Source organism: Musca autumnalis, unplaced genomic scaffold (genome assembly GCF_047663935.1).
Source record: "Musca autumnalis isolate F117 unplaced genomic scaffold, ASM4766393v1 scaffold_3, whole genome shotgun sequence".
NCBI classification, from domain to species: Eukaryota; Metazoa; Arthropoda; class Insecta; order Diptera; family Muscidae; genus Musca; species Musca autumnalis.
In genome coordinates this window covers 152,909,791-152,968,252 of record NW_027411866.1, presented here as the reverse complement: position 1 = coordinate 152,968,252, position 58,462 = coordinate 152,909,791, and the positions used below count along the sequence as shown (strand labels likewise).

The window sequence follows — 58,462 nt, the reverse complement described above, 5'->3', positions numbered from 1 at the left end:
ATCGAAATAATGGTTTTAGACTCCAAGTATGTTTGTACGATATCCGTTTCAGACAATTTTGAGTAGATCTAGCAATGTCCGTCCGTCTGTCTGGCTGGTGCGCACGATAACTCTCGAATGGATCAATCGATTTTGGCTATCGAAATATTTGTCCAGATTTGATTTAAGTTCGAAAATGGGCCATATAGGTCCACTCCTTCAGGTACCTCCCCCGCAAATGTTCAAAAATTGTCACAAAACTTGTGAGCTCGATAAGTCTCGAAGAAAGTAACCGAATTGAACCAAACTTTGCATATGGTAATACTACCTCTAGGCAGGTTCGGTTCGAATATGGATTATATCGGTTCACTCCTTCAGGTACCTCCCACACAAAATTTGAAATAAGTGCAGTTTAGTGACACCTCACGAATCGTTATGAAATTTTTTGTAACAGGATGTTCGTGCGGCCCCACATTACGTCATTGTAATTTTTTTCGAGGGCAAGTCCATAGTTCCCGAGATAATGGCGCATAAACTCAAAAACACGCTGCACTATGTCCAAATAAACGGTGGCCAAATATAAAAGGAGTTGGCGTTGGCAGATGAATTTTGGTATAAAAAAATTGGGAAGGTCGGTCCACGTTTTGGGATAGTCCCCATGCAACGGTACTTCTTAATGTTTCGGTATTTTGAATATTTTAGCTAAACTTATCAACCAAATTGGTTGAATTTTGAGATGCGGGGTTTTCACTTTACAAAAAACTTTTCCGATAAAAATTATGGACATAGGTCCACGTTTTGATATAGACCCCATATAGCGGTACCTTCCGATTTTCGGAATTTTGAAGTTTCACGCCCAAATACGCCGAAATTTTGAATTGAGGGTTCCCAAAGGACCAAAAAACTTCTCTGATAAAAATTATGTACATAGGTCCACGTTTTGATATAGCTCCAATAGAACGGTATCGCCCGATTTTCGGTATTTTCAAGGTTTTAGCCACGTTAAACAACCAATGTAGCTGATATTTGTATTTAGTCTTCGCCAGGTCTTGAGAAATATTTTTACAGAGAATTGTTGGTATTGGTTCACGTTTTGATATAACCCCCGTGGAACGGTACCGCAAATTTGAGATAATGGCCCTGGAGCTCCAAAAAATCTGCCGGCACTAACTAAATTTGGTTGTGTCTAACATAACACTCGCGTACATACTTGGATTACGTCCAAATGTGGAACGTACATGGCACAATATGTAGTGGCTGGAGAGCACGATATATCTCGAACTGATCAACCGATGTGATCCAAAAATTTGGCCTTCGTCCTATTTTGCCACACTTTTAGTTTGCAGATAGGCAATACCGCTCCACAACTCCCCCGAATATTTAAAAAATGTCGCTTAAATGGTATGCACAATTGAACAAATTTGGTCCAAACTTTGGATCTCCTAACATTTTGTCCAAATTTAGTTTAACTTCTAAAATAAAGCTACCTTAGGGTACCTCCCCACAAAAGTTCAACATTTGTGTCTAAGTGCAGTGTAAGGTCTGTTCGCCTCTGCAACACTTTTGAATTGTTATCCTAGTCCAGTGAAAAGACCCTAAATACATTCGATCTGTCCCTAGATGAAAGTTTCAATTCACAAAGCCGACTGATACTTTTTTACTTGTTTAATATAATCTCGATAATCCGGACATCGCCGAACCATGTGGTGTCTGGATTATCGAATTGTCCGGATTACCGAGTAATAACAAAAACATATAATTTTGTACGTTTAAATCATTACTAATGGAATTTTACTAGATAATAAACTGACAAACAAATTCATATTAAACAAATATTATGGGTTGCGACCATTTTAAGACCGGAAGCAGCTTCCATGGCCCAAATTTACGTCTTATAATTCTCCAGCATAATTTAGGCGACTTTTGCTGATTACTTTTGTCATCACAACTGGTGTATATTTATGCATAGTTTTTTAAGGATATAAACTTTGTAGTCCATGTACATACATATACTGATGTCCCTTGTCCATGGGACAGGAGCCTCTTATGACTCGCGATAGAACTTCAGAAATCAAATGCACTCATCTCATTATGGGGAATATTTAGCGATTTCTATGACTTCATCTCGTTGACGAAATAAAAAAAAAACATTGTTTCATATAAATGTTATAGCTTAAGAATAAGACAAAATATAATTTAAGGGCATGTTTATGTAAGTCGATAAGAATGTATAAGAAAAACTACCAAATTTGAGTGTATTTTTCAAATTTGTTATTTGTTTTGAAGCAAAAGCAAAGGAAATAATATTTCCGAAACTAAAGTTTGGGTGTGCTTCATGCGCACACATTTTTGTTTCGAAATACATAAACAGGGGGTAAATCTATTGGTTGCATAATAAAAGGGGCCATATAACTTTGTTTCAAATTTATTGAAATTGCTATGTAAGGACTTTACTCGTTTCCTCGTTTAGGTATAAATCCAAATGAAAACCAACCTATTAAATGATTTAAACATTTAAATGATTTAAACATTTTTAGATAAAATATTCTTGGACTACATTACATGCCATTACATGGGTGCCACCGTGATGCAATGGTATGCATACCCGCCTTGCACGCTGAGGCTCGTGGGTTCGATTCCCCGGCCAGTCAACATCAAAATTTTCAACGGTGGCAAAATACCCCTCAGTAATGTTGGCGACATTTCCTGAGTATTTCAGCCATGTAAAACTTCTCTACAAAGTGGTGTCTTGACCCAGCAAACCAAATGTCTGATGTCCGACACGTCTGAACAATTTCGGAAGCAAAGTCGTTCAGATTTCGTTCCGATTTTTAAACGATTTTTCGGATAGGAAATAGTTCAGATATTGTACCGATTTCGTTCCGATTTCGGAACGAATGTCGGAAAGAAATTTCCTTTCCGAATTTCCCAAGGATTTTCTTCAGATTTCGTTACGAAATCGGACCGAAATCGATCCGATGTCGCTAAGACATTTCGTTCCGAAATTATGTCAACCACTTCATACAACTTTCGTTAAGATATCGTTACGATTTCGGGTCAGATATCGGACGTATCGTCCGAATTTTGTACCGATTTCGTTACGATGTCGGTACGATTGGTTTGCTGGGAAGACACGCCGTTCGGACTCGGCGATAAACAGTAGGTCCCGATCTGGGCTGAGGGTATGTATATCTCTGTCGGTAAAGCCGACTGATACTTTTTTAATTGTTAATTTTCACAAACATAAATCAACGTAAAATTAGAAACAGATGATTGATTGTTTTCAGAAAGTAGAGTTGCTAGTGCTTGCTAGAAAAAAATTGTCCAGCAAGAATTTGCAAACTCCCAGTAAACGAACTGTCAAAATGTCTCTCTCGAATCGCTCTCTTTTGCTGACTTTTTGTGTTAACAGACGACTTCCAGCAACAATTGGTACAAATTGTTACAAATTTTCTGAGTATTTCAGCAATGTAAAATTTCTCTACAATGTGGTGTCTTAAGACACGCCGTGCGGACTCGTCAATAAACAGTAGGTTCCATATCATTGAGCTAATATTAAACGGGGTGCACTCATTGATAAGAGAGAAGTCTCCCTTGTCCCGTATGGATGTTTGTGGAACCATGTGGAAAGGACTTTCTCACTAATAGGAGGGCTAATGAATTAATTCCTTTAGAGGAAAGTACCACTCAACATCGATTTTTCAGGGAACGAGGCCACCCAACTCTAGGTTTTAAATACTTTTGCTTATCATAGCCAGTCATCAATGGTTGAAGTATAGGAAAATTATTTGACAGATTCAGATAGTTAATTCCATTTTTAGGAGATGCGTAATCATTAACAAATTATAGTGTAATTTATGGATATGCGTAATTTTAAACACAAATTATTGCAAAAACAGTAGTCGCAACAGAATATGCTTGAAATTAAACACAAACAGCAGCAAATTCATTTTCGCCCAACAAAAAATATTTCTGGTGCACGAAAAATTCCTATTGGGGAAGAAAGGCCTTGTTGAGTATATTAAGAACCCCGAAGGACAGATCCGCCGTGTGTCGAACTTCCGCGTTATGTCGTGATGAAGTTTTTGCTAGAGACCCTGTAAGCCATCAGGAATTAGCGTTATATCTTTGTTCACTGTTGCTCTAGCTTATTTTTGAGATTACATGTCTTCAGTTAAATCGAATGAGGATTATTTCCGTAGAGAACTTAAATCTTCTAACTCGCTTCCCTCAATGTCCTTTTCGTACCTTATTTTAAGAGCCGCTATAAAAGTACCACAAGAAGACGTTTTTCTGCTTCGAAATGGTCTGCAAAAAATCTCGCTCAGAAAATTTTAGGTACGGTTCTCATTGACAACTAATCGATTTTGTCGCGTTGTCCGGGTGTCCGGATTATCGAAACTATACTTTACTCACAAATGTATGCACGAAGTAGTATAAGGTTTAGTCAAGGAAAATATCAATAGAATAAATTAGATGAAAAACAGTGCCCAGAGGAAGTGGTGTAGGGTATGATATGGTCGGCCCGTTCGAATATTGCCCTCTCTTACTTGCTAAAAAGAGATCTCGAGAAATGGAAAAATTTATGGCGACAAATTTGAGTGCGAGTGAAATAAATATTGTCTAAACACATCTAATTTTTAACATCCAGTTTTAGTTTTGTTAATTTACAGCGGTAATATGCCAGGTTAAGCCTACCCTGCGGGACTTTTCTCAACCGGTTTACAAAATAGTTAGTTATAAATGCATTATTCTACAACTAACTACAAATTGGTTGAAAAGTCATCTATAGATCAACCAGATTGAAAACTAAAAAAATGGAGAACTGGCTATCTCTGCATTACTTTTCAACTAGTTATTAACCAGTTGGAAAATAGTCGGTTACAAAGCAATTTCTCTACAACCAACTATAAATTAGTTGAAAAGTCATCTAGAGATCAACCAGTTGAAAACGTTGAATGTTCAATAGTGTGTTTTCGACGCAAATAATTCACATATACACTTTCGTAATTATTTCGATATAAATGCAACATACAATTATACAAGCTAGTTTTGATAGACTCGACATATCAAAAGAGGAACAACAAGGGAACGTAACTGACAAACAACTGGTGTCAAAGATAAGAGCAAAAGAGAGAATTAAAAGAAATAAAAAATAAATAAAATATAATAAATAAAAAAATACTTTTTTCTCTCTCTTTAAGACAAAAACAACATATTTAAACTGACTATTAAAAGTCAAAAAATAGTTAGATATAAATTAGTTAAAAATAGTTGGTTTATAACTAGTTAAAAGTAATGCAGAGATGGACAATTGTCCACTGCCTAGCTCATTCCCATGTTAAAATAGTTAGTTGGCGTAATGGAAAATAATCGAAAAATAACCAGTTGTGGTTCTTTTTAAACTACTTATAAACTATTTTTAAACTAATTTATTTCCCCGCATACATTTTTACTAAAAAACACTCCAGACTTAAAAACAATCAAATGAGATTGAAACTTCAACCAAAAACAAAACAATCAAAAAACAACGAATGGCTCGCGTCGGGGAGATTTGTTTGAAAATAAAAACAAAATTCCAACAACAACCTCACAGGCAACTGTGTTGGTGTTCTTTTCAACGCACAGAATTCGAAGAATTCTTAGTTGATACGTGCTGACATGTTGCAAAATATTTTGATTTTGGTGTTTCTTTGGAAAAGCCGAAAAGTGAGTTTGATTCTCATTTATATGAGAATACTAGACACTTAAAGAGTTCGGTTTTTCGCTAAAAAGGCATCATTTCAACAACTGAGAAGCCAATTGATAATTCCCTTCGCCGGGATGAAATCATGATATTGGTAACGATCAGTAAAATTTTGCAACACTGTCAGTTCGTTTTGAAAAACATTACTCTCTGTAATAGAGAGTAATGATGAACACTCCAGACTTAAAAGCAATAAATAAAATATTTTTTTAAAATCGATTTGTGTGTGAACTTTCTTTATCTTTTAATGGAATAAATGTTATTTTAGTGATTAATAGGCAAAAGTTCATTCATTCGTGCTACACGAAATCAGTTTGGAGAAAAATATCGAACAAATTCATAACCCTAATGCACACGGACATCGACAAATATAGTTAAGCGTATCACCTCAGCAGACCAAGTGTCGGATGCCCGACATGTCTGAACACTTTCGTAAGCAAAATCGTTCAGTTTTCGTTCCGATTTCTGTGCCATTTTTCGTAGGGGTTCCGGAGAAAAAACAATTTTTCAAACTATTTTGATACGACGTTATCTGCCAAGTCGTTCAGAAATCTGTGCGAAAATTCGAAAGATACATTCGATTTCACTACATTATTATTTACGAAATCGTTCAGAAATCTGTACGATGATCGATTCCGGCCCGGTATAAATTATGTCAATCACTCAATACAAATTTCGTTAAAAAATCTTTACGATTTTGGATCGGATGTAGCGTCCGAATTTCGTACAGATTTCTATAAGATGTCGGTAGGATTAATTTGCTGGGATGTAACAACAAATACGTTAGATAGGAATGATGATGCCTAACAAACCTCGCTTTGGTCATTGTAATCGCGAATTATCTAAGACTATATTTATATTCTTATCTTCTTCAATATTCCAGATAATAATTTTTAAGTGATGTCTTACTTTAAATTCAGTTTTTTTCTTCCTGCAAAATAAAAACGTTATTTGGTGAAGTTTTTTTTGTTGGGTAGCGGTCTGCATGAAGCTCGTGAACTCATACAGCTTATCCCATGTGCTTTATGGACATATCAATAAAACTCAAATTTTGTGTTTATCTATATTAATAAAAGAGTAGAGTGACTGATTCACTGACTGACTGATTGACTGATTGATTCATCAACGCCCAGACGAAACGGCTGAAGCTAGAATCATGAAATTTTGGGTGAGGGTCACTCTTGGTCCGAAGGTGACAGATAAGGCTTGGTTTTTGGAAATTCGTACTAGAACGGTACGAAAAGTACCAAAAGGTACTAAATATGGTACCATTAGTATTAGCCAAACGCGAAGAGCTAGAATTCTGAAATTTGGAATGAGGGTCGCTGATGAAAAGATAGAAAGGTATACCAAAGGGTTTTTGGAAATTCGGACTATAAGTGTACGAAAAGTACTAAAAGTTACCAAATTTAGTACCATTTGGTATTATGTGAACGGATAGAGCTATAATCTTGAAATTTGGAATAAAAATCAAGGTTTAGAAGATGTGTTGATACAAGGCGGTGGTTTTGGAAATGTGTACTCTTGTGTGCGAAAAGTACTAAATGGTACTAAATTTGGTACAATTTGCATTTGGGCGAACCGGTAGAGCTAGAACTCTAAAATTTGGAATGAGGGTCACTGATGGAAAGATAAAAAGGTGTACGAAAGGGTTTTTGGAAATTCGGACTACAAGTCTACGAAAAGTACTAAAACGTACTAAATTTAGTACTATTTCGTATTATGGGAAAGAATAGAGGTAAAATCTTCAAATTTGGAATGTAAATCAAGGTCTGGAAGATGTGTTGATATATGGTTTTGGGAATGTGCATTTATGTGTACGAATAGTACTAAATGGTACTAAATTTGGTACACTTTGAATTTGGCGAACCGATACGGTTAGAATTCTGAAATTTGGAATTTCTATTACTGTTGGAGTGTAGGTGTGAGATATGGAAGTAGTTTTCGAAATTCGTACATATGAGTACGAAAAGTACTAAATAGTACCAACTAAGGTACATTTTGAACAGATGGAGCTGGAATCCTGCAATTTAGAATTAGGATTACTGTAGGAGTGTGGTATAAAGGTATTTTGGAACTTCGTACTTTTGGGTACGAAAAGTACTAAATGGTACCAAATTTGGTACAATTTGGAATAGAGTGATCGGATAAAGGTGGAATCTTGAGATTTGGAATTAAGATTACTATTGGAGTGAATGATTGAGGTAGTTTTGAAAATTTATGGTTATGGGTACGAAAAGTACTAAATGGTATCAAACCTGGTACAATTTGGATATGAGTGATCGGATAGAGTTGGAATAGTGAAATTTGGAACTAAGATTATTGTTGGACTGTAGCATTGTGAAAGTTTAAGAAATTCGTACTTTTGGGTACGAAAAGTACTAAATGGTACTAACCTTGGTACAACTTGGATTTGGCGTAACGGATACAGCTGGAATCCTAAGATTTGGAATTAAGAGTACTGTTGAGTTGTAGGATTGAGGTAGTTTTGAAAATTTTTGGTTATGGGTACGAAAAGTACTGGACGGTACTAAATCTGGTACAATTTGGACTTGGGTGAACAGATAAAGCAGGATATCTATATACAGTTGCGTTCAAAATAATAGGAGCGCCCATACAAAAAAAGAAAATTGTCAAAAAATATGGTTAAACTTACCCATTTTGGTTTATTTTGAATTTGTTTAACATTGTTGACATCCCAACAGTTAATTCAACAGCAGAAATGTGGCAATCTATTTTAAATTATTTACTGTTTACACCAACATTATAAATCGTGTTTAAAGTTTTTGTTCAAAAAAATAGGAGTGTGGAAGAAAAAGGACGATAAAAATAGCTTTAGTTGAGTTTAGGATCAAAATTGCCAATTTTTTATTTAACAGTAGTAAATCCAATCGATTTTATGAGATTTGATTGCTGTTTGAAAACAAAAGTCCTTTGGAGGTAGCCAAGAAACAGGCGATTGTCCTTGCAGAAATTGTTTCCATAAATTGAGCACTTATTGGGCAACTCAATGGATTTTGTAGACAAAAGCTTTAACGATTAGATTTGTTTGATGCTATGGATGTTATCTCTAACAATATATAATGATTGGTATCCCATAAATTTGTGTATTTTGATCCTTGAGCCAAGTTTAAGGACAGTTTACATTAGCCCTTAAGGCAAGGATCGTCAAAAAAATCGTATCCATAAGGAATTTATTCCCCTAACCAAATAATATTTAAAAGTCCTTAGGAATCTAACCTTGTATATGCAATCAGTTTCGCTTCTATTCAAAAAATGTTTAAAACGTGAACGGTTGAAATGTACTTTGAACCATTTAGTGATAGGCAGGCTGGGATTGCACTAAGGTTGGTATACGCCGTAATATATTTCTCAATATAGACTTACGTTTTTCACTCAAAAATACTTCATTTAGGTTATTTTCATTAGAAAACTGTTTATTATACGATGTAAAACCTAATAAAAATAATCTTAGGCCAACTTCAAAAGTTTGTCTTTAAAGTTTCCTTCTCAACAAAGCGTTTTGAAAAATGTCTCATATGTGCCAATCATCCAATTATTCAAAAATGAACCATATAATGAATTCTGCGTGCAGTTAAGATGCTAAGGACCTCAAAACATCACTTGATTGAGAAATTAATGCCTTATAGATACGCTTTTTTAACCGATCCTTACATAAAGAGGTAACGGAAACCGGCTTTAACTTGGCTCAAGGATCAAAATACACAAATTTCTGGGATACGGATCATTATATATTGTTCGAGATAACATTCAGAGCATCAAAAAACTCTAATCACTAAAGTTCTGTCTACAAAATCCATTGAGTTACCCAATAAGTGCTCAATTTATGGAAAAAATCGCTGCAAGGACAATCACCTGTTTTTAGGCTACCTCCAAAAGAACTTTTGTTTTCCAACAGCCATTAAATCTCATAAAATCTATTGGATTCACTACTGTCAACTAAAATATAGACACTTTTGATCTTAAACTCAACTAAAAATATTTTTATTGTCCTTTTTCTTCCGCACTCCTATTTTTTTGAACAACAAATTTGAAGGCGATTTATAATGTTGGTGTAAACAGTAAATAATTTAAAACAGATTACCACATTTCTGCTGATGAATTAACTGTTGGGATGTCAACAATATTAAACAAATTCAAAATAAACCAAAATGGGTAAGTTTAACCATGTTTATTCGACCATTCCCTTGGTGTGAATGAGCACACCTATTATTTTGAACACAGCTGTATATAAAAGAGTAGTGAGGTGAGTGACTGACTGACTGATTCATCAACGCCCAGACGAAACCGCTGAAGCTAGAAATTTTGGGTGTAGGTTGCTGTTGGTGTGTAGGGGTGAGATAAGGCTGGGTTTTTGGAAATTCGACCTAGAAGTGTACGAAAAGTACTAAAAGGTACTAAATATGGTACCCTTTGTATTAGGCAAACGGTAAGAGCTAGAATTCTGAAATTTGGAATGAGGGTCACTTATGAAGAGTTAGAAAGATTTACCAAAGGGTTTTTGGAAATTCGAACTACAAGGGTACGAAAAGTACTAAATGGTACTAATTTTAGTACAATTTGGATTTGTGTGAAAGGATAGAGCTGGAATCCTGAAATTTGAAATTAGGGTCACTGATGAAGAGTAACAAAAAAGGTTTTTGGAAATTCGAACTATAAGTGCACGAATAGTACTAAATGGTACTAAATACAGTACAATTTGGATTTGGATGAACGGATAGAGCTGGAATACAAACATTTGGAATTAGGGTCACTGATGAAGAGTAACAATGAAAGGTTTTTGGAAATTCGAACTATAGGTGTACGAAAAGTACTAAATGGTACTAAATTTAGTACAATTTGGATTTCGGTGAACGGATTGAGCTGGAATCCTAAAATTTGGAATGAGAGCCACTGATGGAGAGTAACAAAGAAAAGTTTTTGGAAATTCGAACTGTATGTGCACGAAAAGTACTAAATTTAGTACAATTTGGATTTGGGTGAACAGATAGAGCTGGAATACTGAAATTTGGAATGAAGGTCAATGATGAAAAGAAACAATGAAAGGTTTTTGGAAAGTCGACGTACTAGTGTACGAAAAGTACTAAATGGTACTAAATTTAGTACAATTTGAAGATGGAGAGTAACAAAGAAAAGTTTTTGGAAATTCGAACTGTAAGTGCACGAAAAGTACTAAATTTAGTACAATTGGGATTTGGGTGAGCGGATAGAGCTGGAATACTGAAATTTGTAATGAAGGTCACTGATGAAAAGTAACAATGAAAGGTTGTTGGAAAGTCGACCTATTAGTGTACGAAAAGTACTAAATGGTATTAAATTTAGTACAATTTGGATTTGGGTGAACGGATTGAGCTGGAATCCTGAAATTTGGAATGAGGGGTCACTGATGGAGAGTAACAAAGAAAGGTTTTTGGAAATTCAAACTATAAGTGTACGAAAAGTACTAAATGGTACTAAATTTTGTACAATTTGGATTTGGGTGAACGGATAGAGCTGGAATCCTGAAATTTGGAATGAGAGTTACTGATGGAGATTAACAACAGAACTAAATGGTACTAAATTTAGTACAATTTGGATTCGGGTGAACGGATAGGGTTGGAGTCCGGAAATTTGTAATGAGGGGTCACTGATGGAGATTAACAAAGAAAGGTTTTTGGAAATTCTAACTATAAGTGTACGAAAAGTACTAAATGGTACTTAATTTTAGTACTTACTTTAATTTAGTACGGATAGAGCAGGAATCTTGGAATTTTGAATAAGGGTCACTGATTAAAGGAATTAAATTGATTAAATGTTGGTATTAAAGATAGGTTTTAGTACAACAGAATCGTCAGCGTTCACCACTTCCATATTAAATATTGTTCATATATATTTTATGGCCTTTCCGCATACGAAGTAGCGGGCATATGCTAGTGTTTATATAAAACACTGTAAAAACATAACACAACATAGTTTATTTACCTATTAACTAATACTGTTGAATTCGCGAAATTACGCACATATCTAGTTATGTTAATTTTTGCTGTCGAGAACATGTGATCTCCAAAATAAATTATGTAAATTCAATGGTATGCACTACCATAATTGAATGATGAGGAGTTGCAAAGAAATAATTTTCATTTTAATTTATCGATATACTTAATTTATACTTGAATTGTTACTCATCCGATGGACGAAAACAAATTAACGACATTAAGCACACACTTAAAATTTTACCATATCCATGGAGGCAAATAGAAAATCTGCCGGACGCATACATGTCGAATATCAGCAGTAAATAAATAAAGATATAAATAAATAGGCATGTACATAGCTAAGGTGTTGAATATTTATACAAGTATGTACATACATATTAATTTACCAATGAATGGTCACTTTTAAAGAGGCAACGGTCTACTGACCTTGAAGAAAACGAACATTTATTCCTGTATTAGTAGGAATAAAGTTTTTATCTAACTGAATTAATTGAGCCTTCATGATCATCAGTCATATCAGATGTGATTGCCTAGACAAAGGTCGAATTTTGATAACCTCTATTTATACGAACATTATTGCAAATTTGCAGATGTGTAGTATTTTTAAGCCTATTGCCCTAAAAGTTAACCTACCCAGCAAACCAATCGTAGCGAAATCGGTACAAAATTCGGACGCTACGTCCGATGTCGGATCCGAAATCGTAACGATCGATATCTTAACAAAAGTTGTATGAAGTGTTTCACATAATTTCGAAACGAAATGTCGGAGCGAAATAGGAACGACTTCGCTGCGATTTTGGAACGAAATAGGAGGAAATTCGAAAGGGGAATTTTTCTTCGAAATGATTTCTAAACGATTACGGAAAAATGTCGTATGAATAACGAACAAATTTTTTTCTCTGACGCCTTTTTTATTGATAAATTTTTCTTTGTTATGCTTTTTTATTGGAAGATTGTAATTTCAAAGGGTACTCTTGTTAAAAAAAAAAACAATGAACACTTGGTGGTGCACATGTAAACATTGAAACAACCCTTAATATTCGTGTGCCTGGCCTAGTATGTAGTGTGTTCGGCTACAAAGCAGAAGTTCGTGTGTTCAAATCCAGTAAGGGGAGAAATAAAAAAATATTAAGTTGGTTGAAATTGAAAACAAATTCCCCCTAATCTGTTCTAAAAATAAAACAAGTAAGAAAAGCGTTAAGTTCGGCCGGGCCGAACTTTTTATACCCTCCACCACAAATTTCAGCCATTTCGGTGGATTAATGTGGCCACAACCTTCAAAATACCGAAAATCGGAAGGTACCGTTCTATGGGGGCTATATGATGGCGTGGACCTATACCTACAAATTTCTGGGGGAAAGTTTTATACCCCCAACGAAGACCAAATACCAAATTTCAGCCATCTCGGTGTGATAATGAGGCCAAAACCTACAAAATACCGAAAATCGGGAGATATCGTCCTATGGGGGCTATATCAAAACGTGGACCTATATAAACATTTTATGGTGGAAAAGGAAAAATTGAATTGACAAATTTTAAAAAATTCAGAAAAAATAGTTATCGTCCGAATCCCATTACCACAAAGGACTTAAAATTTTTGTAATTGAACGTAGTTTAATACAAAAAAATTTAAAGAAAATCGAAGGGGTCGAACATCTTTAAAAATTGATTTTAAATATTAAATCGCGAAAATAGCATCCAAGCCCACTGTGCAATTTTTTTGCTATTTTTTATTTAATAGCTGATAAAACAACAAAATATACAAAAAAAGATTTTTTCAAATTGGACCAATATTAAAGAAGTTATGAGTATTTCTTTGCATGTAGTTTTTACAGAATTTGGCTTTTTCAAGGCGCGATATCTCTGGAACCGTTAGTCAAAAAAAATCTGAAAATATACTAAAATGTTTTGTTAATCAGCAGCATCACCACAGCAAAAAATAAAGGAAATCAAAAACCTCATCTTGAAAAAGTGTCCGATTTCACTCAGAAATCCCCATATATATAGTCTAGGGTCTACAATGATTATTTCGAGTAGTTACAAACGGAATGACAAACTTAATATACCCCCCCATCGTATGGTGGAGGGTATAAAAATATATTTTTATCATATAGCTTATTTTATTTAAAATAACTAGTTATTCTAGTGGTCATAGAATAACTAGTAATTCAGTGCGACATGCCCTTGTTAAAATAATGGGTTAGTAGGGGAATTTGTAAGTAGTTACGGCTGCCAAAAATCCCTAACCCATTTTCTGGGATGTTTTTTTTTTTTTTTGCTGGAAATGTGAACTTTGTGTACGAATATGTTGAGCCTGTCAGCACTAGTTTGAATTATTAGAATATAATTGTTCCACAAACATCCCATGCGGGACAAGGGAGACGGTTTATTGCCGAGTCCGAACGGCGTGTCTTAGGACACCACTTGTATAGAAGTTTTACTCAGGAAATGTCGCCAACATTAGTGAGGGGTATTTTGCCACCGTTGAAATTGTTGATGTTGCCTGTCCTGGGAATCGAACCCACGACCTTCAGCGTGCAAGGCGGGTGTGCATACCATTGCACACGGTATATTGCATTTATAATTAAAATATTTTAAAATTGTGTATGCGAATTTTATAACCAACAACTTTGTTGATGTAGATACATAAAAAAGGTGGTTGTTGTGCGAAGGGACATTTGTTTCCGACATTTCGCTCCGACTTCGTACCGAAATAGGAAGAAAAACATTGGTATATTCGAAGAGAAATTTACTTCCGACATTCTCTCCGAAATCTGAACGAATTCTCCTACGAAAAATCGTTCAGATATCGTTCCAATTTCTACACGATATTTCGTAGGGCTTCCGGAGGAAAAATAAATATTCATCCGAATTTCATACGACGTTATTTGCGAAATCGTTCAGAAATCTGTGCGTAAATTCAAAAGGTACATACGAATTAATACATCATCATTTACGAAATCGTTCAGAAATTTTTAGGATTATAGATTCCGGTCCGGTATAAATTAAGTCAACCACTCCATAAAAATTTCGCAAAAAAATCGTTACGATTTCGGATCTAACGTAGCGTTCGAATTTCGTACCGATTTCGATACAGTGTGGGTACGATTGGTTTGCTTGGATGTTACAACAAATACGTTAGATAGGTCATGGTATGAGAATGAATGATGATACCCAACAAACCTCGCTTTGGTCATTGTAATCGCGAATTAGCTAATACATTTTAAATTATGTCTTACTTTAGATTCAGTTCTTTCTTCATGCAAAACAACAACATTAATTGGTAAAGATTTTTTTGTTCGGTAGCGATCTGTCTGAAGCTCGTAAACTCATTCAGATTATCCCATGTGCTTTATGGGCAGATCAAATTCTTCTACTTTATCGCCAACAAATTAAAACAGTAAAACTCAATTTTTATGTTTATGTTTATAAAACATCACACAACAGTTTATTTACCTCTTAGCTTACTAATACTGTTGAATTCGCGAAATTACGACCAAACCTGGTTATGTTAATTTTTCGACCATGTTCTGCTGATGACACGTGGTCTCCAAAATAAATTATGTAATTATGTAAACTACCATCATAGATGATGATGAATTGCAAAGAAATATATTCATTTAATTTATCGATATACTTAATTTATACTCGAATACATTTTTACTCATCCGATGGACGAAAACAAATTAACGGCATTAGGCGCAGACTTAGAAGTTTACCATATCCATGGAGTAAAATAGAAAATAGTGAATAAATATGAATATAAATAAATAGGTCTTGAATATTTATGGAAGTATTTACATACATACTAATTTACCAATGAATGGTCAACTTTTAAGGGATCCACTGACCTTGAAGAAAACGAACATAATTTTAAATGTATTGTTCTATTAGTGGGACGAAGGTCATTATTTATGAAAGTTATTTGTGAAATTAATTCAGTAATTTGAATTAATTGAGCTGCCATGACCTAAGGAGTTTATATTGAAAAATCGAAGCCCCACAATTCCAACCAATATGCTACGATCTTTCGTTGGTGGTTCTCCTTCGAAGTCTCTATCTTTCTAGAATAATTTCACAATACCTACTTTTAGGGGGTCCACTGACCTTGAAGAAAACGAAAATCATTTTAAATGTGTTGTTCTATTAGTGGGGCGAAGGTCATTATTTGTGAATGTTATTTGTAAATTAATTCAGTAATTTGAATTAATTGAGCCGCCATGACCTAAGGAGTTTACATTGAAAAAGCCCACACTTCCAACCAATATGCTACGATCTTTCGTTGGTGGTTCTTCACCTAATCAGGCATCTCAGATTGGATTAAACAAAGGTAGAATTTTTATAGCATGTGTAAGTCGTCCGTGCAAGAAACATCTCTTTGTGACAAGATCAGAAGTAGGAACAACGTTCTCAAGTCGCTGGCCGCCAGCACTTGGTCGGTCTGTGTTAAGCTATACGGCGCTGGTATGTTATGTTATATTAGCACCACACAGTGGAAGAATATTCTTAACTCTCGTCCCTGAGGACTGAGGAGTCACCCTTCACGACACCACTGGATATAAAAATTGATTATGGTGGTGCTCAAATGAAAGTAAATATCCTCCTCCTCATCCTCTAAATGAGTACAATATAGTTTTTGCCTACATGTTTTCAAAGTATTTTTATACCCTCCACCATAGTATGGAGGGTATATTAAGTTTGTTTTTCCGTTTGTAACGCATTGAAATACTCATTAGCGACCCTATAAAGTATATATATTCTTGATCAGGGTAAAATTCTAAGTCGATCTGAGCACGTCCGTCCGTCCGTCCGTCTGTGGTAATCACTCTAGCATCCACAACAATGGAGATAGGACGCTGAAATTTTGGGAAAATGCGTCTTTTGTTTGCAGGCAGGGCTATATCGGTCCACGATGATGGGCTATATCGGTCCACGTTTTGGTATAGCCCCCATATAACGGTACCCCCCGATTTACGGTATTTTGACGATTTTAGCTACATTTTCAGACCGATTTGGCTATAATTTGACATTTAGGGTTCCTAAGTGTCAATAAACATATATAATAAAACTTGTGGACATAGGTCCACGTTTTGGTATAGCCCCCATATAACGGTACCCCCCGATTTGCGGTATTTTGACGTTTTTAGTTACATTTTCAGACCGATGTAGCTATAATTTGACATTTAGGGTTCTTAAATGTCAATAAGCTTAGATAACAAAAGTTGTGGACATAGGTCCACGTTTTGGTATAGCCCCCATATAACGGTACCCCCCGATTTACGGTATTTTGACGGTTTTAGCTACATTTTCAGACCAATTTGGCTATAATTTGACATTTAGGGTTCTTAAGTGTCAATAAACATATATAACAAAACTTGTGGACATAGGTCCACGTTTTGGTATAGCCCCCATATAACGGTACCCCCCGATTTACGGTATTTTGACGTTTTTGGCTACATTTTCAGACCGATGAAGCTATAATTTGACATTTGAAGTTCTTAAATGTCAATAAACTTATGTGACAAAAGTTGTGGACCTAGGTCCACGTTTTGGTATAGCCCCCATATAACGGTACCCCCGATTTACGGCATTTTGACGTTTTTATCTACATTTTCAGACCGATTTAGCTATCAATTGACATTTAGGGTACTTAAATATCAATAAACTTATATAACTAGTGGACATAGGTCCATGTTTTGGAATAACCCCCATATAACGTTACCGCCCGATTTCAGGTATTTTGAGAATTTTACCAACAAGTTTTAACCGAATTATCTGTAATTTGAACATTTGACATTTGAAATTCTTAGTGGTCACCACACCTCCCACCTCAATTGTCAAGAAAGCCCCCATATAACGGTACCTCCCGATTTCAGGTATTTTGAGAATTTTACCAACAATTTTTAACCGAATTATCTGTAATTTGAACATTTGACATTCTTAGTGGTCACAACACCTCTCCATCAAAAATTGTCAACATAGGTCCATGTTCGGATATAGCTCTCATGTAACGGTACCTCCAAATTTTCAGTAATTTGGCAATTTTAGCTACAATTTTTAACAGAACTAATATTTGAAGGTTGTAGTGGTCACCACACATCTGCATCAACAACTTTCAACATAGCCCCAATATAACGATACTTCCCGATTTTCGGTACTTTGCGGATTTTACTTAAAATGTTTAACAGAACGTAGGTCCATGTTTTTGTTTGGCCCAAAACAAACCTCCCGATTTTCCGTACCTTAGCTTTATTTTTTGGACGAACTTTCTGTAGTTTGAAATTTAAAAGTCAACAAAAATTCTGCAACAAAAATTGTTCATTTAAGTTCATATTTTCGTATAGCCCAGATACCTCCGAACTAGCTGTTAATGACATTTGAAGTTCCCACGATTTTCGATATTTTGAGGATTCTAGCTAAATTTTTTAACCGAATTAGGAGCTATTTCACATTAAAGGCTCCCATCAAAAACTGTCAACATAGGCCCATGTTTTATTATAACCCCTATATAACAGTACCGCCCAATTTCTAGCCCACCAAAAATTGTCAACAGTTAGATATAGGCACCATAAAAAAGGGTCTCCCGAATGAAGCATTTTATGTACATTATCTGACATTTTAACGTACTCACTCAAAGTTGGCGACAGGAATGAATGTTTTATGGTGGAGGGTATGAAAAGTTCGGCCCGGCCGAACTTAATGCTTTTTTACTTGTTTTTTCTATAATATGGATAAACGGGCGAACAGCAGTTTTGTTCGAATACTTTTCATATAAGAATAAAATAAACCGTGTGTAAATAAATGTAGAAAAAATGTAGCCCGGAGTAGGAAGGGCGTTTGTCAAGGGAAGATTTTTTTATTTGCTGACAGATGAGACTTTATATATATATCCAAACTTGTTTAAATGTTTACATTTTTCATACATAAATATAATTTACACGAGAACAGTGTTATGAAGATTTCTTGTCGGCCACTGTATTGTCTTAAAGTAGCCTCTTTCGAGGACTATTAAGTAAGTTTATCGTACGCATATAATTATGTTTACCTTTTTTAAACATTCCAAACCGGAAGAAAAAAAGATTGGATGAATTATTCATTCTTGCAAATTTAAGATTTGTTGGGATTGATCTCATGATTTTTTTGTATGCGGCATAGTTTTGAATAATATTATAAACCTGAACCAATGATAATGTTAGCAGCAACTTAGGCCTATTGTTTTTTTTTTATTTGCAAACATTCTATAACAGTTATGATAAAAATTATATTCATTAAAGACAGATTCAGAAAGATTTAATAATAAAAGCTGGTGCAAAGGACTCTTCAAATTTCAAAAACTCATATAAATTTGATTATTTGAAGTTAAGTCATTAAAGAATATAAATTAATTCGTAAATACTTATTTAAATTACAATGCATCAAAAAGTATGTAATAACGATTTCTTTAAAAAACTCGTTTATTTTTGTCGTCGTTTTCTACGCTACGTTTTCGCACACATCTGTACTTTATATTCTCGTTAGTTTATTTATAGGAGTGATTTTCAACGAACGCTTAACATTTCCTTGTAAGAGTTTGAAACATGAGTCCGTTTTTAGTGTTCCCGTTTGTTTTTCTAATATTTTTATGGATATACCATCGCTGGAATCACCGACATCTGTTTAAATTGGCCCAAAAAGTTCCAGCGTATAAATCACAGCTGATATTCGGTTTTGGACCCATACCCAGCTAGCATTTGGAAGTGACTTACTCACTTCCTCTACCAAAAGTAATCGCTTTCTGAACTTCTTTTCTATAAAAGAGCGATACTTTATCATTTTACAATAACAAATGTATTACTGTTCAAATTAGATCGATCTGCAAGAACTACCTAGTGTCACAGAAGAAGATGAAAATTCTGCATTTGATTGTTTACACAAACAATTTACATTGTTTTACTATTTCTTCTCGTGAGAGAGATAAGGTGAGAGTTTTACAGCTACTCCAAGTATTTGCAAATATCAACAATAAGAAAAATATCAGTCAGTTTGATATTGTAAGTGCGAAGGTTCGTGGAAAAGTGAAATTGAAAAAATTAAATTAATAATTTAATATTTAAACATTTATAAATTGAAATGTAAAAAAGTGCAGTGACTAAATAATTGTGAATGATAAAAAGCAGAAAAAATAATAATATGTATTGTGTATAATGTGAGTGATATGTAGATCGTTTATCATAGAGTGAATTTGAATATTAGAAAAAAAAAACAAAAAATCGAAAAAATTCCAAAAATTCAAAAGTGCCAACAGTACTTATTACACTCATTCGACAAAGAAAATTAAAACAAATAAGTTTGCAGAAATAATGATAATATAATTTGACTTTTAAAATGTAAACATTTTCGATTTTAATTTTTGTTTTATTTATTTATTTATTTATTTATTTATTTATTTATTTATTTATTTATTTATTTATTTATTTATTTATTTATTTATTTATTTATTTATTTATTTATTTATTTATTTATTTATTTATTTATTTATTTATTTATTTATTTATTTATTTATTTATTTATTTATTTATTTATTTATTTATTTATTTATTTATTTATTTATTTATTTATTTATTTATTTATTTATTTATTTATTTATTTATTTATTTATTTATTTATTTATTTATTTATTTATTTATTTATTTATTTATTTATTTATTTATTTATTTATTTATTTATTTATTTATTTATTTATTTATTTATTTATTTATTTATTTATTTATTTATTTATTTATTTATTTATTTATTTATTTATTTATTTATTTATTTATTTATTTATTTATTTATTTATTTATTTATTTATTTATTTATTTATTTATTTATTTATTTATTTATTTATTTATTTATTTATTTATTTATTTATTTATTTATTTATTTATTTATTTATTTATTTATTTATTTATTTATTTATTTATTTATTTATTTATTTATTTATTTATTTATTTATTTATTTATTTATTTATTTATTTATTTATTTATTTATTTATTTATTTATTTATTTATTTATTTATTTATTTATTTATTTATTTATTTATTTATTTATTTATTTATTTATTTATTTATTTATTTATTTATTTATTTATTTATTTATTTATTTATTTATTTATTTATTTATTTATTTATTTATTTATTTATTTATTTATTTATTTATTTATTTATTTATTTATTTATTTATTTATTTATTTATTTATTTATTTATTTATTTATTTATTTATTTATTTATTTATTTATTTATTTATTTATTTATTTATTTATTTATTTATTTATTTATTTATTTATTTATTTATTTATTTATTTATTTATTTATTTATTTATTTATTTATTTATTTATTTATTTATTTATTTATTTATTGGTCATTGCCACTATTTTATGGTAAAATATACAATATCTTTCAAACAATGTACTTATTTGTCGCCTAAAGGTACTATATCCAACAAGCATTTTCTATCGCCCATTACCCGAAGCAGTCACTCCCGGGCGATAGAAACACATATCCCCGATATCGCATTCTAATTGATGTAGGCACACCGTACGGGAAGAAATGAACCACGCACTCCTTTCCTCATAAATGTGTCTCATGCGTTGTCTTTGAAAGAATCGCTTTAGTCCAGAGTCGAGAGTCACGATGGCGATATTTTTATGAGGAAACGAATGCGTGGTTCATTTCTTCCCGTACGGTGTGCCTACATCAATTAGAATGCGATATCGCGGATGTGTGTTTCTATCGCCCGGGAGTGACTGCTTCGGGTAATGGGCGATAGAAAATGCTTGCTGGGTAGTTACACCAAAATGTAAGGTTATTATAATATTGTTGTGTTATATGTGTGTATGTGTGTGTGTGTATGAAAGTGAAGTGAAAAAGACGACAAAAGTGTGTCAACAACCTATAACATCAATGGAATAATAAATGGTCTGTTCTTTCTGTTAACAAATCATTTTTTGATTTTTGTGACCGGTCTTGTTTTTTACATTCACAGGCTGAGCGTATATTCAGTCGACAAAAGTGGTTGATACTTTTTTACTTGTCGGCAAAACTGGCCGCTACTTTTTTACTTGTTTTAATTTTTTTTTGTAATTTTCCAGGTATAATTAGAAGAAATGCAGACAACTGCGAGAAATTGGGACAAAATTTTATATTTTACATTGGACCCTATCCTCAATTCGTAACTGGTGATCCGGAGATCGTAAAGGATATTCTAACATCAAGATTAACTATTTATAAGGGTCCTTTAAATTATGGCGGAATGAAAGCTGCTCTAGGACAAGGCCTATTAAGCATGCAAGGTAATTTTAGATTTTGTCGGCAGACATTTTTCATAATGAAACAATCACTGATTTGTTTTCAATTATAGGAAAGGAATGGCAACAACATCGAAAAATAATGGATACAGGTTTTAAATTTTCCAAACAAGTCAAATTCTTGCCAATATTTCAAAAGAAGATGAAATCATTATTTGCCAACATGGATAAATGTACGACTATGGATAATTCTTATGATATTCTGGTATATTGTCGGGAATTCACCATTAACAATACAACAGGTAATATTCAGAAAATAACACTGTGCAACAAAACGTGAATTAGTTTTTTTTATCAAAAGCAGTAAGGAAAGGATCAAAGTTGGGCGGGGCCGACTATATGATACTCTACACCACATGTGATGTATATTGGAGATATTTATAAATTTAAACTGATTTCGATATAATATGATGCACTTATATTTAACCCAAATTCCGTCACACATTCCAAAATTCATCTACATTGGACAGATATAGGGTGTTTGGTGCAGCAAATATGTGGAATCTGACGAATATATATATATGGGAGCTTTTATTTGGCACATTTATTTCTAGACTGAATTCAGTCGCACATTCCAAATTTCATTTAAATCGGACAAATATGAGGGGCTCAGCGCCAAAACGGCCTAACCCACATGCCCAAAACATCAAACAGGCTATAAAGATCTAACCATAACCTTTTGAAATAACTACTAAAAAATTCCATATTGCATTGAATAAAACTAGTGCAGTATGGAATTTGTTTAGAATTTATTTCAAAAGGTTCAGTTAAATCTTAATAATCACTTTGGTTTTTTGGCCATGTGGGTTAGGCCGTTTTGGCGCTGAGCGCCTCATATAGCTTGTTTGGTGCAGCAAATACGTGAAATCGGCAACAAATACGTGAAATCGGCCGAATATATATTTGGGAGCTACTTTAAAATCTGAACCGATTTAGCACATTTATTTTTAGACCGAATTCAGTCACATATTCCAAATTACATCAAAATGGGAATCATATATTGTGTTTGGTGCAGCAAATACGTGAAAGCGGCCGAAAATATATAAGGGAGCTATATCCAAATCTGAACCGATTTCGATACAGTTTGGAAAATTCATTTTTAGACCGAATTCACTGAGACACATTCCAAATTTCATTAAAATTGCACATATATAGGCGGTTTGGTGCCGCAAATACGTGAAATCGGCCGAAAATATATAAGGGAGCTGTATCCAAATCTGAACCGATTTCGATCAAATTTAGCACATTTATTTCTACACCGAATTCAGTCACACATTCCAAATTGAAATCGGCCGATAATATATAAGGGAACGATTTCTACAAATTGGCAATTTATTTCTAGTTTGGCACATTTATCTCTAGTCCGAATTCAGCCCCATATTCCAAATTTCATTAAAATTTGACAGACATAAATATACATGGGAGCTTTATCCAAATCTGAACCGATTATCACCAAAAGCAATGGTGTTCTTCCTATGGCTAAAAAATGGCATTCCCCAATTCTCAGCAGAATCGGTCAATAAATGCGACCGACGGACGGACGTGCATAAATCGACTCAGAAAGAAGGAACTATGGGTCTATCTCGTTTCCTTTTGTGTATTACACACAAATTCTCAAAAACATAATACCCCTTACCACAGTGTGGTGCAGGGTATAACTAAGTTTCTCGTTGGTGTTGAGTATATATGAAAAACGTTATCATGACGTATTGGCGTTCAAAACCAAAGCTGCGCTAAAATGCGTTTTTCGTGGAAGCCATGCAAGTTGAATGGGTAAAAGCTCGTCACTGCAAACAACAAAGCTTAGTCTCTTAATTACATTATTGCATTTGCAAGAGAAGCCACTCCACAGCCGATATGTCTGATGATCTGCCTAAACCAACAACGAAGCCAGGTCACATAATTTGGTGATTGTACGGGTTCAAATCTTCGGCTTTCCTTTTTTGCTTGCAAAAATCTTCGATCAAAAAGCTCAACTCCAACGAGAAATTAAATAAAATTAATATTAAAATGATCTTCGCTCTAATGGAAAAAATTTCAAAATTTTTTCCTCTCCACCATAACATAGTCTCAATAAATTAATGGACCGCCTCAAATGTCAAATTACATCTAGTTCGGTTAAAAATTGTAGCTAAAATCCTCAATATACCAAAACAAGTGAGCAAAGGCTATAGTCGGGACGGGGCCGACCATGTGATACCCTACACCACTACCCCTGTGCATAAGGTTTTCACTGGTAAATATAATCCGACTACCACCAAAAATAATATGCCTCTTTCTCTCTGGGACCCCCATAAGCAATCAAACTTTCGTGACCATCCGATCAAAATTACGACCTGTAGCTTGATTGCAAAAAATGGAAGAATTGGATGAATTACCGACTATTGTGGTATCTCCCTTGTTTGACCACCTTCGCCAACCTGCTTTACGCCAATGTAAAGGTAATATTTTCTTCTTCAATTGACAGGTTTTGCCGTTGGAATACCCCTACTAGAAGCCAATATATTCACAAAGAATGAAACTTTGAATTTGTCTCCAAATGAGTTTTTGCCCATTCCGACCCCTAAATATTATCCGACAATCATTAAAATCAGTAGGCTTCTTCCTCTGTGAGACCCCCATTAACCCCTAAAATTTCGTGACGATCCGATCAAAATTACAACCTGTGGCGTGATTACAAAATAATCGGAAAATGGGATGCATTATCGACTATTGTCATATCTCTGCTATTTGACCACCTACGACAACCTAATTTACATCACTGGAAAGGTGATATTTTCTACCTTCCTTGCCAGGTTTTGCTTTTTATATACCTCTTAAAGAAACAGATATATTGGCTTTGAAATAAAACGTTGACCTTTCTCTAAATAAGTGTTTGCCCATTCCGACCCCTGAATATTATCCGACCATCATCAAAATCAATAGTCTTCTTTCCCTTGGGACCCCCATAAACCCCCAAAATTTCGTGACGATCCGATCAAAATTGCGACCTGTAGCGTGATTACAAAAAAATCGGAGAATGGGATGCATTATCGACTATTGCCATATCTCTGCTATTTGACCACCGACGACAACCTACTTTACATCGTTGTAAAGTTGATTTTTTCTACTTTCCTGGCCAGGTTTTGCTTTTGATATACCTCTTAAAGAAACAGAGATATTGGCTTTGAAATAAAATGTTGACTTTTCTCCAAATAAGTGTTTGCCCATTCCGACCCCTAAATATTATCGGACCATCACCAAAATAAATAGGCTTCTTCATCTGTGAAACCCCCATTAACCCTTAAATTTTCGTGACGATCCGATTAAAATTGCGACCTGTAGCGTGATTTCCAAAAAATAGAAAAATGGGATGCATTACCGACTATTGCGATATCTCCGCTATTTAGTTACTTACGCCGACCTAGTTTGCATCATTGTAAAGACGGTATGTTTTACTTTCATAGGCAGGCTTTGCTTTTGGAAAATTTTCAACCAAAGCTTTTATATTCGTCAATATAATTAAAATCGCAAAAATTAAAATAGGGGTTTTATTTGCTACTATTGTGATATCTTCGTTGTTTGATCACCTACGAGCACCTCCTTTACATCATTAGAAAGGCGATATTTTCTGCTTTCATTGTCAGGTTTTGCTTTTGGTATACCCCATACAGAAGCTGAGATATTCGCTTTGGAAAAAAACGTTGTCTTTTTAGCCACCTAAGTTTTTTGCCCTTTCCGACCCCTAAATATTATCCGACCATCACCAAAATCAATAGGCTTCTTCCCCTCCGGGACCCTCATCAACACCAAAAATTTGGTGACGATCCGATCAAAATTGCGACCTGTGGCGGGATTACAAGGTTTAGATGGACAGACGGACAGACGGACGGACGGACGGACTGACGGACGGACACACATAGCCAGATCGACTCAGCTCGTCGAGACATTCATTTTGGTATATATAAGTATGGGTCTACGACCATTATTTCGATGCGTTACAAACTTTTTGGCCAAAACCAACTTATAATACCCTCCCCACATAGTGGTGTAGGGTATAAAAATCGGAATGTACCGTTATATGGGGGCTATACCAAAACAAAAACCTATGCTGATGATTTTAAGTGAAGAAGTTTTAAATGTCAACTGAGAACCTCAAATGTCAAATAACAGCTAGTCTATACCAAAACATAGACCTATATTGGCGGTTTTTGGTGGAGAAGTGTCGTGGCCACTGAGAATATCAAATGTCAAATTACAGCTAGTTCGGTTCAAAATGGTAGCTAAAATCCTCAAAGTACCGAAAATCTGGAGGTACCGTTATATGGGGGCTATATCAAAACATGGACCTACGCCCAAAACTTTTGGAATATATATCACTAAAAACACTAAATGCCAAATTATAGCTAATTCGGTTTAAACATGTGACTAAAAACGTCAAAATACCTGAAATCGGGCTGCACCGTTGTATGGGGACTATACCAAAACAATAACCGATTCTGATGACTTTAAGTGAAGAAGTTTCGTGGCCACTGAGAACCTCAAATGTCAAACTACATCTAGTTCGGTTGAAAATTGTAGCTAAAATCCTCAAAATATCAAAAAATCGGGAAGTACCGTTATATGGGGACTATACCAAAACACGGACCAATGTTGACGATATTTGGAGGTGAACCTAATATTGTTTTTGAAAATATCGCGCAATTTATCAGAAATTAAGCTGGAATTTCTTTGATCCATTAATTTTTATTTAGCCGATAGGTCAATGAAAACCCCAAAGCTGTTATGAATGAATGTTTATGAATGTTGACAATAATTGTATGCCTTTTAAGACAAATGTAGATTTTGTCAAAATATTTATGCCAGGTACTGTATGTAGCCAAAACGGTCCATCTGTCCTTATGAAATAATGAAAATAATACATAACGTGTCGCAATCATGAATGCATATGTTCCCACAATAACACCAAGGGAACAATGGAAACTTCGCAATCATATAAATAAATTCGGCGCAAAACTAGTGCCCTAGGAAGTGGTGTAGGGTATCAAAAGGTCGGCCCCATCCGAATATAGACCTCTTTAATTTGTTATAATTACTTACTTAGCTGGCCCATTACAGAACATTTGTTCCATAGACCGAACTAAGAAAAGATCTCCAATTCTCTCTGTTTCGTGCTTCGCTTTTTAGAATACCGCGCCTTGTCTTCTCTTCTGCCCATTCTGCGTGCACCGCCATGTGGCTCGAATTTATACGCCTTTTTGGCGGGTTCATCATCGCTCAATCTTATTATATGGCCTAGCCAACGCAATCGCTGCATCTCGATGCGTTTAACTATATTGATGTCGTTGTATGACAGATACAGCTCGTGGTTTATACGACGTCGATATTCACCATCAACGCATATCGGTCCGTAGATCTTTCGAAGAATTTTTCTCTCAAACACGCCAAGCACTGCCTTATCTGCTTGCGCAAGTGCCCAGGCATTGGAACCATACATCTGCACGGGTAGTATCAGTATTTTGTAGAGCGTTCTTTTTGTTTGACGAGTTGTGGCTTTGTTTTTGAAGTGCTTTCTTAAGCCAAAGTGTCATATGTTGGCCAATACAACTCTTCTTTTTATTTCACAACTGATGTCGTTTGTTGTGTTTACGAGGTATACGAAGTATTTTACTACCTCAAAATTATAGGAACCAACTTCAACAGTTGGTCCGATCTCAATGGACGCATTGCGCGTCGACACCATCAACTTGGTCTTCTCGCCGTTTACCGCCAGACCCACTTTAGCAGATTCTCCTTCGACCTTCAAAAATGTATCCGTTACTTCTTTTACTGATCGTCAATATCATCAGCATAAGCAAGTAACATGTGGCTATTGGTGTAGATTGTGCCACTTCTTTTGACGTTTGCCTCTCGTAAAACCTTTTCCAGCAGGATGTTAAAAAGATCACACGAAAGGCTGTGCACTCTTTTGGTACAAAACTCTTCGGAGAGGTTCTTTCCTATTTTAACTAAAGATGTTGTGTTAGTTAGAGTCATTTTACAAAGCCGAATGAGCTTTGCGGGGATACCAAATTCAGACATTGGTTGGAATAACTTTGAACGTAGCGGGCTGTCGAAGGCTGCTTTATAATCGACAAAAAGGTGGTAGATGTCGATCTGCATCTCTTGGGTCTTCTTCAGGATTTGCCGCAGGGTAAATATCTGGTCAATGGTGGAGTTACCAGGTCTAAAGCCGCATTGGTATGGTCTAATTATTTCGTTGTCCATGGGCTTTAGTCGTTTGCACAATATCCCTGACACTATCTTGTAGGCGATAGGGAGAAAACTTATGCCCCAGGTTCCAATCGTCAGGTATGCGTTCTTCCTGCCAGATGGAGCTAACTAGCTGATGCACACACCTGATCAGCGTGTCGCCTCCGGCTGGTAGGCCATCAGCTCCTGCTGCCTTTTTATTCTTCAGCCGGTTTATTGCTGTCTTTACCTCATCTTGGGCGGGTGGTATACATTCAATACCATCTTCTGGGATTGGATCTGTGGTATCTTCGTCGACTTCGCTACTATTGGATACCAACAGTTTAGAAAAATGCTCTTTCCATATCCTTAGCACACTATCTGTATGAGTTACCAGATTACCTTGCTGGTCTCTATAGGAGGATGTGCCAGTTCCAAAGCCATCAGTTTGATGTTTCACTCTTTGGTAGAATTTTCGGACTTCATTCTGTCTCCTGTACATCTCGATTTGTTCACACTCCCGCTTTTCCATCTCTCTCTTTTTCCTGCGGAAAATACGTTTTTCCTCTCTCCTTTTCTCCCGATACCTCTCTCGTGCGCTACGCGTTGCTACTGATTGTAAAGTAGCCCTATATGCCGCATTTTTCTCTTCGGTAGCAGCACGACACTGCTGGTCATACCATGGATTCCTTGGTGGAGGTCTCTGATATCCCAGTACTGATTTTGCGGCTGTTTGCATGGAGTGGGCAATGTTTTGTCATTGTCCTGATATGTTATCGGGACGAGGAGTGCTTTGATTAAGCAGTTGGGCCAGTTGAGTGGAATATGCTGTGGCTATATGTTGTGATTGCAGCTTACCGATGTCCAACTTCCGTGTTGTGTCTGCTCGCACTTTGTTTGCTACGTTAAATCTGGTACGTACCTTTGCTGCACCAAGGTAGTGGTCCGAGTCTATGTTTGCGCCTCGGAACGATCGTACATCCAACCCGCTTGCATGTCTTCCATCTATCACAACGTGATCAATTTGATTTCTTGCTCTTTGATCTGGCGACAGCCAGGTGCCCTTATGAATATCGAGATGCTTAAATCTGGTACTGCTAACTACCATGTTTCTTGCAGCTGCAAAGTCTATCAGCCTCATACCATTGTCAGATGTTTCACTGTGGAGACTGAATTTCCCGACTGTTGGGCCAAAGATATTCTCCTTTCCAATTTTGGCATTAAAATCGCCTAGTATAATTTTAATGTCATGGGCAGGGCAACCGACATAAGTTTCTTCTAAGCGCTCGTAAAATATATCTTTGATCTGTTCGTCCTTGTCTTCAGTGGGAGCATGAGCGCAAATAAAGCTGATGTTGAAAAATTTTGCTTTTAATCGAATTGCAGCTAGTCTTTCATTCACTGGGGTGAAGCTGGAGACCAAATGTTTTAACCTCCGACCAACTACCAATTCGCAAACAAACTCATGCTTTGTGTCATGGCAGCTATAATACAGTGCGTCACCTTTAGGTGTTGTTGCGACGCCTTTCCCGTTCCATCGTATTTCTTGTATGGCAGTAATGTCGGCCTTGTACTTTTCAAGTACATCTGCCAATGCGTAAACTGCACCTTCCCTATAAAGAGTGCGAACATTCCAGTTGCAGATTCGCAGATCAACGTTTGCGGGGTTCGTCAACTTTAGAGGGGTTTGTTTTTCTTTTCTTTCGTTTTTTCATAGTAGGCTGTTTTTTCTAGCGGAGGGTTACTAACCCGACGCCCAAACCCAAGTTGTTAACGTTCTTATGGGTGAACGCGCGGCACATGTTAGCTCACTACCTTTAACGGGTGTTAAAGGCAGTTCCCCAGGTGACACCACGGGGAGGTCAGTGTCCACTTGAGATGAAAGAGGGACCAAGATAAATCCTGGGCTTTGCCATGTTAAAGCCGGTCAGGACCGTTCCCTGGTATCTTTCATCCCCTACGTCACCAATTTGTTATACCCTCAACCATAATAAGGAGGGTATAATTAAATTTGTCATTCCTTTTGTAACACATCGAAATATCGATCGGAGACCCTATAACGTATATACATATATTCTTGATCAGGGAAAAATTCTAAGTCGATATAACCATGTCCGTCCGTGTATTGAAATCAAGATACAACTCGCAATTTTAAGATAGAGCTTTGCAATTTGGTATAGAAGTTGCTATTAATCCTATGAAGTTTGTTTGGTATTGCAAATGGGCTATATAGCTTCACGTTTTGATATAGCCCCCATAGAACGATACCACCCGATTTTCGGTATTTTGAAGGTTTTAGCCTCATTATCACACCGAAATGGCTGAAATTTGGTACGTATTCTTCGTTGGGGGTACACAAATTTCCCCCAGAAATTTGTCGGTATAGGCCCACGCCTTCATATAGCCTCCATAGAACGGCACCTCCCGTTTTGCGGTATTTTGAACGTTGTGGCCAAAATAATCCAGCTAAATGACTGAATGGCTGGTATTTAACCTTCCATATGAAATATATGTCCACACCTTCATATAGTCCCCATAGAACGATACCTCCCGATTTTTGGTATTTTGAAGTTTTTAGCATCGTTATTACACCGAAATGTCTGAAATTTGGTGCCTAGTCTTCGTTGAGGGTATAAAACTTTTGGCTAAAATTTGTTACTTAGTCTTCGTTGGGGGTACAAAACTTTCCCCCAGAAATTTGTCGGTATAGGCCCTTCGCCTTCAAATAGCCCCCATAGAATGGTACCTCCCGATTTTCGGTATTTTGAAGGTTGTGGCCACAGCAACCCATGGAAATAGCTAACATTTGGTATTCAGTCTTTGTTGGAGGTAAAAGCCTTTCTGACGGTACCTCCCTATTTTCGTAATTCTGAAGGTTGTGACGTCAATATCCAACCGAAAGACTAAAATTCGTTATTTAGTCTTCCATGTGGTTATAAAATATTCCAGAAGAGAATTATCAGTATAGGTCTGAGGGTTTCCCCATAGAAGCGTACCTCTTTATTTTCCGATATTTTGAAGGTTTTGAGTCTAAAAACTTTCCGCCAGAAATTTGTTGGTATAGATCGACGTTTTCATATTGCCCCCATAGAACGGTACTTCCCGAATTTCGTTATTTTGAAGGTTAGCCACACTGTTTTACCGAACTTGCTGAAATTTGGCATTTAGTCTTCTTCATAAACGAAAGGAAACTAATTGTTCTACATTAATTCAATACAACTCGTGGTAGAGGGTATAACAAGTATGACCTGGCCGAACTTAAAGACGTTATTACTTGTTTTTTCATAGTATGTTGGATTTTGGAGAGATGTGTTACTAGCCCAAAGCCCAACCCAAGTTTTTAACGTTCTTATAGCGGAACGCGTAGTTGCAAAGCTTTTCAAAAAGTGACATTTAATAAAGCGCTTTGGACTTAAAACATTGTATAAAACAATTCTTTGCGCCGTTATCAGTTACTTGTTACTTGTTATGCCTGTCTTCTGTTTTTCAAATCTTCTTTTATAACTCACATAGTCTTTATCGTACTTTTGAAAAAAAAATAATTTTTTACATAGTGTAATGAATAAAGTATTGCGCAACACACATTCTCTAATTAATGGATTGTTTTATTTTGCAGAGACCCTTGGTGGTCGTGATTTGGAAAAATCCACCACCATCGATGTTAAGCACTATTCGCAACAAATAGCGAGGTAAGAACTAATGGATTATGAATTTTCATACGCATATATCAGGTCCAAATTATTATCAGCAGTCATTAAATTTGAATTTGAAACGAGACTTTTAAAAAAAAGGCCAAATAAAAACGTAATGAAATACAAGTACATAAGAAGGTATGGGTAGGTTTTAAAGACAGAAATATGTCGTCACAATCTTTACATTAAGCTAATAAAAGCCATTCTAAGGACAGGCCGCGCGATTTTTTTATTATTTTTAGGATCACATAGATCCCTAGGTGTAAACAGCTCAAATCATTTGGAGAAATATCCCAAAACTGATTCCGAGTGCTATAGTTTATTCTTCTATTCTATTACAATAAAAACAGATAAGCACAAAAATTGTGGCAAAAAATTGTGTTTGGTAAATGGCTACCTGTCAAACCCTTTTTCATACCCTCCACCATAGTACGGAGATTATACGAGGGCAGTTCGGAAACTTCTTAGCCTAGCACAAAAAGCGCGGTATAAACAGAAAAAAGTTAAGTGTTTTGGAAACTTCCATCTCTGTTAAGAACACATGTTAAATTTTGTTTCGATCTGGCAACTCCTTCATATAGAAACAGGTGTTCAAAAAAGACGCATCCGCAATTTTTTTACAATGGAAAAATTAGAAATGCGTGCTCTCATTAAATATTTACATAAAAAGGTTTATCGGGACAAGAAATTCATAATGATATGGTGAATGTGTTAGGTGAAAGTGCTCCTTCATATGCAACAGTAAACAAGTAAGAACGGCGTTAAGTTCGGCCGGGCCGAACTTGTTATACCCTCCACCACAAGTTGTATTGAAGTAAAATGGAATAATTAGTTTCATTTCGTGTATGAAGAAGTCTTAATACTATTTCAAAACGTCGATCTATACCGACAAATTTCTGACGGAAAGTTTTTAGGCTCAAAGAAGACTAAATACCAAATTTCCTATATTTCGGTAAGAGAATGTGGCTAAAACTTAAAAAATACCGAAAATCAAGAAGTACGCTTCTATGGGGATATAGGAAGACCTGGAATATTTTATAACTCTTGGAAGACAAAATTTAAGGGGGAAGTTTGAGTACCCCCAACGACCCACAACGTTCAAAATACCGAAAATCGGGAGGTACCGTTCTATAGGGGCTATATGAAGACATGGACCGATACCGACAAAGTTTTGGGGGAAAGTTTTGTACCACCAACGTAGACTAAGTACCAAATTGCAGCCATTTCGGTCTGATAATGAAGCTAAAACCTTCAAAATACCGAAAATCGGAGGTACCGTTCTATGGGGGCTATATGAAGATGTGGACCGATACCGACAAAATTCTGGGGGAAAGTTAATTACCCCTAAGGAGGACTACGTACCAAATTTCACCCATTTTGGTAGGATAATGAAGCTAAAACCTTCAAAATACCGAAAATCGGGAGGTACCGTTCTATGGGGGCTATATGAAGATGTGGACCGATACCGACGAAATTCTGGGGGAAAGTTTAATACCCCTAAAGAAGACTATGTAACAAATTTCAGCCATTTTGGTAGGATAATGAAGCTAAAACCTTAACAATACCGAAAATCGGGAGGTACCCTTCTATGGGGGCTATATGAAGATGTGGACCGATACCGACAAAATTCTAGGAGAAAGTTTTATACCCCTAAAGAAGACTACGTACCAAATTTCAGTCATTTTGGTAGGATAATGAAGCTAAAACCTTAAAAATACCGAAAATCGGGAGGTACCGTTCTATGGGGGCTATATCAAAACGTGGACCGATATATCCCATTTTCAATACCAACCATCCTGCAAGTAATAAAAACTTCTGTACCAAATTTTGATTCTCTATCTTTAAAATTGCGAGCTGTATCTTGATTTCAACAGACAGACGGACGAACGGACGGACGGACGGACAGACGGACATGGTCAAATCGACATAGAATTTTATGCTGATCAATAATATATATACTTTATAGGGTCTCCGACGAATATTTCGATGTGTTACAAACGGAATGACAAATTTAATTATACCCTCCATATGGTGGAGGGTAAAAAAATTGGGTTGCTGAATTTAAACGTGGTCGTACAAGCAGTGAAGATGAAACAAGTAGTGGACGTCCAAAAACAGCAACAACAACAGAAATTGTAGCCAAAGTGCATGATATGGTATTAAATGATCGACGAATAAAAGTGCGTGAAATTGCTAATATCATGGGCATCTCAAATGATCGAGTCCATTTAATTTTGCATGAAGAACTACAGATGAAAAAGCTGTCTGCAAGATGGGTGCCGCATTTGTTAACAGTCGATCAAAAATGCATAAGAATGAACATTTCTCAAGCTTGTTTGGATCGTTTTAAGCGAAATAAAATGGATTTTATGCGTCGTTTCATAACTGTTGATGAGACATGGAACCACCACTATACTCCAGAGACAAAAGAACAATCCAAACAATGGACTCAAGCTGGAGGAAGTGCCCCAAAGAAGGCAAAAACAATTCAATCGGCTGGTAAGGTTATGGCAACGGTTTTTTGGGACTTCAAAGGTATTTTATTGATTGACTATCTGCAAAAGGGTAAAACAATAAATTCAGAGTACTATTGCAACCTTTTGAATCAATTAAATGTACAATTTTGAAAAACTAACTATTTTCTTTCATTGATAGGCTAAGAAGTTTCCGAACCGCCCTCGTATTAAGTTTGTTTTCCTTTTTAGAGAATTGAAATAATGATTTGCGGCCCTATAAAGTATATATATTCTTGATCAGGGTAAAAGTATATATCTAGTCTGTGGTAATCACTTGAGCATCCTATCTACAAAAATGGAGATAGGACGCAAAAATTTTGGGAAGATGGGTCTTTTGTTTGCAGGCAGGTGATGTTCGATGATGGGCTATATCGGTTCACGTTTTGGTATATCACCCATATAACGGTACCGCCCGATTTCAGGTATTTTGACGTTCTTAGTCACATTTTTAAACGGAATTAGCTATAATTTGACATTTAGGGTTCCTAGTGATACAAAACTTATATTGCAAAAATTATGGACATAGGTCCATGTTTTGATATAGCCCCCTATAACGGTACCTCCCGATTTTTTGGTAATTTAAGGATTTTAGCAAAAAATTTTAACCGAACTACCTGTAATTTGACAGTTGAGGCTCTCGTTGGTCCATTTTAATTAATACTATTTGATGATGGAGTGTATAAAAAGTACGACTTTTACTTATTTTTTTTTGCGGTGCCAACGATAGCTCGAAAACGAATAGGCCAATCATCGTATATTTTTATGGGCGTTTTAAGAACCTAATAAACTTGTCGTTAAGCAAAATAGAATTTTAAAAAAATCTATTGAAAACAAGTGAGCAAAGGTTATAGTCGGGACGGGGACCATGTGATACCCTACACCACTACCCCTGTGCATAAGCTTTTCACTGGTGAACATTTATTTTAGGGAACATTATCCGACTATCACCAAACATATTTTGGTTTTTAATCAAAAAATATGCCTCTTTCTCTCTTTGTGACCATCCGATCAAAATTTTGACCTGTAGAATGGAATAATTGGATGCATTACCGACTATTGTGGTATCTCCCTTGTTTGACCACCTTCGCCAAACCTACTTTACACCAATGTACAGGTAATATTTTCTTCTTCCATTGACAGGCTTTGCCGTTGAAATAACCCTACTAGAAATCGATATATTCCAAAGAATAAAATTTTGAATTTGTCTCCACTATCACCAAAATCAATAGGCATCTTCCTCTGTGGGGCCCCCATCAACCCCCAAAAATTCGTGACTATCTGATCAAAATTCCAACCTGTAGCGTGATTACAAAAAATGGAAAAATTGGATATAACATATTTTATAATATATTTTGCGATATCTCGGTTGTTTGCCCACTTACGCCAACATACTTTGCGTCAATATAAAGGACATCTTTTCTTCTTCCATTGGCGGGCTTTCCTTTTGGACTCCAGAATATTATCCGACCATCACCAAAATAAATAGGCTTCTTCCTCTGTGGGACCCGCATAAAATTCCAAAAACTTCGTGACGATCCGACCAAATTGCGACCTGTAGCGTGATTACAAAAAAATCGGAAAATGGGATGCATTATCGACTATTGCCATATCTCTGCTATTTGACCACCTACGACAACCTACTTTACACGGTTGTAAAGGTGATATTTTCTACTTTCCTTGCTTTGCTTTTGATATACCTCTTAAAGAAACAGAGATATTGGCTTTGAAATAAAAAGTTGACCTTTCTCCAAATAAGTTTTTTGCCCATTCCGACCCCTAACTATTATCCGACCATCACCAAAATCAATAGGCTTCTTCCTCTGTGAGACCCCCATTAACCCTCAAAATTTCGTGACGATTCGATCAAAATTGGGACCTGTAGCGTGATTTCCATAAAAATTGATAAATGGGATGTATTACCGACTATTGCGATATCTCCGTTATTTGGTTACCTACGCCGACCTAGTTTACATCATTGTAAAGGCGGGATCTTCTACTTTCATAGTCAGGCTTTGCTTTTGGAAAGTTTCCAACCAAAGCTGTGATATTCGTCAATATAATTAAAATCGCAAAAATGAAAAAATGGGGCTTTAGTTTGCTAGTATTGTGATATCTTCGTTGTTTGAGCACCTACGAGCACCAACTTTACATCATTAGAAAAGTTTTATTTTCTACTTTCATTGGCAGGTTTTGCTTTTGGTATACCCCATATAGAAGCTGAGATATTCGCTTTGGAAAAAAACGTTGTCTTTTTATCCACCTAAGTTTTTTGCCCTTTCCGACCCCTAAATATTCCCCTACCATCACCAAAATCAAAATCTTCCCCTCCGGGACCCCCATCAATATCCAAAATTTCGTGACGATCCGATCAAAATTGCGACCTGTAGCGTGATTACAAGATTTAGATGGACAGACGGACGGACGGACACACATAGCAAGATCGACTCAGCTCGTCGAGACATTCATTTTGGTATATATAAGTATGGGTCTACGACCATTATTTCGATGCGTTACAAACTTTTTGGCCAAAACCAACTTATAATACCCTCCCCACATAGTGGTGTACTTACTTACTTAGCTGGCCCATTACAGAACATTTGTTCTATAGGCCGAACTAAGAAAAGATCTCCAATTCTCTATAGTTGTTGCTTCACTTTCTGGAATACCGCGTCTTTTCATCTCATCATCTACTTGTTTGCGCCATCTATTCCTTGGCCTGCCAATTCTGCGTGCACCGGCAAGCGGTCCGTGTTTATACACCTTTTTAGCGGGGTCATCATCGCTCATTCTTATGATATGGCCTAGCCAACGCAATCGCTGCATCTCGATACGTTTAACAATATTGATGTTGTTGTACAGCAGATACAGCTCGTGGTTCATGCGACGCCGATATTCACCGTCAACGCAGATTGGTCCGTAGATCTTTCGAAGAATTTTTCTCTCAAACACACCAAGCACTGCCATGTCTGCTTGCGCAAGTACCCAGGCTTCGGAGCCATACATCAGCACAGGTAGTATCAGTGTTTTGTAGAGCGTTATTTTTGTTTGACGAGATGTGGCTCTGTTTTTAAACTGCTCACTTAAACCAAAGTAGCATCTGTTGGTCAATACAATTCTTCTTTTTATTTCACAACTGATGTCGTTTGTTGTGTTTACGGAGGTGCCGAGGTAGACGAAGTCTTTTACTACCTCAATATTATAGGAACCAACTTCCACAGTCGGTCCGAGCTCAATGGACGCATTGCGCGTCGACACCATCAACTTGGTCTTCTCACCGTTTACCGCCAGACCCACTTTAGCAGATTCTCCTTCGACCTTCATAAAGGTATCAGTTACTTCTTTTACTGATCGGCCTATGATATCTATATCATCAGCATAAGCAAGTAACATGTGACTATTGGTGTAGATTGTGCCACTTCTTTTGACGTTTGCCTCTCGTATAACCTTTTCCAGCAGGATGTTAAAGAGATCACACGAAAGGCTGTCCCCTTGTCTGAAACCTCTTTTGGTACCAAACTCCTCGGAGAGGTTCTTTCCTATTTTAACTGAAGACCTCGTGTCAGTTAAAGTCATTTTGCAAAGCCGGATAAGCTTTGCGGGAATACCAAATTCAGACATGGCTTGGAATACCTTTGAACGCAGCGGGCTGTCGAAGGCTGCTTTATAATCGACAAAAAGGTGGTAGGTGTCGATCTGCATCTATTGGGTCTTCTCCAGGATTTGCCGCAGGGTAAATATCTGGTCAATGGTGGACTTGCCAGGTCTAAACCCCCATTGGTATGGTCCAATTATCTCGTTGACCATAGGCTTTAGTCGTTCGCACAATATCCCTGACACGATATAGTTAGAGCATACAGTCTTATCTCCCTTCTTGTGGACGGGGCACAGGATACTTAGGTTCCAATCGTCGGGTACTCGTTCTTCCTGCCAGATGGTGCTAACTAGCTGATGAATACACCTTATTAGCGTGTCGCCTTCGGTTTTGAACATCTCGGCTGGTAAGCCATCGGCTCCTGCTGCCTTATTATTCTTCAGCCGATTTATTGCTGTCTTTACCTCATCTTGGCTGGGCGGTATACATTCAATACCATCTTCTGGGATTGGGACTGTGGTATCTTCGTCGTCTTCGCTGCTATTGGATACCAACAGTTTTGAAAAATGTTCTTTCCATATCCTGACTACACTATCTGTATCAGTTACCAAATTACCTTGCTGGTCTCTAAAGGAGGATGTGCCTGTACCAAAGCCATCAGTTTGATGCTTGACTCTTTGGTAGAATTTTCGGACTTCATTCTGGCTCTTGTACATCTCGATTTTTTCGCACTCCCGCTTTTCCATCTCTCTCTTTTTCCTGCGGAAAAAACGTTTCTCCTCTCTCCTTTTCTCCCTGTATCTCTCTCGTGCGCTACGCGTTGCTACGGATTGTAAAGTAGCCCTATATGCCGAATTTTTCTCTTCGGTGGCAGCACGACACTCCTGATCATACCATGGATTCCTTGGTGGAGGTCTCTGGTATCCAACTATGGATTTTGCGGCTGTCTGCATGGAGTGGGCAATGATTTGCCACTGCGCTGATATGTTATCGGGATAAGCCGTGCTTTGATTAAGCAATTGGGCTAGTTGAGTGGAATATGCTGTGGCTATCTGTTGTGATTGCAGCTTACCGATGTCTAACTTTCGTGTTGTGTCTGTTCGTACTTTGTTTGCTACGTTTAAGCGGGTGCGTACCTTTGCTGCAACAAGGTAGTGGTCCGAATCAATGTTTGCGCCTCGGAACGATCGTACATCCAACACGCTCGATGAATGTCTTCCATCTATCACAACATGATCAATATGATTTCTTGTTTTCTGATCTGGAGACAGCCAGGTGCCCTTATGAATATCGAGATGATTAAATCTGGTACTGCTAACTACCATGTGGTGTGGGGTATAAAAATTGTGAACTCTCAAATACAAAATTTTGATTTTAACGAAAACTTTTCAGGATTTTTGTTATTTTGACTTTTAATATCGATTCATAGAAAGTTCGAATGTTCTAAAAATGTTGTTTATTGTGATTTTAAATATATTCTTATAGTTGGTTGTTTCCTTGAATTTTGAACGGTTCGTACCCTATGGACTAAAGCACGAGAAAAAAATATAACAACACACTTTTCAGGTTTTTTTTGTTATTTTGACTTTTAAAATCGATTCACAGAAAGTTCGTATGCTCTATGTTTATTGTGATGTCAGATACATTTTTGTAGTTGGTTGTTTCCTTGAATTTTGAACGGTTCGTGCCCTATGGAATAAAGCACGAGAAAAAAATTATTAAAAACACATTTTTTCAGGTTTTTTGCTATTTTGACTTTTAAGATCGATTCATAGAAAGTTCGTATGCTCCTAAAATTAGTTTATTGTGATGCCAGATACATTTTTGTAGTTGGTTGTTTCCTTGAATTTTGAACGGTCTATGGACAAGAACCTGAGAAAAATCGATTATTTAAGACTTTTCCCCATTCTGACCTTTCAGAACGGCTCCGTGAAATTTTGTATATTCTAGAAAGTTATGTATTGAGATCTAAGGCAAATTTTAGTAGTTGGTTGTTTCTTTAAATTTTGAACGGTTTGGTATCTATGAACCAAAATCGAACAAAAATCGACAAAAATTTAATTTTCTATTTCTATGTTGCTATTTTCACCTTTAAGGACTGCTCCTAGAAAGTTCGTGCAGTCAAGAAAGTTCTTTGCTGAGGTCTATGGTACAATTTTGTAGTTGACTGTTTCCACCAATTGTTGGCGGTTAGATGTCTATGGACTACAACCAGAAATAAAATTTAAAAGAAATTTGACCTTGACGATTTTTGACCTTGAAGATGAACTTTGATGGATTTTGTGTATTGACAAGTTTTGTTCCTTATGACAAGTATTACAACTTTGCCTCGGAGTGGAAAGCAAAATTCTTAATGGTTTTGAGATATGAGCCTGACAATGTGATCCCTTTTTATACCAAGGCCTCAGACTTTTGGAAGCCCGCAACCGCGTAATTCGAAGTGATGGGACGAAACGCCGCGACACGTGTCTTCTTTTTGGTCTTCTATCATGCTGCGGTGTCAGAATGTGGTTAATTTTTTCGTGTTGCATAGTGTTATTAAAAGTTCAGAATTTCCGTTTCTAGCCGTTCCCATACCCGACGGTGTCAAAATTAGTACTTTTGTATCCGCTTGAATTTCAAGAAGCATCCTCGTATCTTGACCTATTAAACTTGATATTAGGGTCACAGCATGGTAGAATCATTACAAGGTAGGGCATAGCAAACAGCTGATTACATTTTTTTCTATTGGTTTGCTTATTCTTTCAAATCAGTATACACAAAATGTGTATGTATTTGTATGGTTTTGAAAAATATGACAAAATATTTTATACATATTAAAATTCAGTCGAAATGAAAATTGTTATTATAACATTTATTATTTATATTTATTACAACATTGTAATAAAACAAACTTTTGAACATATACAGAAGCTGACTCTGTAAAGAAAACTTAGCATCTCATTCATTCTTCTCGTTTTTCGTTAATGATCCAAAATATCAAATAAACAGTACAACCTGTTGCATATTCAGTTATGGTAATTCTGACAGAATAAGCAAATACACCCAGGCCTTGTTTTTCACATTTTGTTCGAACCTGACCTACCTTCCAAATTATTGTACCATGGGTCACAGATTCTCAACCAATACCAAATTTATTACCATTAAATATATATTTATACGCTTATAGTAGGTTTTTTTTTTCAAAGCTATCTTCTTATCTCAAACCGCCAACTGCGACCATAATATTAAAATTCATAATTCCAGTTGTATCTTTTCACCCAAAACCAAATTGTACAAAATTTTTACTTTTCGATTTCTATATTACGTCAAGAGTAGTAGTCGGAAGAAGGAACTATTGATATCAATTATGTGGTCGCATATGGAATAGACTCTAAATTGTCCAATATTGGTAACAATTACAACTCATATGTACATATATTGATCACTAAAATTAGTTATAAGCTATCAGTCATATTATCCTGTATGAAAATGTAGAATTTTTTAACGTACATACGTCGACGTCCTTTTTACAAACTTGGAGTATCACATGATCGGCCCCGCCCAACTGTCGTCTTTTCGTATTTGTTTTAATTTACAGCACCCACATTTTAATTCCGTTTTTTTTTTTTTTGTAAATTTTTCAGAATCATGGAATACGTTTCCGCTATATCGTATAAAGTGTTTTATCAAAACAAACACATTCTCAAATGGGCACATTCAACGATATTTAAGGAACAACGTAAGACAATTGAATTTCTTCACAAAGAATTGGTTGAGGTAAGCACAACAATAATTATAATGAAAGACACATATGGTAAAAACCAAAAATGTTTTACAGTCGATGAATCCGAGTTTTACTCTTACAGAATTCGCGAACTGTTAACATTTTCTATATGTATGACTGAAATTCTTTAAAATGAAGTGTTTTAGAAGGGATCCCATAATGTCGACCATTAAAATTAATTGACGTGGAAGCTGTGTTGGCATCAATGTAGAAAAATAGGTAAAAATGGGTTGAAGCCAACATGTTTTTTATGTTCCCTTCCCATTTCTGACTTAACCTTACATTTTATAGACCTATGTCTCAAAAAAGAATCACAGAATAGTCCATGGGCAACATAATACTAGTGTATGATTTTTCGATACATCCACTGCATCCACCTTAAATTTATGCTGACATTTTGAAGCCGGAAATTCGGGTTTTTTTGAATTTTTTTTAATAATCCGGACGCGCAAGAAGATTATATTCAAAACTCATAACGGGATTATAGGAAGTTTAATCTATATCTCATGAATGTGCTCCTTAGAGTATCCTAGTAATTGGAGTCTAAAGGCCAAAATTTGATGCGTGAATTTTCTTAAAAAAAACTGTTTTTGCGTTTGAAACTTAGAAGTGTAATTCAATTTCCTTTGAAACCCGTGTGAATTTAGTTTTTTTTTTTTTTTAAGCGACACATCTTATGAGCCCTTCCGCGACCGAATCCATCCAGTAAAACCGCGGATATAGATACCTTGGAAATGGGAAAATCACCTAAAATATATTATGACAAATTAGGGCACTAAACCGCGATTATTAAAAAAAAAAAAATTAAATAAATGGAATCCTTTATACGCGATTGTAATATTTGCGAAAACGCGAGTAAAATGGGTCTTTTACGCAAAATAGAATGTGAAGGCACATCCGCGGTTCTTGAAGAATCTATTTGAAAAAATTCGCGAATAACGGGCTTTTTAATTTTCATATTTTTTGAATGATTGAAATTTCAATATTATTCATAACTTCCCATCCTAGTAAGTTATCAATGGAAGCAGTTAAGCTTTCGCGATGGTAAACCCTATTTCTTGATGAAGTTCTAGCAGTATATATTAATTATTGTATGGGATTTTAGCGAAATAATTTTCCAATTTTTTTTCTAATTTTTTTAATATATTTGGAATAATATTTTAACAATAAGTTTTTTCTCCTTTGTTGTTGCTATAATATTCAATTTATAAAGCCAATGTTTATAATTTTGGTTTAATATTTTTTAAGCGTTGTCTGGATTCTGTACGTATTTTTTATTCAATTTTTAGAGTTTTATACGGACTCTGAGGTAGTATAATTTAGATTTGCTCCCAGGTTTTTTTAATTTTTTTTATATACCGCGAAAATAAAAACAAGTTTTAGAAATTATGGTGTATGTACGGATGGATATCAAATGCTGTTACCGATATATGCATACATTTTCTCAATACAACAAATACGAAATTTTAAAATATTTTTTCTTTATAAGAGAATAAAAACCGGTATAACTTTTGCGCGCATCGGTCAATTTTGTGAACGCGAACAGATTTGAAACCAGATTTTTTATTACCCTCTAAGCCAAAAATCGTAGATGTGTTCGCAAAAAAAATTAGTATGGCTGATATCAGTTTCAAAATTTTATTCACTTTTAATCTTCCCAAAAAAAAAATCGTATAAAAAAATAATAATAAAAACGCCAACCCTCCTAAAATAATATTATACAAAAAAATTAGGATTTTTGCATCGTATTTGGTTCGATTGCATATGTTTTGACCATTAAATTGTAATATGTATTTTCATATTTTATCAAAATTTTTGTTGTACCTATAACGTCTTTCTTATATTTGAATCAATAAACTATGAAAAAGTTCAAAAAAATATTTTAAATAATAATTGGCCACCACCAGCATACGTAAAACTTTATGAAACATTTCCAATGGTTTCGTTTCGTATGTTCCATAGGAACAATACAACACGAAACATAACCCACGTTGATCGAATTCGCTGTTTAGTTTCGTGTTGTTTACATTCGTCAGTGTGAACTAAACGAATAGCGAAAAGTTCTCAATTCCACAACAACAGATAGAAAACGAAAAAGTTCAAAATACATGTAAGATTCAATGAATGATTCGTTTGGTGGTTGAAAACCATACTTTCAACCATGTATGTATGTTCCAAGTATGTTGATTAGGGTTATGACTTTTGGACATTTTTTCTCAAAAATGGTTTCCCGTAGTGAGAATGAATGAACTTTTGCCTATTAATGCATAAAATAATATTCAATCCATTTTATGGTAAAAATGGTTCCGCACAAACCACTTTGAAAATTTTGTTTTTTCTTTAAATCCTATAAAATGAAAAAAAAAAATCAAAAGGATATTTCCTGTTACACGAATGAATGACCTTTTGCCTATTAATGACTAAAATAACTTTTATTCCATTTAAATTTTAAAAAAAGATCCCGCACAAACCACTTTTGATATTTATGATACATTACGAGTAAATAAACTTATATATACTATAAAACGATATATGTATATGCTATAATACGATGACAAAATTAGTGAGAAACAAATGGTTATATAATTTTGGTTATGTCGTGTGCCCCTATATTTTTTTCAGTGACTTTTAAAAATTTTCGAATATTTTGAAAAATAAAAACAAATTTCTCATTTTATTTAATTTGCTAGATGGCTTTATTGACCTGTTTATCGATACAGAGTCGGCGAAAAAGGGAACTGATGAAGTTGTTTGGTGACAACTGAAACTATAGTATTCCCTACCCTTCGCCCGCAACTAATCAATTTCATATCCACTTTAAAATATTTTGTTGTTATTCAAACAATTGAATTACAACAAAATATGGACTAAAGCTGAAATAAACACAAAGATGAAAAATAAAAACTTTAAAAGCTTTTAGTGCGAAAGCTTTTTTTATCGAATCACTTTATAATTTAGATTTTATGCAATCTTATGTAAAAACTCATCAAAATATGATACAGGGATACAAGGTTGTAAAAAGTCACAACCCTAGTATATACCCTCGTTAGCATAAATGGTGAGGGTATAAACAGTATTACTCCATTATCCGGGAAAATCTATTATCCGTAATACCTACGGTCCGACTGTAGTACAAATACGGACGAAAGAAATGTATTGAGAGACCTCCGATTGCTTCTAAAAAATGACCGAACTACCTAAAATCGAATTTAATGAGCTATATCAAAATCTGATCCAATTTTCACAATATTTTGTAGGATACGTTTTTTTGCCACAAAAATGAACTGGTAGAAAAGTTGCATCGATTGGACCAAACTACGGCTTTTAGAGAAAAAGGCACCTTCCGCCCCATACAAATTACTATGAAAACAAACACCGATCGCCATAAATTTTAGTGAAAATTTTTGAGCTTTTGTGGGGGATGTACCTCAAAGAGTACATGAATATGGCTCGAAGATTTCGGACAAATTATTACGAGATTCAAAATGTGGACCATATCGGTTGATCCGTTCGAGGGTTATCTAAAACGGACAATATAAAATAAAAAAGTTTTCCAAGTCGTTTAATTCTCTTCTTTTTCTTCTTCATTTTAGACATTTGAATATTACGCCCAAGGTGATGGATGTGATCCACATTATGTTAAAAACGTTGAATGTGTCGCCGAAAGTGTATTAGAAGCTATAAAACGTGGTGATATTTCACATGAACTGGCCACAACTGGTTTGATACATTTATTTGGTGGGGTATGTGTTGTAAAAATACAACGACAAATAAATGAACACCACTTCTAACGTCCCCTTTCCCCTTTACAGGCTTTTGAGACCACATCATCTACATTATATTTTACCATTCTCATGTTGGGCATATATCCAGAGTATCAGGCAAAAGTCTATGAGGAAGTTTGTGAAATATTTCCCGACAATGACGATGGAGAATTTGAAGTGACCTATGAACACATTACGCAATTCAAATATTTGGATATGTTTATAAAGGAAACAATGCGTCTATTTCCCACCATTCCACATTTTGGCCGCCTAATTGTTGGTGGTGATCTAACTCTAAGTAATGGAACAGTTTTACCAGAGGGCTTGGAAATAACTGTCAACACTTATAATTTGCATCGCAACAAAGATGTATGGGGTCGTGCGGCGAATACATTTGATCCGGATAATTTTCTACCTAGCAAAACTGCGGAACGTCATCCGTATGCATTTATACCATTTTCCAAGGGTATACGATCTTGTATAGGTAAGCTGGTTTTTAACTCAATAGCAATACTACGACTGTTTTGACTGTACTTTTTTCTATGTATTTTTGTTCTATTTCTTAGGAATGCGTTATGCCGAAATGAATCTTAAAGTGGCAATTTCCAAAATAGTTAAGCGTTATAAATTTTATTGTCCCGCTAAAATCGACGATTTCGTTTTGTACAATCATATCTCAACGCAATTGGCCAGTTATCCACCGCTTACTGTTGAGAGGCGAACATTTTGCAAATAATGATATATAAATGTTACAAAACTTACCGAATATAAATCAGTTACCTGCAATCAAAAAAAAAATGTAAATGTTATTCTTTATGTACGTGTATAAATTATTAAATTTAAAGTTAATAAATTAAATTATTAAATAGAACAATTTTCAATTTCATATTTTTGCGGGATATTTGTTTCTACATTGTACTCCGAATAAATTAAAACAGGGCGGTGTATAATGTTAATTGTTGCTGTAAACGTATATGATAGGTTTGTTAATTCCCTTCATAGTATTGAGGATATATTAAGTTTGTCCGTCTCTTGCAATAACTACAGCGCACACTGGTCGAAACCATTGATCTAGCGGCGCGAAAATCAAAAAAGCAAAGTATAAAATCGCGAAATGTTTCCCATTGTATCGATTACAGACATTCTGCTGACTAAAATTTTGTTTTCACTTTTTTGTTGTTGTAAATATTCAGTTATTAACTGTTAAGTGCAAGAAATTTTGATGCATCAGATTTTAACAAAATTTTTGCTAAAAACCTGATTTATTATTTGTTGAATTGTTTAATAAATTCGTAATAAAACTAAACAAAGTTTATTTTTTATTGATAGGGGAAGGTGTAAGTTAAGTTAAAAAAAAACTGTTTCGGGCCTGAAGTTACATAGTTATCTAGCAATAAATTTTCAAAAATTATTATTTTTTTATGTTTTTAGTGCAATATACTTTTGTTGAATGGAGCGTAACTACCAAGGTCCACTGAGGTTCAGTTTAATTTTTTTACTAATTAATTTGGATTTCCTAGGTTCCGAATAACCACAATTTAGCTGCAAATCTTGCTGATAAATGGTCTTGAAAAATAGCTTAAATCCTCAAAATACACAAAATCTCTCGGTACAGTTATATGGAGGCTATATCAAAATGTAGACCTATGTTCACAAATTTTGGTGGAGAAGATGTATAACCAACGAGAACCTCCTATGCCACAATGCAGCTTATTTGGTCTGAAAATGTAGACAAAATCCTAACAATACCGAATGTTGGGAGGTACCGTTATATGGGGCCTATACCAAAATATTAGCATATGTTGTTCATATTTAGTTCATTATTACCTACGGACACAGCCTGAGTTTGTGCAAAATTTCAGAAAGATATCGCCATTCGTTTCCAAGTTATTAATTTCGGGCCGCTAGATCAGTGATTTCGACCACTGTGCAGCGTTCGAAATTTCGAGCAGTCAACTTTGCACAAATGTAAAGTCGCGCTTGCGCATTTAAATCATGTTCTTTATATTTTGTGAAACGGTTACATATATTGACAGTAATTCCCCATGCTTACTTTTTTAATTTATTTTTTTTATAATTTTTTAAAATTAATTTAAAAAGTATCCAAAAATATAGGTTTCAAAAATGTACCCTACCATCGAGGGGGAGGGGGGAGGGTTTTCAAGGAAAGATTTTTTTATTTGCTGACAGATGAGACTTAATATACATATATATCAAAACTTGTTTAAATGTTTACCTTTTTCATACATAAATATAATTCACACGAGAACAATGTTATGAAGATTTCTTGTCGGCCACTGTTTTGTCTTAAAGTAGCCTCTTTCGAGGTAGACATTTATTTTCATGAAACTATTAAGTAAGTTTATCGTACGCATATAAATATGTTTAGCAATTTCAAATATTCCAAACCAGAAGAAAAAAAGATTGGATGAATTATTAATTCTTGCAAATTTAAGATTTGTTGATTTTTTGTATGCGTCATATGGGGACAATATCAAAACGTAGACCTATATCCACAATTTTTGGTGGAGAATGTTTGCGTCCACTGGGAACCCCAAATACCAAATTACACCTAATTTGGCCTAATTTAAACCCCCAAAATACTGAAAATCGGGAGGTACCTTAAAAGGGGCCTATGCCCAAACGTGGACCTATGACCACAATTTTTGGTGGAAAGGTTTAGTGATCACTAGAAACCCTAAGTACCAAATTACAGCTAATTTGGAAGGCAAGGGTGGCTTAAATCCTCAAAATACCGAATATCAGGAGGTACCGTTATATGGGGGCTATACCAAAATATTAGCCGATGTTGTTCATATTTAGTCCATTATTACCCACGGACACAGATTGAGTTTGTGCAAAATTTCAGAAAGATATCTCCATTCGTTTCCAAGTTATTAATTTCGCTCCGCTAGATCAGTGATTTCGACCACTGTGTAGCGTCAACAATAATTGAGATAGAACGCTAAAATTTTTCACCCGAGTGTATTTTTTCCATAGGCAGGACAAGCTTGAAGATGGACTATATAGGTCCACGTTTTTGTATAGCCCCATATAACGGTACTACCCGATTTAAGGTATTATGAGGATTTTAGCTACATTTTTAGTATGAAGGGTATATTAAGTTTGTTTTTCTGTTTGTAACACATCGAATTAATCATTTGCGACTGTAAAGTATATACACATAGCCCAGAAAGTCTGCGTTCACCTTGCTACTTTTCAAAAATGATACTAAAACATTATATAAATGGGTAAATGAATACAGTTTTTCTTTCATAAATATTTTATTCGGACTCTTTAGTACAAGAATACAAAGAAAAATTCCAGAAAATACATTACTATTATGACGATTGCGGTATAAAAGTGTTACATGGCTAAATTAGTGCCCCAAAAAGTCTGCGTTCACTTTGTGTGTTGTAATAGTACTCGTTAGGTGAGTAGAGTTGGACAATCTCGTTCCTTTTGCGATTCGATCTTTTTCGTTCCGTTCCGCAAAAGGAACTGGGTCGTTCAGTTAGTTCCATAGTTCCTTTAGTACCATCCTTACACCCATACTCGTTCACTCAGTTCATATCGTTCGTATTTCTTCTTCATCAAAAAAAAAAAAGAAAAATAAATTGTTTTCGGCTTTCTTCATGGTAGATTACAAATATTTAAAACAAATTTACAATCGTTTTGCTAATTAAAAATACTTCAATTGCTTTTTTTAATTCCGCAAAGATCAGTTTAGTAAGAAATGAAAAACGAAATGACACTATGATATTTCTTATACACTAATAAAAGAAAAGGAGAGAGAGACAACTGATGGTAAATGAACTGATGGAACTAACTAAAAGAGAAGAGCAAAATGAATATGAGAAAAACGAACGAGGGAGCAAAAGGAACTAGCTGAACCGCATAGTGGGACCTAGTACCGGTCGTTCCTTTTGTGGAGTAGTTCCTTTGAAATAGTTCGTTCCGGAACGACACAACTCTATAGGTGAGTGAGGGGAAATCCATAGGTGTCTTCAATAATTCAAGGATAGCTCAGTTACCGTATGATGAGCAGTGAAGGTGGAGAAAAGAACAAAAAAATAAAATACAACAGTATCAGTTTAAATATTAAATAATATGCTGGTTTATTGGTGATGTTTATTCCTTTTCAATTCAACAAAAAAGATTACCTTGTAATCTGGGGTGGCGACAGAGGCTGGTTAATATTAACGCGAGACATTTGGTTAATACGCGACAAGTTAACTATTCAACGATTGACTGACAAGTGAACGCAGAGAATTGCAGCGATCGCAGAGGATCTGAGTCGATTTATGAGGGGCACTACAAACTTTCTGCCATAGGCAACTCGCAGTGTCGCCAGGTGTCATTTGACATTTTTATGGAAAGTTTGACAGTTTTTATCCTAAGCATACTCAGGTCAGTTTGACATATCGCTCATTTACTCAAAGAGTGACATAACTAAAAAAATGCGTTTTCTGAGTTAGCAATTTCTATTTTTTCTAAGACTTTTATCTTGTGTCAGATTTCCTTGCCTATATCTCTAAAACTCAACGAGATACAGCCAATTTACTACGAGTTTGGCATAATTCAACAAAAAAGTTTCTTGAGTTTATGAAGCACTAAAACACTTCAAATCATGCTCGATCTTGCACAGAAATTTAGGTCTGATATCTGGCAACCTGCTTGCAAAATATGGCACAAGTAGTTATTTTATTATTTGTGTAATACAGGGCAATCATGAACAAAAAGTCCGTGCAGAATTTGTTCCCTTTTCCCAATTTCAAATTTTTTTATTTCCATATTTATGTTCAAAAAGGGAATATTTTTGTCGATTCGGCAAAAATATTCCATAATTAAATGATCCTAGTAGTTTTCAAGGTTTTAAAATAATGATTTTAAAAGAATTTCACTTTTTAAAATTATTTTCCGTGCGGAAAATTCCGAGGGAAATATTCATGATTGCCCTGATAGTATTTTTAAGTTGGGAAGCCAAATTTCAATCGCCAACTTGAAACGCGTTTTTCTCGAAACTCCATTTTTTGAGATGTATCACACTTTGAGTAAATGAGCGAAATGACCATGTGTTGGGTTCTTTACAGTGACTTGAAAAAATTGCTTTGCAAAAAAATTGAATTTACTTGTGAACATTTTCGTCCGAAAATTTTTCACAACTTTCGACGTGGATAATCACGGCAAGAGTGCATCGATGAAACTAAATCTTTGTATGTGATAAAGGACCATCCTATAGGACTATGTAAAACTGGTTCAATGAATTCAATCGTGGCGGACGGTCGCTAAAAACGAAGGACGTCCAAAAACGACAGTTGAGCCAGAAAAAAATTAAGCCGTGCCTGAACGGATAATCCAAGATCGCCATGTTAAATACCGTCAGAGACATCCTTGGGTATTTATTCCACCAACGAACACTCGATATTGCATGAACACCTGGCCGCAAAAATGGATTTTTCTCGCTAGATTCAGCAAAATTGGTCAATCGCTCAAAAAAGACTCTTGTGAATTGGAGCAAAGAAATTGTAAATAAAAACAATCGCTGTGCTTCAAACGGCATTTATAAGATCATCACAGATGATGAATCTTGGATCTATGCTTAGAAGCCCGAAACAAAACAGGAATCGACCGTTTGGGTCTTCGAAAGCGAGCCAAATCCAACCAGAGTTGTTCATGGAAATAGACCTTCGAAGCAAATGTTCGCCTGTCTCTTCGGCAATACTGACCGTGTGGCGACTCCACGGCTTGAGAAATAAAGGACGGTTAATTCTGAGCATTACACTACAATTTGTTTGCCTGAAATCTCCTGAGAAATTCGAAAAACAAACAAAAGAACGAATTGTTCTGCATCATGACAATGCGAGCTCTCACACATCGATTCAAACCAGCGCACTGTGGTCGAACTTGTATGGGAAATGCGGCCAAAAATACTTCCTGAGCAGATAACAATACGAAAATTTCAGTAAAGGCTAGTTTAGCAACACAAATAAAAAGAAGCAAAAAAAATTCAATGTAGGTCCAAGGTTAGGTATAGCCCCCATAGAACGGTACCCCCTGATAACAGGCATTTTGGTGGTCTTGACCACATCTTTCAGTGAAATTGGCTAAAATTTGGCTATCGGTATTCCCTAGTGTTAGAAAACCTTCTAGCAAAATTTTTTTGAACTGGGTCCACGTTTTGATATGGTCCACATGTAATTGTACCGACCGATTTTCGGAATTTTGAGGGTTTCATATAAGTTATTAAATCGAAAGGGCAGAAATGCCACTTAATCTTTCGTGGATGTAGGCTACCCCCAGAAAATTGTCGATTAATGTAGGTCCACCCTTTGATTTTGTCCCCATAAATAGGTACCGCTCAATATTCGGTATTTTTATGGTTCTAGCCGTAATAATCAATCAAAATTGTTGAATTTTTCAAATTTTACATTGAGGACCACATTTTAACGTATCCTTCATATAACTGAACCTCACAATGCCTCTTCTATATATTTAAAACTGAAATGTATCACCTGCACATTTGAAAAAAATGACAAAAATACCCTGAAATGTACCCTTAGTATTTTGGGAACCAGTTCTAAAGATGCGGAAAGATGCAGCTGAAAGTTTGAAAAATATAATCCTTAGACTACTACTGATCTTTTAAAAAAAATTTCGTTAGGGGAAAAGAGGGGGAACATAATTAAAACTTTACATGAAATTGAATTATATTGAAGAAATGACATTACAAAAGTCCTTTAGTCAACACACGTATTCAATAATGAATCCCAAAAATTAACAAACACAAAACTGCATAAAAATTCAGTTAATACATTGTTTTTCAATACTCGAATTAAGTTTAGTCAATATAGAGTTAATTTAGTTTGATATTGATATTTTACTTTCACCTAACTTTTGCACTGAATTCACCTAGAAATCCAACCTGTTAAATTTTCTCTTTTTTGATGCCATTCTCAAAGATTACAGTAAGAAGTAATCCATAACAAATTTATTTTCGAGAAATTTAACATGTTTGTAGTATATATGAACACATTTGTTACCAAAAATTAGACTTTCATTTTTTAATTTTGGCCAATGGCAGCGACCACTGTGCAGCGCCTGTTTGACCGGACAAAACGTGGAATTGATAGTCATACACCGTACAGCCCCAACTGGGGATCCAATGACTTCATTTGATTCACCAAATCAAGAAAAAAGACCTGGCCAACGATGTTGTAAAAACCATGTTTTTGAGGTGTCTCAATCAACTGTAAACAACTCAACACATGGTCATATGTCAAACTGACCTGAGTACGCTTAGGCTAAAAACTGTCAAACTTTCCAAAAAAATGTCAGATGACACCTGGCGACACTGCGAGTTGCCTAGGCCAGAAGGGTTTTTAGTACTTCTCGTATACTACTACATTTACATTTTCCAATGAGAGAAAACTCAACAACCACCGCTCGTTGGCATCTGCGCTCTACGGTGTCCGCAGAGGGAACGTGCAGAGGAGATGCCTGATGTTGTCAATCAGCATCCGTGATCGATTGAGCTCGGGAAGTTGAGATGGAACCTATCAAACTTATACATTCCGTCTCCATTGATAGACGAAGTGTCTAGCAATTTATACAAAAATTGGAATATAATGCCTAGTTCATACTAAGGCTAATTCGCTCTATATTCGTTGTTCGAACCCATATTACGATATAATTACTTCATTTCCTACTCAAAATGTTGAGAACGATCAATTAAAATTACTATCAGAACGACGATAAAATGTGTCCCATCTCTAGCAAATGAGAGAATTTATCGAAATAAATTAATTATGACAGGAAAAATAAAAAAATAAAAATGTATTAAAAATCCAAACATTTTTAGAAAAACTTCAAAATATGAATGAAAAGTAAACGGTTTAACGACTAGTATACATTCAAATCATAGCAAATTTGGTCTTCTCTTTCATTGCAGTTAAATTTCTTTTGCATCGTTTCAAATTCGCGTAGAAATTTAGAAACAAAAATCAAATGCCTGCCGGAAAGTCTGTATACCAAAAAGTTATTTTGGCAGGTCTCTCTCGTTAATTTTTAAAATAGAAAAATTTTGAGAAAAAATAGAAAACTTTAATGAAAATAATATAATTTTATATTGAATAGATATCCGTAAGAAGGACAAATATTTTTTCATTTCATATCAATTAACTTTACTCGTCTTTTGGCTGAAACTTTCTTTAAAATCAGTAAACAAAAACTATGAAAATATGAATCATGTTGCTATGAATTGTGTACCATGTCGTATGAACGGGTTAATTCGTGTACGTAGTTATGAGAACGAACGACGTGATTCAAATGCTGGTATGGACATGGCAGAAGTCATTTCAACGTTAGGAAAGAACGTACATTCAGATTCCTAAGTGAGCTATGTATAATATACTGATATTAATTTTCAGGACAGGGTGCAAGCGATTTAAGTTATTAAGCTTAACAAGTATTCACTAAATTGTGATTTCTGAAGTGGTCGATTCCAATTTTGTGTGCGAGATTAGGCACTAGATACCGGAGGAACTGAATCTGTATGGAGGTACCCGAAAATAGAGTTCTGAGCCAGCAATGAATCTAAAACTACTTTAAGCGGTTCAGCTTCAAGTACTGGGGGTAGAGATCAGCACCAAGTAGCAAGTCTATTGGATTGTCATCAAAAGAATTCTAAATGAGGAATCCGAGTCCTCAATTTCGACATAGGTGGAAGTGAGAGTACTTTCCGTTTGACATTAGGTAGGACTAATACCGAAGTTTCAAAAATTTTGGAAGTGTTTTTAGGAGAACACAACTGAAGAGAACAAACTTCTCTTGGGGTACCAGATTTCAATTTACTAGAAGAAGATCTGGCAGGGCAAGTAGAAATCCCAATAGTTTTCTTAAGTTTCTTTGACACAATTGAAACTTTGGACGTTGGATCTATGATAGCACGAACGCTATACGATTTACCATTATGCACAATACTTACTCTCGAGGTTCCAAGGAGCACATTCCTATCTAAGGAAGAGTTTGGTGTTGTCCGAAGACCGATCCAACAAACGCGGTTCTCGACTTTTGACATCAGTAAAAGCCAAAAAGGACTAAATATTCGACTTTTGACCTTGGTAAAAGCCGGAGAGGTATTTGAGCGCGACGAAGAAGGGCTAAATACTCGACTTTTGTCCTTCGTAAAAGCCGGAGATGGTGATTGCGATAGAGTTGAAGCAAATTCTGGCTTTTGACATATGTAAAAGCCGGAGAGGTATTCAAAGATGGCGAAGCAAGAAATTTACTCTTGCGCAAGGTATTAATGCCTGGATGATTGCTTTGGCGTTTGTCGTTTTATGACATTTTTGTAAAAGCCGAAAAAGTGCATGGCAAAGTAGAACTGCCTAGAGGGTGCCTGGGATCCCCACTATTCTTATTCTTCTGGCGTTTCTGACGCCGTCATTTGTGTATATCGCTGACGTTGCTTTTTTAACCTGGCCTCATATTGCTCAGGTGTTTTTGACGCTAATTGTTCCCGTCGTTTCTGTAATCGACTATTTCTATCACCTTCACCTTCTTTAGCTCGTTTTGCTTTATACTTTTCTTTCGCTTTTTGAAGCCTTCGTTTACGTTGTGTTGCAGTTTCTGTTTTATTTGTGTTTGTATTTTTTATATATTTTTTACCATTTTGATCCCACGAGTAATGGACATTTAAACGGTCGACCCCCCCAGAGGTCAAATAAAGGGGCAAGGCTATGTACAACAAGATGCGCCTGAGTCTTGAGGGGAAAACGCTAACGACATATCATTTTTATCCACCCTAATGCCATACAGTTCTCGGCGCGTTTTAACCTTTCACCTTAACTTGGGTGGTGTACCGCTAACGACGTATCATTTTTAGCCACCCTAACGCCACACAGTCCTCAACACGATAAAAAATTTTGACTTGGGTGGTGGATTCAGGCTGGATTAATCAGATACCTAAATTACAGATTCAATTTCTAAATTTAAATCTTAATATTGAGGTTGTATAGTGCACTATATTCTTCTTGTCAAGCCTTTTTATTTGATACCCATATTGGTGGGATTGATAAAAAATTGTTATCAGCCATTTGGTAGCGGCGGCCATCTTAGATTTCAATTTTGCATAGTACATTGTATTCTACTTGTAGAGACCTTTCATTTGATAAAATTGATAAAATCTAAGTTATCCGCCATTTTGTAGAGGCCGCCATCTTTTATATAGTACATTGTATTCTACTGGTTGAGCACTTTCATTTGATACCCATATTGATGGGATTGATAAAACCTACGTTATCCGCCATTTTGTAGCGGCCGCCATCTTGGATTTCAATTTTTTATAGTATATTGTATTCTGCTTGTTGAGCCCTTCCATTTGATACCCATATCGATGGGATTGATAAAACCTACGTTATCCGCCATTTTGTAGCGGCCGCCATCTTGGATTTCAATTGTTTATAGTGTATTGTATTCTGCTTGTTGACCCTTTCATTAGATATGATTGATAAAACTTACGTTATCCGCCATTTTGTAGCGGCCGCCATCTTGGATTTCAATTTTTTATAGTATATTGTATTCTGCTTGTTGAGCCCTTCCATTTGATACCCATATTGATGGGATTGATAAAACCTACGTTATCCGCCATTTTGTAGCGGCGGCCATCTTGAATTTATAATGATAATGAATAAACATAATTGTATTGTCACCAAAATCCAAAGTGTATACAAAATTTCAGATTAATCGGTTGACAGGAAGAGGGTGAAATTTGAATTACTAAATTTGACCCAAGAATAAATAATAAAACAAACGGGGTGAGCTAAATAAAACCATTTAATAAAAATATTTTTGAAAAACTAACTATTCTCTTTCATTGAGAGGCTAAGAAGTTTCCGAACCGCCCTCGTACAATTTTCGGGTGAACATTTTTGTACAAAATGTCATCTTGTGTTACTTGCTAGAAGGACAATATATATCACAGAAATATTCCTCACCCTACTTAACTGAAAACATTCATCTTAAACTGATGAAACACTATCTCCAAATAGGGATATAAACCTACTTTCTCAAACAATGTTGGCGGTGAATAAAAAACTCATTACCAAATAACTCAGAAATCTCAGCTACGTGATCCTTTGGGGTTCTTAATATACTCAATAGGGGCTTTCATTCCGAAAGGAAATTTTCCACCCCCAGATCTTCCTTGACTTCCATTTTGTGTCGCAGGGTATTCAGTAGGATTTCCCATAGATATTGAATTTGGCTACACTGTGCAATTTATTGGTGGAGAAGATGTATGTATAACCAACGAGAATCTCCAATGCCAAAATTCAGCTTATTTGGCCTGAAAATGCAAACAAAATCCTCAAAATACCGAATATTGGGATGTACCGTTATATGGGAGCAATACCGAAACGTACACCTATGTCCGCAATTTTTGGTAGAGAATGTTTGTGTCCACTGGCAACCCCAAATACCAAATTACACCCAAATTGGTTGGAAAATTTAGCTTAAATCCCCCAAACACCTGAAAATGTGGAGGTATCTAAAAAGGGACCTTTACCCAAACGTGGACCTATGTCCACGATTTTTGGTGGAAAGTTTTAGTGACCACTATAAACCCTAAGTACCAAATAACAACTAATTTGGAAGGAAAGGGTTGCTTAAATCATCAAAATATCGAATATCAGGAGGTACCGTTGTATGACGGCTATACCAAAATATTACGCGATGTTGTTCATATTTAGTCCATTATTACTCACGGACCCAAACAGAGTTTGTACAGAATTTCAGAAACATATCTCCATTCGTTTTCAAGTTATTAATTTCGCGCCGCTAGATCAGTGATTTAGACCACTGTGCGCTGGTTTGATCCTCATCGAATTATTAAGCATAGTACACACGGTCCAACAAAACTGACAGTCAACGTACTTTTACGGCAATTTTCTGGCAAATAAAAACTTTTTGTTAGCTAAAAATGATTGAAATACAACATTTAATGTATAATTTAGTGATTAGGAAAGTAATTATTCAGCTAGACTTTGATATTAACGAAATAGACCTCGATGACTGTCAGTTTTGTTGGACCGTGTGTACTATGCTTTAATTAGTTGAGTTGGATAAGTTTCGCGAGAATTATGATATTTAAATTAATGCAGATTGCGTTGATATTGCTGTCCCAATTCTTCGAGTTTTCTACAGAAGCAATGCTATGAAGCAGTCGATAAAACTACCTTAGGTCATCCGGTATTAAATGCCATGGTGGCTTCATTACTTCTTATGACCTTTGCTAAATTGTTTTTATTTGAACTGAATATTAATTTTTTGCGCCTAAAACTAAAAACTTGTGTGTAAAGTATGAAGCTGAACCAGTTATATTGGTTACTACAATGGGGAAGTAAATGAGCCATATGTATGAATATTCATAACATCTATGAAACATATCTATTTCATATAATTTGTTATTACCATCTTCAAATGAAATCAGTTGTATTAAAGATTTGCAAAGATGCCTTTGCTTCTGGTTGCCGTAATATTTTGTTTGATATTTTTATGGCTGTTTCATCGATGGAATGACCGCAAGTTAATCCTTTTGTCGTCTAAAGTGCCATCACGTAAACCACAAGTGATATTGGGATTTGGAAGAATTCTCACTGCGAAATGTAAGTATTTTTAATAAAAATATTGTCCTTTTTTAAGACCAAACACAGGCAGATTTATTAGTGAAATTGTTGAAGAATATTGGTTGGACGGATGAAGTTTTCGACAAAACAAATAAAAACAATGTTCGTATATCCTCAACCTGAGACATAATGAAAAGAAGTAAACTAATCTAATGAGTTCTGAAAGAACTATCCGAAATAAAGTTTAA

At 35.3% G+C, this 58,462-nt stretch overlaps 1 protein-coding gene across 1 annotated transcript; it reads left to right on the top strand.

Annotated features, from left to right (window-relative positions):
• The first annotated feature begins 19,396 nt into the window (after window positions 1–19,396).
• On the top strand, window positions 19,397–46,363 carry LOC141397964 (probable cytochrome P450 313a4). Its single transcript, XM_073975000.1, has 9 exons — window positions 19,397–19,439; window positions 21,528–21,540; window positions 21,833–22,033; window positions 22,102–22,290; window positions 31,875–31,947; window positions 41,685–41,817; window positions 45,418–45,567; window positions 45,637–46,072; window positions 46,155–46,363. Exons 3-9 carry the CDS (start codon window positions 21,994–21,996, stop codon window positions 46,322–46,324), a joined length of 1,191 nt encoding a protein of 396 aa, XP_073831101.1. The 5' UTR covers window positions 19,397–19,439; window positions 21,528–21,540; window positions 21,833–21,993; the 3' UTR covers window positions 46,325–46,363.
• The last annotated feature ends 12,099 nt before the right edge of the window (window positions 46,364–58,462 follow it).

Excerpts from the sequence above, each read along its gene's own strand:
- LOC141397964 (XM_073975000.1), top strand. The coding sequence starts at position 21,994 with ATGAAAGCTGCTCTAGGACAAGGCCTATTAAGCATGCAAG. Across the intron at positions 22,034-22,101 it reads AGGCCTATTAAGCATGCAAG|GAAAGGAATGGCAACAACAT; the intron begins GTAATTTTAGAT and ends TTTCAATTATAG. Across the intron at positions 46,073-46,154 it reads GGGTATACGATCTTGTATAG|GAATGCGTTATGCCGAAATG; the intron begins GTAAGCTGGTTT and ends TCTATTTCTTAG.